The sequence below is a fragment of the Myxocyprinus asiaticus genome, chromosome 11 (genome assembly GCF_019703515.2).
Source record: "Myxocyprinus asiaticus isolate MX2 ecotype Aquarium Trade chromosome 11, UBuf_Myxa_2, whole genome shotgun sequence".
Lineage (NCBI taxonomy): Eukaryota > Metazoa > Chordata > Actinopteri > Cypriniformes > Catostomidae > Myxocyprinus > Myxocyprinus asiaticus.
Window position 1 is genome coordinate 31620577 of NC_059354.1, and position 60948 is coordinate 31681524.

A 60948-nucleotide genomic window follows, 5' to 3' on the forward strand; every position below is an offset into this window, starting at 1 on the left:
GATGTGTCTTTTTAAAGATGCCTTTCCTTTGTGTGCTATTCCTGGTTGCGCTCGTTATCTCTCGCCTTCTGACAGTTACGATCACTGTCTTTCGTGTCTGGGCACTGCTCAAGCGGAGACAGCATTCGTGGATGGATCAGGTACTCATTGCGAGAACATGTCCATGGCAACGATGCTGTCGCGGCTTAACTTCATAAGAAAGCAAGCCACCCCAGAGGCTCCCTGCCTCGGTCCTTCTACCCATGGGTATGAGGCCAGCGCGGCTAGCACTGGGGGCGATTTGGGGACCCCGATGGGACCATCTCCGCCGGGTATCCCCCCACAGACCTCCCATTCCCCAGCACGCTCGTCTGCCCCGATCGGGCTTCCGGATGAGTCCGCCGGCTCATCTCACTGCGAGTTCGACCTCTTATTCGGAGCCCACGAAGGTGATGAGCTCTCGAGCGCAGCATTGGAGAGTGGGCTTGTCCAGTCGGATGCGGAAGCCTCAGCTGGCTCCTCCCTTCGGGTGTGGTTGCCCAGTCACAGGCTGACGCGGAGATGATGACATGCTTTCCCGGATAGCCGCGAGAGTCGGGTTAGAGTCGAACCCTCCGCTCTCTCTTGAACCCTCGTGGCTCGATGATTGGTTCCTGGGCTCGCGGCGCCGCTCAAAGCTACGCCCCGCCCCCGTTCCTTTCTTCCTGGAAGTGCATGAAGAGCTGACAAGGTCATGGGAGGCACTTTTTAATTCCCAGTCCCGATCTTAAGAGGTCGAATCCAGCGAGTCTACCCGTATGTCCGGGGGAGTGGCATGCAAATATCACTCACCAATTTTCATTTCATATCAAAGACCAGAGGTGTCTCGGGCTCCCAAGAGTGAACCCTAGTGTCACTACATCGACACAACATCTCGTTCCCTCCATCAGGGAACAGAGGTTACACAAGTAACCATGACGTTCTTCTGATAATATTATATGTTTATAAATATTATGTGGTCGGTAGCGAATGATCAGACCCCGATCGCTGCTATCTCACTTGATGCCGACAAGGCATTTGATAGGGTGGAATGGGACTATCTTTTTAATATTTTAAACATTTACGGGATGGGGAACACTTTTATTGGGTGGATAAGTTATTTTATAAACAACTGTTAGCAGCAGTGCAAACTAATGGATTCATTTCAGATTTTTTTCTCTTGGTAGGGGAACCTGGCAAGGTTGTCCTCTCTCCCCTTTGCTGTTCTACCTTGCCCTGGAACCATTAGCAGCCTTAATAAGAAAAGAGGATAATTTCCCAGGTATTGTTGCAGGTGGTGTGGTGCATAAACTTCTACTTTACGCAGATTATATATTATTATTTGTCTCTGACCCTAGTAGATCTATGCCTAGCCTTCATAAAATCAAAATTTTCATGATATAGGGTGAATTGGTCTAAATCGGAAGCTCTTGCTCTAACAGCATATTGCCCTGCCAAAGCTTTCCAACCTGGTGCTTTTCAGTGACCCAAGCAAGGCATTAGTTATTTAGGCATTTTATTTCCAGCAAATTTGAGAGATTTAGTTAGAGTTAATTTTGACCCATTAATGAAAGGGTTCTCATGTGATGTGGATAGGTGGGCTTCACTACATTTGTCAGTGGCAGGGAAATTCAATGTTATAAAAATAAATTGTATCCCCAAATTCAATTATCTATTACAGTCTCTCCCTCTAGAGATTCCTCTTTCTTATTTTAAACAATTTGATAGAATATCTAATTATTTTATTTAGATATAAAATATCAAAAACACACACATCATCTATGCGTAATACTTTTGATCCTAGGTACTAAACTGCAGAAATATTCGATAACTGCCTCCTTCAAAACAGAGACTGCTGTGAGAATTAAATTAATGTATATTCACAAATATTCCTGAATATATCAGTAATAGGATTTAACATTTTCAAAACTTCACTTAGGCTACCTAAAGCTACTTAAGGGTGTGTCAGGGTACGGCAGTTGTGAGGAAAGAAATGAGTCAGAAAATGGCCATAGTCCAGCATTTAATTTGCTGCTGCAGTGACAGTTTTACTAATCCACCTATATGAATTGGGAGAAGATGACAGAACAATGAGAGCAACCAATAGCTTTGTTGAAAAGGCTGAGATGTGTACTGCCAGACTTGCCTACATGTGTTTTTTCAAGGATAAACCAAATGTCAACCACAATTTAAAGGGATAGTTCACCCAAAAATGAAAATTCTCTCATTATTTACTCACCCTCATGATATTCCAGGTATGTATGACTTTTTTTTCTTCACCAGAACACATCTGAAGAAAAATAGAAACATTTCTTAGCTCAGTAGGTCCTTAAAATGCAAGTGAATGGTGATTTTTCTTTTTAAGCTCCAAAAATCACAGACAGTCAGCATAAACATCATACATACACCACCAGCTGTTAAATTAATGTCTTCTAAAGTGACACGATCGCTTTTGGTGTGAAAAAGATCAGTATTTATCTACTTTTTTTAAACTTTAAATCATGCTTACGGTCAGGAGCGGTACATGCATGTGACATAATTGCATTGGCATTTGAAACACACAAGATCTGATGCATGTGCATCACAGCCAGAAGAGAAATGCTGTTCACCAGTGAGAAGGAGGAATGCTGTACAGTAGCTTGTTTGGTTTTAGTTTAGATCTGTATTTGTATCTGTTTGTTTACTCACAATGATGCGTTTGTGTGCTTATCCTGGATGTCTTAACCGAATGGAGAATGTGAGTTTACGTCGGTATCATGGCAATGCGAATATGTCACATGAGAGATCACTTAGACTCCACCCTCTCGTGAAGCTTACCCTCACACTGGATTATAGTTAAAAAGTACTTAAATATTGAACTTTTTTGGCACCAAAAGTGATCATATCACTTTAGAAGACATTAGTTTAACAGCTTGTGTCGTATGGATGATGTTTATGCTGACTATCTGTGATTTTTAGAGCTTCAAAAGAGAAATCTCTATTCACTTGCATTTTAAGGACCTACTGAGGTAAGATATTTTTCTTCAAATGTGTTCTGGTGAAGAAAGAAAGTCATACACACCTGGGATATCATGAGGGTGAGTAAACAATGAGAGAATTTTCATTTTTGGGTGAACTATCCCTTTAACATTTTCCACGGATTGCCATAGCCAAGCCATACATGGCTCTCAGCTATTTGTTATCTGAGCTATATACCTCAATGCCAGTTGTGATTCAAGAGAAAATTCCCTCCAATTCTAAAGCTTTGGCAAAACATATATGGTGAAAGTATGGCCGACATGTTAGCCATGCCAGATCTATGCCAGATGTGACAGGTAAATTCCACATTTGGCACAAAGTTCTTGCCATCTTAGATAGCTTTACAAAAAATTACAAGACATGAAAAATAATACATTCACAATCACAAAAGAAAAATACATTTTAAACCTCAAAAACAAAGTGAATATATTTTTATAAGGTTGATATAAGGCATTCCCCCCTGATAACATGTAATATGTCATTATCTGACTTCATGGTATAACTAGCACTTCCACAGGGGTTGGATCCCATTAGATTGTGCCCTAGAGGTGTGTTGATACAGTGGACACCAGCAGGATAAGTCACATAGTGCCGCCGTTGAATAGTGGTAGGATGACACAGAGAGACATGATGTTATTCTACACCACTGACTCTATGAAGCCTGTGAAGTCAGGCGTAAGCTCACATTGTGCCAATGCAGCAGACACTGTAACACAATTATCAAATGCTAATTTAGTCACAATGGATTTCCTGCCAACTTTTAAATTACCAGTTTATGCTTAGATGTGATTTATTGAAATTTGTTTTATTCTAGACATGGGGACAAGAGTTCAAAAATTTTTAATCTAGGAATGCTTACCTTAAGTTTGTGTTATTAAAGTTTTCTAAGCTGAATTTAGGCATCTTAAGCACTTAGCACTTAGAAACTATAAAAGTTACTATATGAACTAGGGCAATCTCACAAAAAAAATTAAGAAATAAACATGTATGTATTTTTATCCATGCACAACCACAAAAAAAAATAAATAAAAAAATAAGCAGTCTCGTGTCATTTTCACCAGTTCAAAGGATTTCATCAAGCCTTGACATGGCTTTGGATATCATCTGATATTATGCTTCAACTGCAATTTTGTGACACATTTTTGAACAAACCCTTTTACAGAATCCTCTGAATGTCGTGTCATGAGTGTCCAGTACAAAAACACCTCATTCTTAATTATTTATTTAGAGCATTATATTAACACAAATCACTTAAAATATGTAAATGTCATTGCATTAGATGTCAAAATATCAATAAGTGACATTTATTTTAAAGAATGTATCACAAAATCAGTTTTGGTTTTAATGGCTTAAATCATAAAATAATCAATGTACTGTTCAAAATGAAGATCAAAAAAGTATTTGAACATGTTCTATGAAAAGGCCTAGCATCATTTGTTAGCAGATGCCACTTGGTTTGAACTTTTAATGCATAAATGACACATGCATTTAGTGTGACTTGAGTGTCCAAATACTTTTTGGGCCACTGTAAAGCTAAGGTATTTCAAAAGCAACGCAGTTTGTGTATTTCAGTAATGCCTACACAATCCAGCCTTGAGAATATGTATACTTGAAATTTAGCAAATGAAGATTTAAATGTTAATTTCCATAATAAGGTCTAATGGCATACACATACTGAAGTACAACCTTATAAACTGAAGTCACAGCAATTCCTCAATCTGTATTACATGATTAATCCCCTATAGTTGAGTGAATGTATATATCTCTGTGAGTCTTCATCACCAAAAAGAGGACGAAGAAGCCGAGAAGGAATGCTTTGAGTCAGTCACTATAGTAATTAAAGAAGACATGGATGCATAAAAGGCAGATGAAACTCTTGAAAGATTAAAAAAGCAGCCACACAAATGTAAAAAGCTATACACAAGGAGTTGTATTTGTCTCTGTACTTACAAAATCAGAGTGCCTGATGTATTTTATAAACTATTAAACATTTAAACTGTTTTTAAACTTGAAGCATTTTATCTTATGAACTCTCAACCCTGTTCACACCTCCAGTGTGTCTCTTCATTTCTCCTCATTATTGCCAAACTAAACCTCACTTTCTGTGGGAACTAAAAATTCAGCCCTTTCCAATGATTGTTGAATTATTTTAAGAGAATATACAAAAGCATTCTCTTCACTTCCCCCCATGCGCACACACACTGTTCTCACCGAACATGCAAACCTGAGATGTTTATACACAGTTTTTTTAATCACCCCAAGCGGACATCAGCCAGAGCCAACTTAAACTCCTGATTAGTGTGTGCATTTGAATGATTATGTTTGGCTTGTTGAGATTAAGAGACTTAGAGACTAAATGTTCATGAGTGTATGGAGCAGGTAACTGTGTCGTGGTCATTGTGCCAGCCGACGGGTTGTGGTCGTAAAGAACACCTCAATGGACCTGAGGGCTGCCGCTGCCCAGCAGCAATTGTGTATATGAGAGGAATAAATGTTGATTTTGGACAGAGGTGAAAGACATGGCCTCTGGAAAGACCTGTCACACCCTCACCTCTACTGACCTGTGTTTACATTTACATTTATGCATTTGGCAGACACTCTTATGCACTTATTACAGGGACAATCCCCCTGGAGCAACCTGGAGTTAAGTGCCTTGCTCAAGGACACAATTGTGGTGGCTGTAGGGATAGAACCAGAAACCTTCTGATTACCAGATATGTGCTTTAGCCCACTATGCCACCACCACTCAGTAATGTTTAATGCCAGACTGTCTGATCAGCGTACTTGATTGACCTTACTGAATATGGAACATGTGCCAGGAATAGCTGTCCATTAGAAAAACAAGTGCAAGAAGTATTTCATTTACACAGTAAAAAATAATAAAAAACAAATGTGGAACAGGGTTCTTTGGGGTGAAAAAAATAGGCTCTTTGTCTTTGATTATTACATTCTACAGACCTGTGATTCTCAATTGGTGGGTTGCTACCCAAATTGGGTTGAAGATCTGTTCTGATGGGGTCATGGACAGCAAGCGGGAAAAAACAAACAAAACAAACAATACTAAATGTCAATAAAATATCAGTTTTACATATCAGTGCGCAGAGTTAAAGGAATAGTTTACCCAAAAATGACAATTCTCTCATCATTTACTCACACTTGTGCCATATCAAACTCATATGACTTTCTTTCTTCTGCGGAGCACAAATTAAGATATTTTGAAAAATAGATGAGGTATTTTTATCCGTACAATTTAAGTCAAAAGGATCCAAAACTTTCAAGCTCCAAAAAGGATAGCATAAAAGTTAACTTGGCTATACAGTATGTCTCAAGTGGTGTAGACAATTAGACATAGTGCAGCTAGGTTTGCAGTTTTCACGTCCAGTTGGGCTATTTTGAAAATGTAGACGAGAGTTAAAATTAATAAATCAGGGGTTGAGTTTTTTTGTGATACTTTAAAATGTACTGTAGTTGCCAAAATTTGATAGTAAACACTTGAAAATTCAAATCCAATGCTGCCGTTGATGTACAATGATACCAGGATACCAGTGCCTGGCAACCTCGTGCAGCATCAGAGCAATTCCCTCTTGAAGCCTGCACTGTTTTTCAACTGGACCAGATGTCAAGATTTATAGTGAATAAGGACTCACATTTTGATCTGTTTTTCACCCAAAGTATCACTTCAGAAGACATGGATTAAACTACTGGAGTCATATGGATTACTTTTATGCTGCCTTATGTCCTTTTTGTGGCTCAAAAGTTTGGACCCCATTGTACGGACAAAATCACATCATATATCTTTATTACATCTTTGTTTGTGTTCTTCAGAAGAAAGAAAGTCATATGAGTTTGGGACAGCATAAGGGTGAGTAAATTAATCTTCGTATTTGGGTGACCTAAGGAACAGTATTAAAATACCAAAATAAATACTTTTCAAAGTAAAGGGAAAAGGCTTGATGTGTTGTTGATGTCAAAAGCATTGCATCCAATCAAATTCTACAGTATTTTGCAGAAAATGTATTTATCACTTGGTAGTGGCCAGCCATAATAGGTAGATGCCAAACTGGACAGGTTACTTGACATCTGCAGATTTTTCATTTTGGGGTGAACTTTCCCTTTAAGCTCATGCAGTTCATTGCAATATCACACCATTTCAATGTTTGATTTCAAGGACAATTTTTGTACAATAAACAGTTTTGGTAATGTGATAAGTGACCACTTGCTGTTCAATGTAATATCTGGGCCCTAAAGCAAAACCAGTTGAGAATCACTGTCCTTGAGACAAATTCCAGACAGTCTCTGGAAGCGAGGTGAGGACCTTTTACTGGGCAAACAGACTCCAAAGAATGTGAGACAAGGAACTCGAGCAGCGGCAGGCATACGTACTGGCAGATACTAGCTTCCGTTTCCTCAAATTGAAAATCGAGACTTCTAATGAATGCTAACTGATTTCCTATGGAAGTTAGTGGTACAAAGGGTTCAAAAGCATACACTGGTGATGGGTGTGGGAGCCAATTTTTCTGTTGTCATAAATGAGTCATTGCCGTTTTATTTCAACTTAATATAAACCAGTGCGAGTCAGGTGAAAAATGATTAAGCGAAGAGAAGTTGATCTCTGAAAGTTCTCTTGTGAAAGTAATGACTCACAATACCAAGTATTTACTTCTCTTGTTATAGCGACTTCGTTTCGGTAAGCCAATCAGTAGACACACAATGGCCTTTCAAAAGCTTACCTTTTAAGCTAGTTGTTGCTTTACACTAGGATTGCAAGCCATGTCCAAGCAATTCAAGTTTTCATAAATACAAATATATATATATATATATATATATATATATATATATATATATATATATATATATATATATATATATATATAATTATGATTAAAATGTTGATGGATATGTATTTGATCACTTCTTTTAAGATTCAAGAAGAAATAAAAAATAACAATATAAAGGAAAAAAAACAATTCAAGCATTTTAATATAATAAAGCTTTATGTAATAAAAATTAATCATTCTAATTACAGAAATTAATTACAATTATAAAATGTTCTGTGACATTTGAAAAGCTCTGAAACTAATGAAAGATTAATGCTTAAATGCTTACCAATGTAGTACTTTTAAATTTCACTTAAATTGTATTATTGTTACCATAGAATCACCCAGTTATCAGTTATAGTTAGCAGAATGACAATGTCTCTAAATCTGTGTTTTGTCTGCTGTTCAACAGAGCTAAGGAAAGGAAAGAGTGGCCAAGACAATACGAGCCAACTGTAAAACAATTCAGTTCTCACGTGTAAATATTCTCTTACCCTCGTATATTATGTACAAACTACTGTAAACATGCAAGGATGTAAACTGGCAAAGCGTATTTGAAAAGGTCAAAGGAGGAAATTATTAATTGTTCTCATCAACCTGACAGGACGTTGATGCTGGACTTCCTCTAAGCGTAGCACTGGTCACACTGGGGAGCAAATGCTGAGATGATGCTAAACAATGGATACAGCGGGAGCTCTCCTAAAAAGGCCACATGTCAAGGTCTGGGTAGATTAGATGGTAAGCAAACAATCAGTTCTCATAGTCAATGTGTTGAATGCAGGAGAAATGGGCTGGAGTAAAGACAAGAGCGACTTTGACAAGGGCCAAATTGTTATGGCCTGATGACTGGGTCAGAGCATCTCTGAAACGGCAAGGCTTGTGGGCTGCTCCCGGTCAGCAGTGGTGAGTGCCTACTGACAATGGTCCGAGGAGGGACAAACCAAAAACCAGCAACAGTGTTTTTGGCGCCCAAGGCTCATCAATGCGCAAGAGCAACGAAGGCTATCCCATCTAGTCCGAACCGACAGAAGGTCTACTGGGGCACAAGTCACAGAAAATTTTAATGATGGTTAGGGGAGGAATGTGTCACAACACACAGTGCATCGCACCCTGCTGCGTATGGGGCTGCATTGCTGCAGACCGGTTAAAGTGCCCATGATGACCCTGTCAACCATCAAAAGTGCCTACAATGGGCACGTGAGCATCGGAAATGGACCCTGGAGCAGTGGAAGAAGGTCAACTGGTCCGATGATTCCCATTTTCTTTTTCATCACGTGGACGGCCGTGTAATTGTGCGCCGTTTACCTGGGGAAGTGATGACACCAGGATGCACTGTTGGAAGATGACAAGCCGGTGGAGGGATTGTGATGCTCTGGGCAATGTTCTGCTGGGAAACTCTGGGTCCGACCATTCATGTGGACGTCAGTTTGATAGGTGCCACTTACCTAAACATTAGTGCAGACCAGGTACACCCCTGAATGGCAATATTATTCCCTGATGGCAGTGGCCTTTTTCAGCAGGATAATGCGCCTTGCCACACTCCAAACATTTTTCGGGAATGGTTTGAGGAACATGATGAAGAGTTCAAGGTGTTGCCATGGCCTCCAAATTCCCCAGATCACAATCCAATTGAGCATCTGTGGGATGTGCTGGACCAACAAGTTCTATCCACAGCGGCACCACATCACAACTTACAGGACTTGAAGGATCTGATGCTAATGTCTTGGTGGCAGATACCCCAGGACACCTTCAGGGGTCTTGTGGAGTCCATGCCTCGGTGGGTCAGCACTGTTTTGGTGGCACGCAGAGGACCAACAGCATATTAGGCAGGTGGTCATAATGTTTTGGCTCATCTGTGTATATATATAATCCAACATGATCACAAGGGAAATCGACATGAAGCTTCCGAAAGTTCATATACCTTTAAATCGACCCCATTCTACCAAATTATTGACAAGCACCATGACCTTTTGCATAAATTCAATTGTGTTTCTTTTTGCTTGGCACTACTTATAGTGTGTAGCCTAAGCAATCTCCAAAGCACAGGTTCTGGTCCCATGGAAACCAGGAAGTAATTGTGTTCACATAAACAATGGTGAGCGCAATTCGGAGGTTGCGTTTTCATTCTAAAATTACATTTTCACTCCAATGGGTTTAGGGTTGGGGTTTGGGTTAGTAGAGTAGGGTAGGGTTAAGAAAATATGCATTTCTGTTGACTGCATTTGATCATTTACAGCTAAAAATGCAACTGGTTTTTGGAGCCACCCTGTGGGTCATTTCACTTAAAAAACACTTCCAGCTTCGGCCACCGGAGGCAGTGGTTGGAATTCACAGTATGATCAGTCTGTTTTACCATATGCCAGGTGAAAGTCAATTTGGTTTGCTGAGAAAAGTAATAGCACTCTCCTCAAAAAGCCACAGGATTTGAGGAAACATACATGTCCCTAGCTAAAGCGTTTTGGGGCAAGTTAAGTGCTGAATTTTAATAGTTACGTTTTGGGGTGTAGAGGGTAACAAAAGAGTAGTAGGTAAAAATTGGATAAAAGGAAAGGAGGCTAATTGTTATATAAGATGCAAAGCTTCAAATCCCACCATTTGAACACTGTGGAAAACAATGTAATTTAAAGATATGAACAACTTATGCCATAAAAAACACTTTCTATCTTTTCCACTCCTGCTTTTTCTTTCAAGGTTTTGCTCTCTCTCTCTCTCTCTCTCTTTCTCTCTCTCTCCACTTCCCTTCTCATACTCTTCTCATGCTGTCTGTCTTTTATCCTGTCTCTTTCTTCATGTCTTCATAGTCTTTTCAACTTCAAATTTTGGCCAAGGCTTTGGCTGTTGTAGTGTACACACAGTGTACCCTGCCACAGTCACACACTTCTGTGCTTCCTCACTCATTCCCAATGGGTCTCTGAGATATACACTACCGGTCAAAAGTTTTGAAACACTTACTCATTCTTTATTATAATTTATTTTTCACATTTTAGAATAATAGTAAAGTCATCAAAACTATGGAATAACATAAATGGAACTATGGAAATTATATTGTGACTAAACAAAATCCAGAATAAATCAAAACTGTGTTATATTTTAGTATCTTCAAAGTAGTCACCCTTTGCCTAGAATTTTCAGACATGTACTCTTGAAATTTTCTCAATCAACTTCTTGAGGTATCACCCTGGGATGCTTTTTGAACTGTATTGAAGGAGATCCCTCTATGTTGGGCACTTATTGGCTGCTTTTCTTTATTATTTGGTCCAAGTTGTCAATTTCAAAAACTTTTGATTTATTTACTACATTTTAGTTTTATAATGAAATAAATTAATATGGTGGCACAATTATATTTTTGTCAACAAAACAAATTTCAAACATTTAAGCATACACCTTCAGATCAAAAGATTTTATACATCATGAGAAACATTTCAGTCAAGTGTTTAAAAACTTTTGACCGGTAGTGTATATTGACATATGATTTAATATTAGAGTAGGTTAGAGTATGATGGATGAAAACAGACTTTGCAAAAATGGGATCATTTTCAGAGTACATGAAAAAATAAACGACAGTACAAAATTAAAAAATTATAAATTGTGAGATGAAATAGTTTACAGGTAGATGTTTTTTATTATATGTAGCCGGTGGTTGTAAAGAAACAACATAGGATGCAAAAATACCTTTTTGGGGTTTTATTCTGAAGGCTGCAGTCGATGGGGCCGTATATATATATATATATATATATATATATATATATATATATATAAATAAATAAAAACGGTCAAATGAAAAATGAAAATGAAATACAAAAATGAAATGTGGTACAACAAGATAGAAGAGGCCAGTTCTCGCATGTGTGCCAAATGTGGTCAAACTCCACACATGCAATCCATATGCATCCCAAATAATTTTCAAACGATGAACGAAACTGGGAGCTCTCTTGCACAATGAATGTTCTCATGTCTCTAACCAGCACACATGTGCAATTTGAGAGAGTGCCAGAAAACGAGTGTCGCAAAACTCCAGTTCTTAAAGGGGCCACGTCCAATTTATGAGAAGAGTTCAATTTAATGAAATTTCTCCACTGGGCTACATTCTCCCCTGTTAAAAGTCATGGTCCTCGATGACTTAATACAGGGGTGTCCAAAGTCTGGCCCACGGGCCATTTGAGGCCCATGAGAGATTTTAGAAATAGAACAGAATTAGGCCCGCTATGGAGAAATTATTTGAAATTCATATTCTGGACACTGGATGTTGATATCACGTACAGCCACTATTCACAGTGCATCGTCTCCACTAGTGCTGTCACCATCAGCTACATACACTGGCAGAGTTCAACAGGAGTTTGGAATACTCCTTATTTCCAATGATGGATTGCCACACAGAAATAATGATGCATTTATTAAAGGATTGGCATCAGGTTAGAGACTTTACTTCTTTACTGAGAATGAACCACATTATAGCAACCATGAGGAGGTTACCCCATGTGACTCTACCCTCCCTAGCAACCAGGCCAATTTGGTTGCTTAGGAGACCTGGCTGGAGTCACTCAGCACGCCCTGGGATTCGAACTAGCAAACTAGGAAACTCCAGGGGTGGTAGCCAGCATCTTTTACCACTGAGCTACCCAGGCCCCCAACCAGCTGTATAGTTTATTGAGCATGCACAGAGATGCGCGAACCGAGGATACTCTTCCAGAACGTCCTCTGTAGCACTGGGAAGTATAATCAATTGGTTTGTTCTGATATTTCATTGAAAAATTATTCACTTGCTTCCCAGCGCCATTTGAGTGAGGACATACTGTAGAAGAGAGTGTTTAAAACACTTGCACATCTGTGCCTGATGCGCATGCTCAGCTTGCACATGAGCGCCTGTAAAATAAATTGAAGTTCCATCATTTTGATCAAATAAATTAAAGTGCAATCATTTTGATCAAATTATAATCGTATTTGTAACACAAGTAACAACAGAACAGAAGCTATAATTGAATAGCTATAATGAGTAATTACTTGAAAAATGAAAGAGTAATTTGTTGCATCACTTCATAAAAGGAAAATGTAATCTGATTCTGATTATTGTGATAGGTCACACCCAACACTTATAGCAGCTCTGTATGTGCTTTGCAGTGCCACTGAATGGACATAAAAAAAATATAAAAATGTGAATAAGTGAGTAGAATATTTTGTATAAGAAGCATCACTGTTCCATTATAAGTGTTCTTTGTGAGTGAAATACTGTATCCTTTATTTAAATGTAGGGCCTACACAAGCATACCATAGAGCTCAAATTATGATTAAATCTTGCATAATATTAAGCATACAACATAAAGATTATGCATATTGGCAGTCTAGTAGCTTCTAGCCCTTTTTAAATTATTACAGGAATGCGGCCCGTGGCACCTTATTTTTTTATGCATTTGGCCCCCGACCGAAAAAGTTTGGACATCCCTCACTTAATACATATTTTTTACTTCTTTAACAGCTTCCCTAAAGAACACACTACCCAGGCTTGTTAACACCTGAGAGAAGACTTCAGGACTGAGTGAAACAGCATGCTGATTTTGGCTCATTAAATGGGTTTGAGTGTATGCAAGCACTGGATCTTTTAGTTCTTCTTGGTGCTGGTACAGGCTTTTTCATCTCTGGTTCAGACACTCTAGGAGCCATACCAGTGTCAGGCTCAGCCCTCTCTGGGCCAGACACTCTAGGAACTGTGTCATTGCAAGTCTCAACTCTCCCTGGTACCAAACCTTGTTGTTCAATGTTCCCTGAAATCAGTACAGGTTCACCTATGAGGGCTTTAGTGGCTGACACAGGGTTTTCAGGGTTCACATTCTCTGTCTCTTGCACACTAGGATATATGACCTCTTCTAGTACAACACAACTCCAACCTGCTCAGAAACAGATTCTCCCCTTGATTGTGGTGTCGTGGGAGAATGGGTCTCAGTAATCTCAGAGTTAACACAAGGGCTCAAGTCAACTCTATGGACTCTCTTTATAGGACCACCCTCAAGGGGCTCAATAGTATATGTGGTACCCTCTATGCCCCGGTATACAGTAGGACCCCATGAATCCTGTATTTTGTTCCTACCCAAAGGTCTCTGATGCAAGTATACCTGCTGACCCACATCAATCACAGTGCAATAGACCCTGTCATTCAAAGGGGCAAGTCTTTCAGCAGTCTTGTGTTCAGCCTATTCCCTGGCTTTCTCATGAGCTTCTTTCAGTCTGTCTTGGTGAATCAATAACCAATCAAGTTTTCTGTCCACAGTTTGCTCTTGACCTAGCAGTGCATCTACTGGAAGATGCGTGTTGACTCCAAACAACAAGTAATGTAGTGAGTATCCAGTGGTTGCATGTGGTGTTACATTATAAGCATAAACCAACTCAGGAAGGTGTTCTGGCCAATGCTTTTTATTTTCAGGGGGAAGTGTACGTAATAGATTGTGGAGCCTTATGTTAAAGCGCTCACACTGAGCATTACCCTGAGGCCGATGGGGTGTGGTGCGGGTTTTCTTTACACCGTACATTTTACATAGCTCAGTAATCACACCGCTTTCAAAATTTCTGCCCTGATCAGAATGCAATTGTTCAGGCACACCTTATATTTTGGGGGTTTTATTCTGATGGCTGTTTGAAAAAATAAGAAAAAACAGCGGTCGATGGGGCCATATATATATATATATATATATATATATATATATATATATAGAGAGAGAGAGAGAGAGAGAGAGAGAGAGAGAGAGAGAGAGAGAGAGAGAGAGAGAGAGAGAGAGAGAGAGAGAGAAACGGTAAAATGAGAAACGGAAAAGAAAAACAATAATGAAATACTAAAATGTAATTTGGTACTATGAAATACGGTAGAGGGCAGTCCTCGCATGTGTAAAAAAACATGGTCAAACTCTACACATGCAATCCATATGCATCCCAAATATTTCTCAAACGATGAACAAAACTGGGAGCTCTCTTGCACAATGTATGTTCTCACGTCTCTAACCAGCACACATGCGCAACACGAGAGAGTGCCAGAAAATAGGTGTCGCTAAACTCCAGTTCTTAAAGGGGCTACGTCCAATTTATGATGAGTTACATTTCATGAAATTTCTCCACTTGGCTACATTAAATAACATCCATAAGTCCAATAATGACATCAGCTGATGATTAATAACATCCATAAATCCAATAATGTCACCAGCTGATGAAATTTCAGAGCGCTGCATTGCTTCTTTTTCATATTCTCATAGAGGTCCTAAAGCTTGGAGTTAATATAAAGGTATAATGGCAAAAATGTGAATAATTTTGCAATGTGTCTTAAGAAATCTTACCAGATGTATTTTGTCTTGTTCTGTTGGCAAATGTTTGTCAACTTTTTTGCATAAACCTTTGCATACTTGGTGGATTGATTTGGTGGGCTGATTACTGAATTAACAACTCATCCACTTACTGAGCTGGACACCACTAATGGCTAAAAACAAAAAAACATATCAATAATTTACCAAATGCCACTGGTTTCTAGCAGGTAAAATCCTATAACATTGGCCTTTAAATGAAGGTCAATTATAATGATACATTAGACTGCTGGACCTCAGTGATCCTTGAACCCATGAGGAAATTGACTGAACCATTATTGAAAGTTAAGCTAAAGTACACACTTACTCTGACACATCAGTCTTCATGTCTGGGGTTGTTGTCTTGGGGTGGCTCATCACAGTCAACACAGGCCTTTTCCTGTGTTTGTCTGTGTGGTTATGTCTGCCTACTGAAATACTGAAATCCATGTTTCAGCTCCAGTGCAGAAAAACAGAACATCTACCCATCCGACTTCCTCCTTTCTCTTAGAACATCTGTCAGTCTCCTTTTTTCCTGGGCTGGTCTTTAAAGCATTGATTGCTATGTTTCTGTAGGGGTGGAGCATGTTTTAAAAGGTCTTTGTACATCTCTGCTTGTTTTGCCTGTGTTATATACATTATGTGTCCAACATATAAAGAATAATAGAGAGTGATAAAAACTGATGCATGAGATTGTTGTGGTTTATGGCTGAAAATAATCAGTGCAGTGGAGATCTGAGATATGGTGTGGAAATTGTTCTGAATTTATAATGGATGACTTGATGTGATTAGGAAATGAATGACATGGTATTATATACCATGTCTAATTCCATTGTAAAAATACATGCATGGGCTTAGTTTTCATCATCATAAAGCCATTATTGAAATATTCACATGTAACTGGTATAGCCCATAAAAGGAATGACTTCTGCACTCCGGGGATCAGATCACATAATATGCTGATAGTGATTAAATGAATTCCACCTTTAAAAGCATGTGCACCTGCCCTTCAAAACCTCATTGCAAAATACTTTAATGAAGTACAGTATGTGATTGTGAAGTTAACACATGATATAGTGAATCAAGATTATCAGTGACACAAAGACATGAAAAATAGTTTTATACAAACTAAAATATCAAAATAACCCAGTCATATAGAAAAATAAATAAATACATATAAAAGTAATAGAAAAATATAAGGTGACTTTAAGAAACAAAGATTACATTTTAGCATTATTATTATTTCATATTAATATAGAAAATAAAAAAAATATATAAACCTGCCTCTTCTACCTGTGGACAACTCCAAAAGGAAAGAGGCCTAGTTAAAACAGGAAATGAATATGAGGGGCACGGAAAAGAGGTCAGTCAATAAAAAGGGAGAAACACATACAACACATCACAAACATTCAAATAGAACATATTTGGTCTAATTCTGCAGAAAAATACTATTAATACACATGTAAATAAAAAAATAAAAAAATCTATATTGTCTTTGGTTAAGTTTCATCTTATAACAAGAGGATGCCATATGTAGTCACCCTGTTTGTAGAAAAATATGATTGGCGGGTGTTGTCAGATGGCAAAGAGTTAGCAAAAGCTACACATGTCATAAACTCACGTGACCTATTTTAATTTAGTCCACAGGAGCTCTCCAGACAACAAAATGACATGTGCAATGGTTACCAATAGCCTGGGGATGACAATGAGGATTTCTTTAATGACATACCATACACAACACAACAAAATCAATGCATAACACAACAGAATTAAGCCACAATACAAACACATCAAAATTATCAGAAAACAATATTTATAAAATTCTGTACTTATTTGTCCTGAAGTCAGTGCTCAATGTGGGATGAAATCCATGCTGGTTCTCCCCCTCACCATCTGAGTGGTACAGTGACTTAATTTTTCCATCATTGCCAGTACAGCATAACAATGCGTTCCAGCCCATGTTGACGTCATAACTTTGAAGACTCTTTGCCTCCTTTTTTGAATGTCCAAACATTCAAGTATGCCAACTGGCTTAATAGGAAATCTTCTCATTTGAGTATATATTTGCCATTCAGTCACATGCATATCTTAAATCTGCCTGTATAGCCTTACAATACAAAACAAATATTTTTAAAAACCAGAGCGAGTTATGTATATCAAACAGTAGCTCTTACTTTAGTGGCGAACAGATCAGCTGAATGTAAACAAGTTCACTGAAACTGAGGTAAGATACAGAACTTTTCAGACATACTGTATTTATTGCAAACATCAATGTGTTTGTTTTGTGTTACTTTTGCATCATTTTTCATCAAAAAGCTCCTTTTCCTCAAGTTGACTTACCTGAGAGAGTGCATTTTCTCACCTTTCTCTCTTATACACACAGCGGGTGCGCTAAGTGAGACAAGCAAAGCAAAGATTGTTAAATGTATAGTTCACCCAAAAATGAAAATTCTCTCATGATTTACTTACCCTCCTGGCATCCCAGATGTGTATGACTTTCTTTCTTCTGCAGAACACAAATTAAGATTTTTAAAAGAATATTTCAGCTCTGTAGGTACTCACAATGCAAGTGAATGGGTGCCACAATTTTGAAGCTCTAAAATCCACATAAAGGGAGCATAAAAGTAATCCATATGTCTCCAGCAGTTAAATCCATGTGTTCAGACACAATTTGATAGGTGTGGGTGAGAAACAGATCAATATTTATGTCATTGTTTTATCATAAATTTTACTCCCTGTCCAGTAGGGGGTGATATGCATGAAGACAGTGAATAACCAAACAGAAGAAGAAGAATGGGAAAGGGAAACTGAAGTGGAGATTGACTGAGCAGGGAGGAGAATTTATAGTTAAAAAAAAAAAAAAAAAAAAGGACTTAAATATTGATCTGTTTCTCAACCACACCTATCATATCACTTCAGAATACATTGATTTAACCACTGGAGTCGTATGGATTACTTTTATGTTGCCCTTATGTGGATTTTGGAGCTTCAAAAGTTTGGCACCCATTCACTTGCATTGTATAGACCTATGTAAAGAGCTGAAATATTCTTCTAAAAATCATAATTTGTGTTCTGCAAATGATAGAAAGTCATACACGTCTGGGATGGCATGAGGGTGAGTAAATGATGAGAGAATTTTCATTTTTGGGTGAACTATCCCTTTAAAATTAAACTACGGTCTAGTTTCAAATGTATGTATGACTCTAGGGAGCATGTCAATATGTAAAAAAGCCAAATCCCAGGCCATTTTGAAATCCTGGACAAACTTTTTTCATTTCTGAAAAAGAGGATATCCATGGAAAAGGATGTGTTGTCACCCTATAATAATCAGAGATTGCAACTTTTCCTAAAACCTGTGGACATTTTTGCAACATCTCTTGGTGAACGTTGTGTTGTATACTGATATGCAGCACAGCGGGGCAGGTGGATGCTCTGACATTGTGATTTGCTTAAGTCTTTTCCCTTGCAACGTATTTTAACGTCCCTAACGTGCAAATTAAAAGTTGTCACTTGGGGGCAAAATTCGGCTGTCGTATCTGGAGGTCAGAGAGGGTGAAGCGGTGACAGTATCGGCTGTCAGTCACTGAGGCTCAAAGGCATTTGGGGCATACCAATATGGCTGTTCAAACACTTCTGGTGGCTTCACCTGCTGGCAGTTTACGGTTGTGTCAGCTGTCCAGTTTTACTTTACAGATCAGTGGTTTCTACCAGAACTCTTTTTGCACATAACATCAACATATTTCCAAAGCTATCAAATCTATTTATATTCAGAAAGAAATTTCTTGCATAAATGGAGTCTCTGCTGTTTAGATTTCCACAATGGAAACCCATTACATGTTGACCAGGTTCCTTTTCTTGTGAGTGGCTTGCAGAGGGACGAGCAGCTCTCTGCTTCTTCCGAGCAGTCTCTTGATCTTGCATGCACTGAGTCAGACTACCACACCACTTAAAATACATTGTTTGACTAAAATAGAAAAATGAATCCCTGTTTTTTGCATGTCAAGAGAGGGGATAACAACTAAGAACTGCATGCAAACAAAACACACATATAAACTACAGAAACACACAAACTACTGAGGGATTTTCCAATGATGTGCAGTGTTAAAAGAGGCCAAATAAAACATTATAGGTATGTAAGATCACAAGATTACTGAAGGGAATTCTTTATAAAGCCACAACCACACACTAACACATTTAAATATCTGTTGGAAAATTTTTTAAACAGGTCTCTATGTCTGAATACAACTCTGCATACATGACCCAACAGCAGTTTCATTGATCACAGATGATGACTTCTACTATTATATGCCAATTATCTTACTAAATTGTAATTAAGCAGATGCATTGGTGACTTACAGTTTACTTATAACGGTTTCAGTCCTTCTAGATTAACCAATGTATAGTGACTTGATTGAGGGCACAGTGAGGGCACCTTTGTGTGCTTCAAACCTACTGCTTTTGGTAATAAGCACAGAGCTTTAACCACTACACCATACCAACCATATTCAAATATCATAGTGTAAAAATCAAACTCTGATTGGTGACAGTTTGATCAACATAATATGATACTTTACATCAGGAATTTTTTTCCATGGTGAATCATTGCATTAATAAAAGAATGGAAGAAGGAAATTGAAGAGGACACCTTTACTATACTTTAACAAAAATTTAACAAAATGACAGAAATATTCTGAAAGTGTCTTTTACTCTCTTAGTAGATTCCAAATTAATTAAATATGAAAATAACTGTAGTAACCATGGTATTTGGTGGAATCGGTGGTTACCATGGTAAATTCAGAGAAAGATGTACAGTACTTATCCTCAAAAGTCGATGTTCAGAGATCCCTTAAGAAAGTTTTCTATTTGCTTGTTTTCAGTGTTGGGTAAAGTTACTTTTAAAAGTAACTCGTTAGAAATATTGTGTTACTCCTTAAAAAAGTAACTTAATTAAAAATATATTTTTATGGAAAGTAAAACGTTACTTTACTTTTGCGTTACTTTTTTCTCACAGCCACTTTCTCTTCTGCTATGCAAAACATTCCATACAAATAAGCCATGCATTGCATACAAGAGACATTACAGGTCATGCTAGCTACTGTACAACACTCATGTCAAAACAACATAGTAAACAAACAGATATTTAGAAAGAAGGTCTTCCCATCATATTTATAATAAAGAATCAATAACACGTATATATGCATGATTTGTTTTTCCATCAACATGGCAGCCAATATGAATAATGAAGAATAACCACTGTCTTACCTAAAGCAGCAAAGTCCAACACTTGAACCTACTTGAATCATGTGCTGTGCCCATTGACAATGCCAGAGTCAACTTGAGATGTTCTTCAGAAGTCAGGATAAAATTCAGTGGGGAATGCCAATATAACATGTTCAAGGAATAAGTCTCATAAATAAATTAATATTTTTCACTTGTCATCTCAGTCCACGCTTGTTGATCCACGGTGCGTACAGATGCCACAACTTCAAAGGCGTATGTTGATACAACTTGAATGGAATCGTTTTTAATGCTACCAAAATGTCATAAAAACGGTTTGTTTCATGAATCAAACTACTTGCTTATTATAAAACAAAAATGTTAATATTTTTAGAAACTAAGACATTTTCTCTGCGTAAACAATCGATGTAGAATGTTGCTCAGAGCCACAAATCCAGAGTCAGCTTTTCTCATCAAATTCTCCCAGTTACGGGGAGCTGTAACACGGAGCAGCTCGGCTGCATAAGTCAGTGAATTAATTAAGTGGTTCTCGCTCTCAATGGGGCACGTGGTAAGTTGTGCGTGGATCACGGAGAATGGCATGAGCCTCCACATGCTGGGAGTCTCCGCGGTGTCATGCACAGCAAGCCACCTGTGACTTGTCCTCCACCACCCAGATTGAGGTGAATAACCGCGCCACCACAAGGTCCTAGTAAGTAGTGGGAATTGGACATGCCTAACTGGGGAGAAAAGGGGATAAAATAAAAATAAATAAATAAATACAGTGTGTATTAAAACATGAATCAATCATGTTTCACTCAACCGAATGTTGACCACTAAACCAATTATATCACGCTAAAAACACGAAATGCGCATGCACGTTAGTGAGTTGATTGACAGGCGATGTCTGTATCTAAAAGGTGATTGGCTCTTTTACCTGTAAGGCGGGACTTCCTTTCTACATCCATTGACTGTTGGGTGCTTGAGCTTCTTGGTTGGGCGTTCCAGTTTCTCCCATTCATTTAAATAGAAGTGACTCATCTCTCTCTGCTAAATGGTCTCTGGCCTCACACTCTATAGAAATACAATACCAATCATGCACTACATCTCCTCCCGAAGTTTCACATTTTTACTCCTGATTTCTTGCAATACAGGGACGGTAGAGGTGTACAAAAGCCACGTGTTACTTTATTTAAAAAGTAACTCCAATATTATGGTCTAAAATAAAAAATACTGTGTTACTTTACTCGTTACTCGAAAAAAGTAATCTGATTACGTAACATGTGTTACTTTTATCGCGTTACCCCCAACACTGCTTGTTTTTCTTTACTTTCTCTTTGCTCTTTTCATTGCAAGAAGACTCTAAAAGAGGGAGTGCACTTTCAAAGACTGTGGACAGGAGTAACACAAAGTCAAACAGTTAGCCAATTTGTAAACTCTGATGTCCCTTGAACCAAATTAAAATTATGTTAATTACTTTCTTTGTGCATACATAAACACCTTTGCAAAAGGGAAACCCATTCTAGACAAGACTTGTTACATATAATATTTTAATATACTGTATACACACACAAACCCTACAGCAAGGAGGACCCAAATCTAAAGGATTCATTGCACACATGCACAAAAATACACACACACCCCTGAGCAAGGATGAATGAAACCTAAAAGATTTCCATTATATAAAGCTGCTATATATCTTCCGGCTCTAAGCCAATGAACAGCATAAACAGCGAACTTGCATACAGAAGAGGAAAGAATACTGAAGAGGAACAGAGAGAGAAGAGTTATCGCCCAGGCTTCTATTCAAATGTGTCTCGGTAAAGTTGGATAAATGTCTTACACTTGCCTCCTTGGTGGGATAGTAATACAAGAACTGTAGAAAAAAGAGAGTGAAGGGTAGCTAAAAGAAGGAGAAAAAAGAATCATGTGATCAGGTACAAAATGTATATACCTTACAAATTCTGATTGCCTATTTCTATTTTTAGTAATTTGCATTATGCAACATCATAAGTAGATGTGAAGTAATATTTGAGGGAATATTAAAAAGAGATATTAATACAAATATCATCATTTATAATTAAATAGTAAAACAGGCTACTAAAATCTGTGAGGGTGGCTTGGATGTTGTGGGTGGTTGCCAGGGCATTGCTATGTGTTTGCTTCTGAGTATTTTAGTGCATGGTCGTGTGGTTTCTAGGGTGTTCTGGGTGGCTGCAAGCGTGTCTTTGGTGGTTGCTGATTGTCCCATGTCAACAGATAACCCCCAAGTCTATATAACATATGGCATGGGTCCATCCTTCAAATACGTTCTATGGGATTTATTCGCCTGTGATATATAGATGCACATATATATATTTTTTTTTAAAGACACTTAAAAAAGTAAGATGACAAGATTTGAGGTATAATCAACATAGTCTCATGAAAACTTCTAATAATTGTATGAGATGGTGAAATCGTAAGATTATTGGATGACTTGACTTGTATGAAAAGGGTAGAAATGTTATTTCTATAAAGACCAACCAATCAACAAAAAAAGTATTTCAAATCGACACAAAGGCATCACATTTTAGCTAGCCTCCTATCTTCAAATTTATTTTAAGAAAGGAAACGTCTGTGAACAAATTTTGTTACTCTTTCTTTCTTTCTTTATGCAATACAAATGACTGATGTACTGTATGTCAATAACTTGTAATTAATTTCCCTTGTCTCATTTCAAACCCCGATGTTTTCTTTCTTCTGTCACAAATGTTATTTCACTATTAAAATCTTGGTTAGGTTTAAGTTTGGGTAGGGGTTCAACTTTGTTCATTGGTTCATTTGTTTTTCTCTATATGCGTAAAAGCCATACGTTTTTGTATGAGCCAACTCACAAAATTTGACCATTTCATACTATTATTAAGATTTGTCATGAGACCGGGTTGGTATCATTCATGTTCATGGCAAAAACAGTGCAGGATGAATTACACAGTAGTGTTTAATACTTTTAGGGGTTTTGAACAAATAGTAAATAGTATAGTATAGCAAAAGTAAAAGTGATGCTTGCTTTAGCAAGCAACAATTTGAATGTCTGGAAAACAAACAAACAAATAATTCACCAATTGCAATTCTCCAGTTCTGTCATGTTCCAATTTGATTCACAAAAATATTAAGCATTATGAATGACCTGTGAAGATGTACTCTGCCCACCATACTTAGTGCAGTTCATGTGTGTATGTGTGAAAGTGCATGTATGGTGGAAATATGTTTGTGTGATGTTTGCATGTTTGTGTATGAAAAGGTTTATTGATTAGTGGTAGGGGGTAAAGAATGTGCATAAAACGTCAAACTAAAGCTTGAACAAACACACACATCACACAGCACCAATGAACAGCCTGAGAAGTACACCCATTGTGTTCTAATACAATCTCACTTCCTCTTTTTACACAGTGGTATTCTTCTTTAGTCACCAAGTGCATGCTGGCAGGGGTGTAGGGTGGGGGGTCTATGGGGTGGGGGGGGGGGGCAACTAGACAGAGAGTGGGAGTGAAAGTGAGAGAAGAAGGAAGAGAAGGGGAGGAGGAAAAGGAAGAGTGGAGGGGGGTTTGAAACACTCCCTGAGATGGCCCACTATTTCTCAGAGTGTCCCATACTATTTCTTTATTTCCACAGTGGGACGGACATGAGGGGGCCTGGTCTGTACATGACTGTGAACTCCAGTTTCGCCGGAGTGCTTTCTATAGAGATACACTGTCATACGTCTCCATTACTCAGTGCATCACCGCTGTCATACAGACACCAGAGCTCGGCTACAACTACAGGACCCCCGGGCCACAGAATAGGAGCCCACTTATTCATCTGAAGAGGACAAAACCACAGAAGGCTCACAGAGACCCAACAAGAGACAGTCAAAAAAGTCAACAGTCAGACAGGTAATTAACCCTCATGCGTTACTCTAATTGTAAGAGATTCTTGAGTCAAACTCTGCTATGTCTCTGTCCATGAGCACAAAAAGTCACATATATTTAATACTGTACAAAATAAGAAGGCAGGGTTTGAGATGAAAAAGTTGATATAATATTAATTATTTTATTTTTAGGCAGGACTATGGTATGTCATAAGTATTATTATATAGTATCTAATGCATTATGTTATCATAATTGTCATTATGTTACCATTTCAAATCAACATTTTCAATTTTGCTAAATAAATCAAAAAAAATAATTGAATATTTCACAAAAACTTTTCTTGTCTGAACAAAGATTAAGCTGTCATATTTATAAAATATTTTAATACTTTGTGCTTTTTTTTGTTTCAAATTTTGAGGTATCAGTTAATGTTGTATTTCAAAGAATTTAAACCTACAGATGATTTGTTCATTTTATTTAATATTAAAGTATTTATAATTAAATAAAGCTTTTAAATATTTATTACATTTTGATTTTATAAAATAACAGTGCTACATGAATTTGCTACATGGTCACAAATTATTGAGTCAAGTCAATGCTCAGCATATTTGCACTTCATGACATCATTTTTTCTCAAGATGTTCAGTACATTTGCACTCATCAGTTTTTCTCGAGAAACTGCAGCCACTTTGCTGGCATGATAATTTCCGACTAACACTTACACAGCGGACACTTTTGTAATCACAACACAAAGAAAGATAACACAGAAAAACAGAAAGAGGTACGTTTGGATGAATTAGATCACCTAAGCTTTACCTTGTGTGTAAACAATACACTTTATATGTGTTATCAGTGGTGTTTTCTCAGAGTAGGCAAGGGAGACAGTGCCTCCTCAAAAAATATTTATTTTTAAATCAATGGTAAAATAATTATAAGAAAACACCTTTGTCTGAGTCTTTGATTTGACTTGATTTAATATAGTCCTTTAAAATTACCATACACAATATTATTGTATGATTATTAACAGTGTAAGATAAAAAATATTCATATGCCTTCCCATGCAGAAAACTATTGTTCATAGGCTGTATTTGGGCATATATGTATAGGCTACATATTCAAATGCCTTAATGATTAGGAAAAATATATGTTACAAATGTGTTTTACATACAGTATATTGTTATATATCACATTTCTCTATTGGTTTAACCTGAAAACTATGTAAACATCAAATGGAACTGAAATATTAATGATGTCAGACCTTTTATCAGAACAAACTTTACTTTTCTAAGCTATTTTTGCAATTACTTTTAACCTGCAAGTGCTCTGAATGTCATTCATTTTATTGAATGTATGAGGTCATTTCCCCTCATGTTCACACAGCTGTTCTAGCAGTGTAACCACCGGTGTAGTAATAAAATGCAAAATCACAATTTGTAGACCTGTCTCTGTTTTAACAATTTTAAGGAAAAAACTTAAATAATTTGGCCTGAATTAATTTGGCCTTAATTATCTAATGATCACTTTAAGGTTTTACATTTCAACTTGAGCATCAATTTAGTTCCTTTCACATGAACTAATTATGCATTTCCAGAATGCCCTGTATGTAATGTAATGTGGTGCCTGTCCTGAGTGAGATGGGTTGTTAAGAACACATTGATCAGTACAGTTGCTTTGACAGCAAAGAGAGAAACAGAACCGACGTGTAAGGAAACACATCATCCTCTAGCTGCCTGAAAAGCAGAGAAGCTTTGTCTTTATGTCCCAGCCCAATGAGGGATCCCACTGGATGGCAGGGGGCAGGGTATTGTCATTTCTCATAGCTAATCTCAGTGTCTCATCCTTGACCCTTGCAATGATTAAAGTGGCCAGGCTTGTCTGTGTCATTACTGGAATGTCTGGCTTAAACAGTTGCTCTGTCCTTTGTTTTTAATGTATGCATATAGCATTGGCATGCAAGTTCAAGTCCAGAAACACATGTACATGGACAGATTTAGGCTTTGACTGGAAGTGATGATAGTTTTCCTTGCCCAGTAATGGGACAGGTTATTTAAGGATGAGACCTATGTTGGTTCCTCTATTTCATAGTTTTCTCCAATCCTTGCAAATCTACTCACATTCTCAGAGAAGAGTTGTCTTGTTCTTTTATAGATGTAGTATAAATGAGTATTTATGGTGTAGGCTAGATCTAGGTTTATGACTACACTGAAAAACGTGGTAACATTCAATTGTTATTACAATTATCTATTTTAACTAAGAACATTTTTGAATTGAATAAAACCAGTTGATTTAGATGTTACCACATTTTTAGATGAAGAACATTTTTAGGTTACCTCACAAAACATTTTTATAATGTACTTACAAGAAAACTGTATTGCTCAATGGTTGCTCTTTCAAAGAGAATTATTGGTGATCTTAGTTATGTTTAATTAAAGGATCAACTTTGCCTCAGATGTTTCATTTTAATTACTTAGGTGAAATAAAAAGAGAAACAGATGAGACAAATGATGATAAACAGTAAGAGTATAGAGCTTTCAAATTAATTTGTATTGCATAGCTCCGGTAATTTAGTCTTGGAAGATTTTGATGAGAAATGTTTGAGTTCAGTTAATACTCAAATTTCTGACTTTTGATTGTAGACTTTGGTATCTAGCAAATCTGAGCACAATTTGAGCATTGTTGAGATCTCTTCTGAAACCCTAGAGGAGACACATTTGATATTAATGGGGTTTGAGGAGAAAAATCTGAGAAACGAGATTTAAACTGAAGTCTCCATTTAATCTTAACCTCATTGCTGTCTAGGAGAAACACCTTTGATAATAATGAGATCTTGTTTGTGATTTTTCTTTCCTATGAGTATATAGTAGCATTGAGTTGTGGTTGTGTGTTGATTGGACAGACCTCTTCATTTGTCTTCACGTATTACCTACTTCCAATTCTGGTTATGTAGGGACAAAGATGGGACAACGCTCTGTGGTGTTATGCTGATTCTGGAAGTCCCTGACATCAGGTTTAGGGGAAAGGGCCTAAGTAAATATTTAGTCAGAGTTAAGGGGTAGGGCCCATGCAGGGGCATTGCAGAGCCTCTTATGGTGTGGGTATCAGGACGCCCTCAGCACCATGATCACTGTGAGAAAAACCAGCATGCCATTGCTTGCCAACTCTGCTTGGCACCTTTGTGAAGTGCTACTCGATTGCTTTAAAGGTGTTGTGGCAATGATCCCAGCTCTTTAAACTGATACTAATGGGAATGTGGGGTTGTATGTTATTCTAAAGTTTATTTTTGTAATTGAAAGTTTGGCAGTGGCTTAGAGTCATAAACAACGCAGTTCGACAGTTAAGAATCTTTGATGTTAAGAAAGCTCTGATAGGGGCCTGGGTAGCTCAGTGAGTAAAGACGCTGACTACCAACCCTGGAGTCACGAGTTCGAATTCAGGGCGTGCTGAGTGACTCCAGCCAGGTCTCCTAAGCAACCAAATTGGCCCGGTTGCTAGGAAGGGTATAGTCACATGAGGTAACCTCCTCATGGTCGCTATAATGTGGTTCTCGCTCTCGGTGGGGCACGTGGTGAGTTGTGTGTGGATGCTGCGGAGAATAGCGTGAAGCCTCCACATGCGCTCGGTCTCTGCGGTAACATGCTCAACAAGCCACGTGATAAGATGCACGGACTGACTGTCTCAGACACGGAGGCAACTGAGATTTATCCTCCGCCACCCGGATTGAGGCGAATCACTACGCCACCACGAGGACTTAGAGCGCATTGGGAATTGGACAATATTCACTGTGTGGTGCAAAAAAGTGAGTTTAATGTTCTCCTAAATAGATGAGGTTTTTAGGGTCAATGCTGTAACGAGCCAAAAAAACTGACCTCCCTAACATAAACGTACACCTAAACCTTACTGATAGTGTCATAAAAAACAAATGTGAGATGAAAAACAGATGAGGTTTTGATTACTGCTGAATAAGCTTGTAAATGAAGTTGGTTATGCAATGCAAACGTTAAAATGTCTCACTTTACAAGTCATGTGCTTAAGAAAATGTATTTATATGTCAAAATATGAATAAGAAAAATAAGCCAAAAATTATGTTCATATTAAGAGGAGTTAATAATGAAATCTCTGACTTTTGTGATAGATTACACAGCAGAAATCCATAGATGCAATGCCAGGTAAGATTAGTTGTAGAATATAATAGATTTATTTTGTGTGTTAAGGACAGGAAATGAGCCTGAATTTAACCATTTCTAGTGAATGATCATTCACATTAAAAGCCCTTTGTGGTCAGCATCCAATGTCAGATCTTTCCTATTACAAACAGAAAATTATATGAGAGCAGGGAAAAGTTCTTCCTGACCGTCATTCATCTCACTAACCTGTGTGTGTGTGCACTGCAGTTCCATTGTTTGTTATCTGCAGTAAATACTGTAGTCTGTACTTAGACTTCGACCTTTCATTTTACTTCATGTTACGGGCTTTAAGGGTTTTGTGCATAAAATTATCAGCACGAGTGAACTCTTATGTCCCGTCGTTCCCTTTCTCTATATGGGAAAGAAAACATCCTTGCACTTTAGACCCTAAGCGACTTGTTTCCATTATAGTACCAAGTATGGAGGAAATCATATTGTTTAAAATTGCTTCCTAAGAGAACAAGAAATGGAAGAAGGAAAAAAGAAAACTGGAGAGACAGAAGGAGAGCACACTGGCAGCAGAGGTCACTCAATCAGTGAATCAGATGGATATTTCCATCCTCCTTCTGTTTTTTTGAATGTCTAAGATTCCGTTCCCACCAATGCCATTCCAAACAGCTTTTGCCAACACACACATACTCACATTACTGGGTTCACATCATTAAATGACTGTCATTTCCAAAGCATCTGATGTGAGATTGTGCCACATGTGAAATTTTGAAATACTTTTGAGATAGTAAGATACTGCAAGGCCTCAGCACACTCGTAGAAAAGTTCTTCATTCTTCATTCAGAGCCAAAAAGAAGTTGGAAACAGCTGAGCAATGACATACTGTTTGCGAACATTCAGACACACTGCTGTGGTAGCTGTTTAGAGGAACTTTTGAATATGAGGACTCTCAAGACGACATGTAAAACATCAACTAATGTGACATTCAAATGTGTTATCAATGACTTCATGTCTCATTCTATGAAAATAATTCAAATGGGATCAGTAAAAGATACTTTTTTTTAACCAATCGATGAAGATTTAAAGTAATACATACAGTATATGCAGTAGAAAATGCATAATTTGTCTTTTTTTACTTGTAAATGCTTAAATGAAAAAAGAAAAATCATGCAATGGATCAACATCCAGGACACTGAACTTTAAAACTGGACAAAAAAGGCAGACATTTTGTTACAACAAGACTGAGCATTTGTCAAATGTGCTGGTTTTGTTAGTAAGTACATTCTGTGATCCTATACCTTGGTAGCAGCAAATAAAATCTTGTGATAGTTTTGCAAAACAGCATATTCAGTGAGTACACAAAAAGTACATTGTATCAAATGGTTAATTCTTTTAATGTACATTGTAGTAAAAAAGCACCTAATATAAAGCAGAAGTTTGCTGTCACTGTTATGTCATTAGTCTGAATTTTAACCACTTTAAAACTCTCGCTAAATAACTTTCACCAATGATGGATGATGATTTTACGTCTGTTCAAAAAATGTAGGGCCTCCATTTAAACTGTCTGAGGTTAGATTCCATATTTGGCCATTCAACAGGAGATCAGCAAGACCCTGTCCTAACAAAACAGGGTTTAGTACAGGATGGGTGTGAGCGGGCAAATACACTGACACACAAATACACTTTAAAGATAGCTATCAAGTGTGGCCTCAGTTAGGGCGTAATAAAACATTGGAGGTTTAATGGGCATTACAGTGACAACGTCTTGTAAATAGCAATAAATCTACTGTCATTTCCTTGGTACCCTTGACTGTTGCTTACTAAAACAATTAAAACAGTTCGAAACCCTGAGAAAAGATGTTTGTGTGGGTCAGGTTTTGCCTACATAGTAGGGACCAGTTGTCGAAAATGATTGTAAAACCTGAAATCACCTACATTCTGGGGACCACCTAATGGTCTCCACCATGAAAACTTGGAATAAAAACAATAGAAGTCAATGGAAATAGGGCTGTGTCGATACAATCAAATATTTATATATCGTAATAATTTTTCTCACAATATTGTATCGATACTTAGATCCATGTATCGTGATATATCATTATATTTTCAGTGCAGTCAGAGATGCTTCTATGAGACACGAAAGAGACTGAAACTGATCCTGCACTATTCACGGTTTCTCTCACAGACATGCTGGACGTCTCTCACGCGTTCTTCATTTGTACAATCCCATTGTCAATTCTTAAAATGACAAGATCGCTCTTTATTTCTATCTGCAATCCCCTACAATCATATGTGCATAAATACTTCCCATATGCTATAAAAAATGTCTGTGATTAGCCACTGGCTTGTAATTTTTTAGATTTCACTCACCAGAGTTTGAGTGGTGTAGTGGCGAAGAAGTTCAGCACCGAGATCTTCTCACTGCGTGCTGAGAGTAAAAGCTTTGACACTTTCTGTGTGATTTGAGTCCAAAGACTAGATCCAAACAAACCATTTGTTGTTTAATAATGTCTCTTTTAATATCCTTTCTGTTCTCTATAGTCAGTTATTTATCAAAAACAACAAAATAAACTTTTAATTCTAATCACACATAGCATGAATGCTGTAAAGAAGGCTTTCGACCAAACAGTCACTACTGTCAAAGTCCCTGCCACAGGTCTTAAAGAGACAGTACCATTTTAGCACTTGTTCAACATATCTAAGTAAATACTTGTAAATAGTACAAATTAGGCATGTAAACAACAAGTGTGTAACAATATACTGTATGTATGCAACATAATACATGCAATTTCAATACATCATATTTATTGATGTAATACATGGACTATATTTTATTTAAAAGCTAAAATGTCACAAAAATAATGAAAAACTAATGATAAAATAACATTTGTAAAATGTATATGTCCATAATTTAACAAGTTAGAAGGTCCCCTATATAATGAATAACATCATTAGCTGAAAGATAATTTCTTTCATACTGTATGTAAGCAAAATGGACATTATAAATGAAATATACAGTACCCAAATTAATTGAAATTAAAAGCAAAATTGAAATCAAAGTCTTTCTAGCAAGTCAGTCCACTGGTGGCCATCTTTGGAATGCTCCCGGAAGACTTGAATGGGGGAACACCGAAATCTCAAAAACAGTTGGTTAAGATTACGATCAAAGAACGTATTTCAAATCAGTAGTAAAATCGGACAACATTTATATCATAAATTGTGCTTCTTTATCACAGATTTCACTAAAAAACAAAATTTTCCTGGCTTGTTTAGCTAATGTGCATGCGCGTTCTCGAGATGATTGACATGTGATTTCTGTATTTAAAAGGCTCTTTTATCTGTAAGACTTCTTTTCTACATCCGTTGACCATTGGGTGCTAGAGCCTCTTGGTTGGGCGTTCCAATTTCTTCCATTCATTTTAACAGAAGTGGCCCATCTCTCCTGAATAAATAGTCTCTGATTGAACTCTAATCATGATATTGTGATGTATCGCAATATATATCGAATCGTAACGTGTCGCAATACGTATCATATTGTGAGGTGGCTGGCGAAACCCAGCCCTAAATGGAAAGTCCCCATCATGATAGAAAAAAACGTGTGTGTGTCAGACAGAGCAAGACACACAATAAACACCTACTGCATTGTTTTTACAACCATTTTGCTGTTATGAATTACAATTAGGACATAACCTAGACACATTGTGGAATGATTGGAATCTAGAGTGACTTATTTAAGGGCAGCTCTTTCATGCCAGATTGATGTGACTGGTAGCGTTCACAGAAATGAAACAGTGCTCACTGATGTTATTTTTGGGAATCAGAGCAACGCTGGACAGTGTTAATGGTAATATCTAAGAATAATACACCTGAACTCAGGTTTGACACCTTTGAGAGGAACAGATATGAGGAACCCTTTGGAAGGAGCTCAGGTTTTACTATTTACTTTGTTTAGTAAATAATATAGAAGATAATAATTTAGAAAATAAAAGAACAAACAGATGCAAGACAAGCAATAGATCAGGAGGCTTATTGTTTGGCGAAAATATCCCATAGAATTGCACTGAAGGAGGGACCAATATTTAGGGACCAGAATATCATCTGAACTTCAAGGTGGGCACTTTTGACTTGGGTAAGTAAGCAACCACTATAGCAATCACCAAGAAAACCCTAGCAACCATCCAGGACACCCTAGAAACTGCATAGCAGTGCACTAAAACACCTTCAGAAGACCTTAGCAACCACAAAGTAACTCCCGGGCAAACAAACACACTGGGCAAACACCATTAACATTTTCTTCAGAAAATTAAAAAATATAGTTCCAGCTATCTAGTTTCTCAACCTGTAATATTTATCTTGATTTGTTGTTGCTGTTGAAGTGACATAAGTATTGTCTTACACAGAGGAACTCTCTTAACAATGTAATTTATTTATCTCAGTTTCTGTGTTGAGAAGTTTCGTTAGTCAATACAGCATCCTACAAGCTGCACCACAAACACAGGACAAAAACAGAACTACAGAGGGTGGCACATGTGATCTTGTAGAGAGGTCTACAATCATCACCCCATTTGGGTCTGTACAGATCAAACAGAGCGGTAGTTCTCAGGGTCCCTGGCATCACCTGGCTCTGCTTTGCTCTGCCCTGCCCTGCCAAGGCCACTGTTCCCAACCTACCCTGAAAACTGGGACAGGTCACACCAAAATTAGAACAGTCACCCCATGTTTATTTTAGTTCCTGCAGTGCTCCCCTCTTGGGGCCCTAATGTAAATATACTATATAGCATGACACTGCATGTAAAATCTCTGAAACAAATTGAGGAAGTTGGTTAGGTTTTAAATACTAGATATAATGTTTAAAATTAAGACAGTATGTATTTTGATACCTTTTGGTTGTCAAACATGGATATAGTTAATGTGATGAACTACACCTGTGGTTACGCTGTTAGGGCACCTGTGTGAACTTCAGGGGAACTGACTTACATCCATTAAAAATTATCTTGGGACCAGTTTGAAAAATGAAAATGAAAAAAAGGGTCTGATTTAATATTTTGTTACTAATGTGTTGACATTCAATATTTGGTTACACTTTATTTTAAAGTGTCCTTGTTACAGTGTAATTACACAAGTAATTACTGATTATTACTCATTAACAACATGTACTTACTATATGTTTAGGGTTAGATTAAGGGTTTGGGGTTACACTTTATTTTACAGTGTCCTTGTTACAGTGTAATTACACAAGTAAGTACTGAGTAATATTAATTAACAACATGTACTTACTATAGGTTTAGGTTAAGGGTTAGTGTTTGGTTTATGGTTAGTTGCTCATAATTATACATAATTTACTGTTATTACTATAGTCATTACATGTAATATGTGTAACAAGGACACTGTAAAATCAAGTGTTACTGGGTTTGATTTAGGGTTAGTTGCTTGTAATTATGCATAATTGACTGTTATTACTATAGTAAATACATGTAATATGTGTAACAAGGACACATTAAAATAAAATGTTACCAATTATTTTAAAATGTGGCTTAAGTGTCTGAATATTTTTGGGGCCACTGTATTACACTGTAGGAATTTTAGGTTCAGATAAACTAGGAATGATATTTTATTTCTGCAAACATTTTGTGCATGTGGCAGAGTAGATACAGAGACACATGGGTGATGAATGAGTGTCACCATACAGAAAAAATTAGACCTTTAATTAAAACAGAATTAATGTGGTCAGTGGTACACAATAATACTTGTTCACAGTTTTACTTCTTCACATTCTTCAACAACACAGCCTTCATGTCATTCTCTTCACCTTCTTTGTTCTTAATTAGCAGGAATACTTGCAACTTATTTAATACATTTAATTTCAAAACAGCTGAAAATGTTGAATTTTTGACAACATCCATTAGATGGTTATAATTCAGGAGGATCAAACTGAAATTACTTGAGCCACTAGCCAGGTGTTCTCCACGGGGGCCAGCTGACAATTTAAAATTAATACTAGTGTTTTTAAAACCATGAATTGTGACTATATGTAGTTATCTGTTATGCAGTTATTGATGTGTAAACAGACCTATTCAGAGTTGACTAATTTCCCTCATACCTAGCATGCTGATATGCATGTATTGTGGAGTAATGACACCTGTGATTATTTTCCATGACAATGGCTGTCCCATTGGAGGTAGCAGTCCCACATCCAGAACATAAACATCATGAGCTGTCTTTTGATGTAAATGTAAGAACCTATTTCAATATATAAATACTACAATCATAGCAGTCAATTCATACATATTATATTTGTAAATAAAAAATAATTTTATTTCTGTCAGGCAGGCAAAATAAAGTGGCTAGAGTAGCTGTGCAGCGAGTCACGGCATTTCCGTCAACTGAAAGCACGTCACCACAATTGATTACAATGCATATATATATATATATATATATACACACACACACACATACAGTATATATATATATATATATATATATATATATATATATATATATATATATATATATATATATATATATATGTATATATATTAACACAATCCTTTTAAGATCCTTTTAAGATATAACATTTAAGGCCAAACCAAAATGCATTAAGTGAAAATTAATTTGCGAGCCGGTAGTTCACACAAAAATGAAAATTCCTTATTCACTCACCCTCATGTTATTTCCTCTGTGGAAAAAAAGAGGAGATGTTAGTCTCAGTCTCCATTAATATTCACTGGGGTTTTTTCCATACAATGAAAGTGAAAAGTGACTGAGGCTTTCAGTGACAGAATTTTCATTTTGGGGTGAACTATCCCTTTACTATTAACACTTGAGGGGTTGTATGAAACCAGGCCAGGAATTTTGTGACCTCTGGTCTTATTGAAAGTGATCTTAATGTCAATCTCTCTCTTTCTTTCTATCTCAATCTCTTTGTCTCAGATAAAGAAGAAGTGTTGGTGTGGAGCAATGGGGGACTGGAGTCTCCTGGGTAACCTTCTGGAAGAGTTGCAGGAGCACTCTACATCAGTAGGGAAGGTGTGGTTGACTGTGCTGTTCATTTTTCGCATTCTGGTCTTGGGCACGGCCGCGGAGTCATCATGGGGTGACGAGCAGTCTGACTTCATGTGTGACACGAAACAACCTGGTTGCACAAATGTCTGTTATGACCGAGCTTTCCCCATTGCTCATATCCGCTACTGGGTGCTGCAGATCGTCTTTGTATCAACACCATCTCTCATCTACATGGGCCATGCCATGCACACAGTTCACATGGAAGAGAAACGAAGGCAGAAGGAGCAGGAGGAGAAAGCTATAGGAGGGAATGAGGGAGGAAGAGGAGAGAAAGAGTATTTGGAACAGAAAGCCACAGAGGTACCGACAAAGATCCACCTAAGAGGGGCGCTGCTGCAGACGTACGTCCTAAGCATTTTGATGCGCTCGGTCATGGAAGTGACCTTCACTGTCATCCAGTACATGATGTATGGAATCTTTCTGAAAGCTCTGTACCATTGCAACACTTGGCCATGTCCCAACCCAGTGAACTGTTACATGTCACGGCCAACGGAGAAAAATGTCTTTATTGTGTTCATGCTAGTGGTGGCAGCTGTGTCACTGTTCCTCAGTGTGGTGGAGCTGTACCACCTCGGTTGGAAACAGTGTAGGCAGTGCCTTAGAAAGTACACCGAAAACCATGCCACTGATGGTAAAAGCAAAAACGGCAAAGTTGTTTCCACTGTCAAACCTGGCATGGCAACTATACCAATGGAACGGCCTGACTCCACTCAACCACACCCTTCCCAAACCTGTACCCCACCCCCAGATTTCAACCAGTGTTTAGTGTCCAGTCAAGGACCCACATCACCTCCACATCTTCATCACCACCATCTTCATAACATACACCAAACCTTTCAGCCCTTCACCAACCATCTGGCTCACCAGCAGAACTCTGTCAATATGGCCACCGAGCGGCATCATCATAGTCATGATGACCTGGAGCCTGACGAGGACTTCTTGCGAATGAGCTTTGGAACCCCAGCAGCTCAGGTGCCTTGCGGGCATGTCCCGAGTGATGTGACACCAAGTGCCCCCTCCACACCATCCTCCCATCCAGGCTTCTTTGGAGACAAGCGGCGACTTAGCAAGACCAGTGGTGCTAGCAGTAACCGGGTCAGACCGGGTGATCTGGCTGTGTAGGGTGCATTAAAAACCCCATGAGCGCAGTTTTGTTTCCTGTGATGATGGATTTCCTATTGTAACAGGAAGTTTGGGCGCCACATCGAAGAGCTTGTCCCTTTCTTTTTACTGTAAATAGCCAATAGGCTTTAGTTTATATCACAGCAATGAACCTTGATTTTCTACTAACTAGTCTGTTGTAGGTAAAATTCTCATTCTAGAGAACATATGATTGGACATAAACCAGTGTAGTGCAAGATGAGACATCAATATTTTGGTCCATTTTCCCAGATGAGAAAGACTAGATTTTAGATGTGTACATACCTGCTAAAAATTAATTTGGTCAACAATCATTGACAAAATCCAAAAAATATTTTTTAAGGGTCTTTAAAAGTCTTTCCCAGAGGAAGAGAAGCAGTGAGATGTTAAGTTTGGACTCATATAATGTACCAATACTAAGAGGAGAGATATGCAGCTGAAAGGCGTGCATGTTTATATATATTTAATTGGCCAGCCTTTTCTGGAGTGCAAGGGGTAAGAAGGTATTAAATAACACCATCAAACAGAGTATAATGAGATAAAGAGAGTGAGCAAGGCAGAGGATCTGTATCAGAGCATTTTATCTGGTTTCACTGAAACTGTAGTTGTCGATGTGTATGTGGATTTTTACTGGTGGGATCTATTGATCTTGAATAAAAGGCTTTCGATGTAACAGGTTGGATGGAAGGATGGAAGATGACAAGTCTACTGATATAACCTTGGTAACATTCATAAGTGATTTTGCAAACTTATAATGTTTGCATCATGATCCAGTAGATTCTGATATGCTATTTTAAAAACACACCATATTGTTGTTAAAATCTTGATTTCAGCTTTTGTAGTCTGGGCTCAGTCCTAATGCCATGCCTTGTGCGTGGGATGCTTCAATTAAGGTTCATAAACTGTAGTGTGATTGGGAATAAAATGACCACAGAAGAGAGACACTGACCTAATGCAAGTATGCTATTTATTAACTGAAACTCACAAGTTAATTTGTGCAGTTTATTGTGAAAGACAAATGCCACTGAATTCTGTGTGGTTGATTAGTCCTATTATATGTATTTCTGTGTGATCTGGTAAGCAGGAAAGCACCACTAAACATGTTAATTATTGAGCTACATGAGAGCTGTTGGTTACAAACGTAGATGGGATATGACACCAGAGGCACCAAATTATATATTTTTTTATATATAGACATCGATAAAGTGCCTTTAGAAACTCTTGTGCTACAACACATTGTTCTTTCTAGATGTGAAAAATAAAATATTTGACCCTATCTGAATTACCTTGTTAACAGAAGAGGGCTAGAACAAACATGATTAACTTAAAATAAAAGCTTAATATTTTGAATATAGCACAAATGCATTACTATCCACAAGACAATCATAACTTCATTCTTCCTATTAATGGAAAGCGGGGTTTGTTTTCATCTAAGCACTTTCATGGATATGCCTGCTAAAAAATAAGTGTGAGTGTGTTAATATGGAGTTTTTCGATAATGACATGAGGTCTCAGAAATGTCAATCTAAATATCTGTTAAGAGTGTTCATCAGCACTGTTTGATGATTCAGGTAAATGACTGGCCTTGCGGAACATTCCTTATAATGTTTGGCTGTATTTCAATCTGCTGATTGCTACTGGGGAGTTTTACAGTATTAGAAACTATTAACAGATATGACTGAAGAGTTGATCTGAACTTTCTCTGATTTTTTATCCAAGCAACACATGACATCTGAGCATTATTTCACTTCATTTCTCACATACGATTGCAGTCACAGTGTCTCATTTCCTTTGATCTGTTGGCAGTATGAAATAAAAATTCCCCCACCAATAAGAAAATACATGCGTGATGTTTTTTTTTTTTTTATTATTATTATTATTATTTTTGCTCTAGTCTGTGCAAATCAATATTATTGTAGCCTAAATGTAATTTACAAAACTTGAGAAATGCTGCCCCATAGTGATCAGAAACTAAATGTATAAAATAACTTCAAACATATATTTAGAGTTCCTGTTTGTTTTTACTGATATAGCCTAGAGTATATACAAAAATATAGTTTAGATATAATTATTTGACATGATAGATAGATAGACAGACAGACAGACAGACAGAAAGACAGACAGACAGATGGATCGATAGACAAACAGACAGATAGACACAGTAGACAGACAGACAGACAGACAGAGTTTATTCTATGCAATGTCACTACAATATCCTTCAATCTTGCACAGCTTAACTAGACAGGGGTAATACTGTATATATTTACCGTAATATTTTGAATTCGTCCTGCATAGGAACATTACGGTGTCAACGAACGCAATAAGAAGTTTTCCGGGATGTACTCGGGAAATGTAGTTTCACAGCTCTGAATTTACCCAAGGCTCAGTTAGTCTATGCAACTACACATCCCAGAATGAATCATTGTCTGACTGTCAACCGGTGGAATTGTCAGTCTGTCTGAAAGGAATGGTGCAATCTAAAAAGTGGAATTAAGTTGACGGATCTAAACCAGCAGGTTGGTGACATTTAACGGGACGTTTGTTTAGAGCACATTTATTTTTTACTTTCCATTGTTGATTCATACTACTGCAGGGTGTGTGGCGTTTACAAGAGTGTGTGCATGAAACTTGCTGATATGACAGACAAGCATAACTGAACGAGACATAAATTGCTGTGTTTTGAGTCATGGACTTGAGCTTGATTCACGGTATAGTGAATATATATATATATATATATATATATATATATATATATATATATATATATATATATACTGACAGGTTATGATGTAAAATTAAATAAAGAACCGACATGTTACCTTTTGTAAATTGAAGAGATTAAAAAAAGTAGCATATACACCGATCAGCCACAACATTTAAACCACCTGCCTAATATTGTGTAGGTCACACTCGTGCCTACAAAACAGCACCAACCCGCATCTCAGAATAGCATTCTGAGATGATATTCTTCTCACCACAATTGCACAGAGCAGTTATCTGAGTTACCGTAGACTTTGTCAGTTCGAACCAGTCTGGCCATTCTCTGTTGACCTCTCTCATCAACAAGGCATTTCCGTCCACAGAACTGCCGCTCACTGGATGTTTTTTGTTTTTGGCACCATTCAGAGTACATTTTAGAGACTGTTGTGTGTGAAAACCCAAGGAGATCAACAGTTACAGAAATACTCAAACCAGCCCATCTGGCACCAACAATCATCCATGCGATTATCTAATCAGTCAATCGTGTGGCAGCAGTGCAGTGCGTAAAATCATGCAGATACGGGTCAGGAGCTTCAGTTAATGTTCACATCAACCATCAGAATGGTTTTCCTGAGGCCAGCGTATTTTTTCAATTGTTTGCAATGGGAGCGACCCATATTTTAAAAAGCCAGCAGTGTGACGAGGCGGTGAGCATTTCACACTGAGCGCTGTGCGCTTGGCATTTTTTTTCTGGTCGCCAAGAGTTGAAAAATTTTCAGCTTTGGGTAAAACGCAGCGCTCATCACTGTCACTTTTTACCCAGCCATCCAATCACGGTGGAGGAGGGGCGGGACAAATACCACACCGACCAACTGTCACGTCCGACTTATACAACGACTGAACAACAATGGAGAAGTTTGCTGGTCTCTGAGTATTCATGTCTGTACCAGATAACATTCCCGGACTACCACAATATTAATATGAAAATAATGCTTCAGCTTTCCCTTCATCCAGAGCAAGGGCCAGAGCAAGTACTCTACCTTGTTCTGAAATTTTTACATTCAGTACTTGTTGATAACACAAACTATATGCAAAATTAGGTACTTGCAACACATTACTTATGTAGATATTCCGTATCATAGCAACCAAAGCGTCTCCGCTGAAAAAACGCTGCACCTCCAAAGCGCTCTCAAGCGCTCCCAGCTGGGCGTTTTCAGAAGAGCGCCTAGCATTTTCAGCTGGCAAAAAATGCTTTGGTGGACACACAGCCTAACTGCTGATCTCCTGGGATTTTCACGCACAACAGTCTCTAAAATGTACTCTGAATGGTGCCAAAAACAAAAAACATCCAGTGAGCGGCAGTTCTGTGGACAGAAATGCCTTGTTGATGAGAAAGATCAACAAAGAATGGCCAGACTGGTTCGAACTGACAAAGTCTACGGTAACTCAGATAACTGCTCTGTACAATTGTGGTGAGAAGAATGGCATCTCAGAATGCTGTTTTGGTGGCACGAGGGGACCTACTCAATATTAGGCAGGTGCTTTTTATGTTGTGGCTGATCGGTGTATATCACACACAAAACAAGTATCAAAGCAGTACCACCGTGGCATTTTGAACACGTACTACATCACAGCATTTTCTGGTAGTGATGGCTTTAAAATATCCTATTAGCCTATTTAAACTAGTGTGTATATATATATATATATATATATATATATATATACACACACACACACACACACACACACACACATACTGTATAGACATTATTATTGCATCAAAATTTCATACTGTTAAGAAGTGCTTCCATTAGGTGTAACTACATGTAAATCAGAAAATAATTACTTATGGGCTGTTCTTTATGGCATATAAGTGATAACACTGTTTATGTCTGCACAGGTGCATCATGTGGGCTCGCGTGGGTCTGTTGGGTTCAGTGGCCCTCGGGTCGATGTTCTGGTCTCAGAAGAATAAAACAGAACCATCTCCATATGAGCTTAAATTAATTCAAGTTTTGTTCAGACATGGGGCGAGAACACCACTGAAATCTATACCGGACGTGTTGGAGGTATAATGGCTGATTAGTCATTCTTCAGTTTCCAAAATTTCAGTGTTGTGTGGTCAATTCTTTTTGGGTTTTTTAGTGTTAGACAAACCTTTTAAATAATGTAGTAGTAGGAGGGAGGAAGGAAGGAACAAAATAAAAGTGAAAATGTAGAGAACTCACAAATCAGTCATTGATTCTTAAATGTTTAAACATATTAGAATCATTTGTCAGCATGAAGTCCTCTTCATTGTGCTTTTTTATTCATAGACTGAGGCACTGTCATATGTCTATAATAGTCTGCATGTTGATGCCAATTATATGCATGGTCTCTGCATCCCTAGGCACAATGGGTCCCTGAGCTGCTTGAAGCTCCCGCTCACACTGAAATAGACTATATTGTTACAGACCTGAAGGGAGGGCCCAGACCCCCTGCTCCTGTGGAGGACAGCTATAGGGCCAAAGTATTGACGGTGAGTTGTGTCTGTGTTTGTGCATTTGTGCCACATTCCTAGGCTAAGGAAAATGTGTTTTTCATACTCAAGTCCACCGCTGTGACTTCTAGGGGAACTGGCTTAGAAATATAGCTGCAAGCAGCAATGATCCGGGTCAAGCCCCACTGGCATTCACTAAGCACAATGCAAAGAGCTCTAGTACAACAGAGGCACAACAGTAAGACTAGTTAAGGTGGGGTTTGAACACCTAATCTTTTGAACTGTAGTTCAGAGCTCTTACCACTCTGCTACATAATTGACAAGTCTAAATCACACGAATCACAAGGTGAGAGTACAAAACGAATGCTGAAAAAAATTTTGTTCAGCTAAGTAGTTTTGAACTATTATGTCGTGATGTATGGCCTACAATGTAGTAAGCACAACATGAAGACTCAGAGGTCAACAGAAGAACAATTTTAAAACTATACTTTATGGGACTTAAACACCCAATCTTTTGAACAATAGTCCAGCTAAGTGGTTTTGAATTGAGGCAGGATTTTTGGAGTGAAGTATGACCTATATTCTGGTAAGCACAACATTAAGACTCAAAGGTCAACGGAAGTAACATTTTTAAAAACATTACTGATTATTTTAAAAGTGTCTGATTAGGATGCCAAGCTTTCATAGCATGTAGCATGCTAACCATGCTAACTGACAATTTTCTTTTGAATTATAGGTGGCACTGTTTTCAAACTGCTCAGGTTCCCTCAGGGAAATTTGTTCCCTCAAATTTGGTATTGTCAAAAAATCTTCATGAACCAAGGAATCCATAAACATCAACCTCATTCGGTCCCTATTAAGTTTAGCCTTTGGTTTTGCAACTTATAGGTAACTGTTTTTGCACCGTTTTAATGGCAAAATACACTATATTGCCAAAAGTATTCGCTCACCCATCCAAATAATTGAATTCAGGTGTTCCAATCACTTCCATGGCCACAGGTGTATTAAATGAAGCACCTAGGCATGCAGACTGCTTCTACAAACATTTGTGAAAGAATGGGCCGCTCTCAGGAGCTCAGTGAATTCCAGCGTGGTACTGTGATCGGATGCCACCTGTGCAACAAGTCCAGTCGTGAAATTTCCTCGCTACTAAATATTCCACAGTCAACTGTCAGTGGTATTATAACAAAGTGGAAGCGATTGGGAATGACAGCAACTCAGCCACGAAGTGGTAGGCCACGTAAAATGACAGAGCAGGGTCAGCGGATGCTGAGGCACATAGTGCGCAGATGTCGCCAACTTTCTGCAGAGTCAATCGCTACAGACCTCCAAAGTTCATGTGGCCTTCAGATTAGCTCAAGAACAATGCGTAGAGAGCTTCATGGAGTGGGTTTCCATGGCCGAACAGCTGCATCCAACCCATACATCACCAAGTGCAATGCAAAGCGTCGGATGCAGTGGTGTAAAGCACGCCGCCACTGGACTCTAGAGCAGTGGAGACGCGTTCTCTGGAGTGATGAATCACGCTTCTCCATCTGGCAATCTGATGGACGAGTCTGGGTTTGGCAGTTGCCAGGAGAACGGTACTTGTCTGACTGCATTGTGCCAACTGTGAAGTTTGGTGGAGGGGGGATTATGGTGTGGGGTTGTTTTTCAGGAGCTGGGCTTGGCCCCTTAGTTCCAGTGAAAGGAACTCTGAATGCTTCAGCATACCAAGAGATTTTGGACAATTCCATGCTCCCAACTTTGTGGGAACAGTTTGGGGATGGCCCCTTCCTGTTCCAACATGACTGCGTACCAGTGCACAAAGCAAGGTCCATAAAGACATGGATGAGCGAGTTTGGTGTGGAAGAACTTGACTGGCCTGCACAGAGTCCTGACCTCAACCCGATAGAGCACCTTTGGGATGAATTAGAGCGAAGACTGTGAGCCAGGCCTTCTCGTCCAACATCAGTGTCTGACCTCACAAATGCGCTTCTGGAAGAATGGTCAAAAATTCCCATAAACACACTCCTAAACCTTGTGGAAAGCCTTCCCAGAAGAGTTGAAGCTGTTATAGCTGCAAAGGGTGGGCCGACGTCATATTAAACCCTATGGATTAAGAATGGGATGTCACTTAAGTTCATATGCGTCTAAAGGCAGATGAGCGAATACTTTTGGCAATATAGTGTAGTTTTTAGCCAAATGTGATTTAAAAAAACAAACAATTAATTTACATATTTTCACTTTTCCCATTAAGTGCAGATTTAGAATGAAGTGGATTGATGGTACAATGCAGAATCATACCAGACATCATCTATACTTTAGCATACTTAAATGTGTTTATCTGAAAATCAAGCCAGGCAGTCACATTGAGAAACAGAATGGCACCGACTTTTAACTTCTCCTTGCTCAGGGTGGAACTTATCCTGGGCAGCTGACCACAGTGGGCATGCAACAGCTGTACGATCTTGGAGTGAGGCTACGAAAGAGATACATACAGGAAGTGCCCTTCCTCACACCTTCTTTCAACCCTAAAGAAGTTTAGTGAGTTCACAACAAGAATACTTTCAGTCCAGCTTCTCATTCCTGAATTCACCCACATGTTGACTGCTGACCTGGACACATAAGCCACACTTAATGAATTGAATCATTAATCTGAATCAGATGGAATTTCTGCTGTTCTTTTATAGCATTCGCTCAACTAACATTGTACGCACCATTGAGTCAGCCAAGTGTCTGGTGGCAGGACTGTTCCAACAGGAGCAAGCAGGTAATGTGGCAACACAGTTATGCTCTTTGTGTGGTTTGGTAGCATAATGGATGAGATAAGCATAAAATACACACTGCTCTATCTGCCTTTCAATGTTTGATTTTCTCCCACTTTTAGGTGTTGTGTCCATCCTCACTGAAATGGCAGAGAAGGAAGTTCTATACCCCAACTATCATGGATGCAAGCTGCTCAGGCTGCTCGCTGGGTATGGCTCTGTTTTGATGATATGAATATAACAAATGTAATTTTCATTTTTTATTTAACGATTTGTTGTTTATAATTGATTAAAAACAGAAATTCCAGAGCATAACATCATATCATGTTGCCCATTTGAATTGTAATTTTGCATGTTCATAGCACCTTTAGACCTTTGGTATAGTGAAATAAATGATCAATAAAGGCTTATAATTGGTTTGAAGTCTCTATGTCTGTGTTTGGCTGGTGGTGCATGAATTGTAGTCCCCGCTGGGCAGAGTCATCCACACTTCCAGACATTGCAGCAGACTTGCAAAGCATCCAGTGTGCATTAGGGGTCGACCCTCATCAACGCCTTGACTTCATCCTTATTAGAGACGACATGGTGGCCAGAGAGGTAATACATCAAGTGATGCATAAAGATACATTTGTGTTGGCTTTGTTTCTCAAATACATAACTGTTATGTGTTTTTACAGTACTGTTATGTTTATTGTAGACCCATGGCCTACCGATTCCTACAGCTCTTGAGCACTGGAGGAATATTGTAGAGCAGAGAGCTGTAGATATGATCAATCACATCTATGAGCCCAGTAAGAGGTGAGGGCCTGAGGAATCCTGTTATAGGATAAAGGTGGCAGCCTCTAGGAGTTTAAAAAAAGAGGTTTATTGTTTAATGCATTTGTTAAGGTGTTTATATGCTTGTGTTTGTCCTCAGGCAGAATTTACAGATGTGTGTGGGTCCTCTTTTCCAATTACTCATAACTAATATAGAGGACAAAGTTCAGGGCATAACCTCGTATCCAGACAGGTGGGTTAAATAGTCTCATCAACACTAAAACAGACAAGCTGATCTCACATTTTGCAATTACTTTTGGTTTGATATTTTGTTATCTAATGCAATGACATTCATAGATCTTGTCCAGTTACTGTGTTCTGGGGCCACTCTCCCAACTACTTCCAGAAGACAGTGACTGTCATTTACAAAACATGAGAGCTGATGCCCCCTTGTGGGAAAAAAAGTCTTAACTTGGGAAAAAAAAAAAAACAATTCTTTAGAATTGCTGTTGGTGTTATTCTTTTTTTTATGGATATAGAAAGTTGTTCCTGTACTCTGTGCATGACACTACACTGATGCCATGTCTCATGGCCTTGGGGGTTTTTGACATGAAATGGCCACCATATGCTGCTGACATCACGCTGGAGCTGTACCAGCACCGTCAAACTAACCAGCACTTCGTTAAAGTCTCCTACATTGGCCAGGTAAGATGGTTCACACAGGATCAAGGCAAGGAAAAGGCAGTGATGTAAAAATAAATGGAAAAATGCCTCTAAAAGCTTTTATGTAGTAGTAACATAAGAAGTGGCGATCTAAGAGGGAAAGACTGTTGTTTCATATGGCTGTTTAATTCATATTGATCAAACCTGCCCTCTTGTCCTAACTTTATTACAATAAAAGATTGTAGGTTCATCATCATAATGTTTTTATTAATTATATTCCTGAACACAGATCTCTTTCTGATAGCTTAAAATATCCTTGATTAACAGTGCATAATATTTTAAATCACAAATGGAACAAATCAGAGACTATCAGAGATCCCTACAGATACTTTTATTGCTCTGGTTGTTACACTCATTTAGAGTACTTTTTTATTCAAACATCCCTTGCTTCTTCTGATGGACCTCTATTGAACACAAGGACTTCCTGCATTTCCTGAGTGTCATTGATTTATTTTATCCACTGTTGATTTTATTCCTGAATAATTGTCTTTTTATGATGGATGTTCCCATTTGAAGCTGTTCTTGTATATACCTGCAGGACCAAAAAATCCCAGGCTGTAGTGATGTCTACTGCCCACTTAATGAGTTTAAGGAAGCAATGTCTGTTTACTCTCTACCTGATGAGCGTTACCAGGCCCTCTGCAACAGTACAGAGGACCATCCCAAACATTTCACTGGCTCTCAAGTTTGACTTTTCATACAGGAAACGCACAAATTTTGCACCTGTCTAAGCTTAAATAACACCTGGAGCTGTGCTCTCTTGTACATTCACATGTTCATATTCTCAAATGAGCAGTATCAAAAGTCTTGTTTAAATTTTGCTATTTCGTTTCCTGTTTTAAAAGGAGATTGTATCATGACTGAATGTATACAGCAAATTATGCATTTTACCATTTGTTTCAAAGTCAGTTAGCAAATTCTTGCTTTAGGCATCACAAAGTGTATTTTCAAGCTAGAATGTTGACAATGTCTGTGTGTGAATTTGAACAACTGTTCAAGGGAAATGTTTGTAATAGCTTAAGTGCCTTTGTTTCAGTGTCAGTCCATCGGAATTTGGTACCAATCTTGCAGCAAACTCACATTGTTTTATCAGTGATATCTGAGATACTCTTAACATCACATTTAAGTGCTGTTAAGTGGTATGCAAGTCAAAAAGAATAATTGCTGCCTTTTATCTTTCAAATCCACTGCTAGTATGCATATTCATGATAAAATAAAAAAAACTTCTGAATTTTCAGAATTCAATTCCAAGACTTAAATTTTTTTTCTTGATATAACAATCAAAATACACCAAAGTACACAACTACAAATGATGCAAACTTTTAAAATGCAAAATTTATTTATATGGCTATTTGGTCATTCTACATTTTAAACTTTGTGTTTTCAGACAAAACACACCTTAACATTTAAAACTTCTTCATATAAGTTCATTGCATTGTATGTCAAAGAAAGATATGCATAAAAAGTTTTACAAGGATTTATCCAAAGGAGGAAAAAAAAGTCACATTAGACATGTTGGGATTCCCTTATCTAAAAGACAGCCACTGTTTCATACTGAAAAGCTGTAGTCAAACAAATATAATCACAAAATGGTATTTATCCAAATAATGGCATTTCACCAATGCAGGTCAATCATTTCATGACCTCTAGTCATATATAACTAACCCCATTTACCCAACCTTCATTTAAAAACTGTAATCGGTTTTCTAAAACATTGCCAGACACCCACAAATTAAGGGCAGTCCATCAGCTCCACTCCAACAATCGTTCAAGTACATCCCAGTCCACCGCATCTTTCTTAGGTTTTAAAACAAAGCTAACATTAAGTGCACTCAAGATTATGCCATTTATAAAAAATAACAATCATAATAACAATAGTAATAACAATTGTTGTAATTACATTAGTAGTAACAAATTTAAAGCATTCTACACAATTCTCATTATACATATATCACCTTGACCATCAGGCTCCACCCCCTGAGAAAAAACACCATTGGTTCAAGTTCTGGTTCAACACATCTGTATCAATTGCAAAGCAACTTAAGCTTAGTTACTTAAATAACAACAATTATTGTAATGGAAAAAACACAATTTAAACCATTAGAATATTATTTACATTAATTAATTGAACCTCATTGTCATACATCACAGAATCTTGGTATTTACAGCATTAATATTTCAAGAAACAAAGCGTTGCTCCTCTTCATTCATCCTGTGCCTTTTTACCTTAAATTCAAAAAAGCATCAGTTAAGGCAATGTTGAGATGTGTAGCAACTCATAACGTAACAAAACAATATAACTGCACATAAAAAATGTTGATGTAATTATTTTCTCAAAAAGTAATAATGAGCGCATAATGAAATAACGTTCTTCGCATAATGTAATTTACATTGAGAAATGCTTATATTGTGAACCTACATGTGCAGTTATTACATTTTTCTTTGTTATAAGTTGCAACAAGATGTCCGTTTATAACAGACTATGTTAATGTGCCTATGTGTTACCTCAGTGAGCAGCAATGCACTGGCGGCATTTGTACAGTTTGGGATTGTGTGTCCTTATGTGTTTCCTTACATTTCTCTGCCTGAAGAAAGCCTTGCTGCACAACTATGAGAGGGAGAGGAGAGAAATTTAAGAAATAATAAATATATATTGTGCATTAGTTTACTTTATTTTTGGCACTTTAATAGAAAGTAGATATAAAGAAAGGAAATGATGGGGAGAGAGCAAGCTGGATTCAAAATTGCGACAATCGCATGAGCATCATAGCTCGATGTGTCAGACCCAACTGCTAACTGCTGGGCCACAGCTCAGATGACTCATTTCTAATAAGAAAAATCACGTCTGTCCCACCATCAAACCAAAATCTATATACTGACTTTAAAGCTTATTACAGTGTTAGGATAGGAGTGAGAGAGCATAATTTTTTTGAGAGAATGTTGTACAGTGATCAGGCATACTGTTAGGAAGGGGGAATACAGCAGAATAAGAGGACCTCAAGGAACATGATACATACCGGGCAGGGCCAGTGTTTGCCTTCAATGTGCCTGATACGGTGCATGATGAGGGCATCGCAGTCCCTGTAGGAGGCCCTGCACTGCAGGCAAGCATGTGCTCCACTGGAGGCCTGGCCTTGAGGACCCTTCATCTGTTTGAGACGTGCCTGTCGGATAGATTCCAATAGGAAGGAACGGTGACTGCTCAGAGGAAGCAGCTGATTTACATTCTACCAAGAAAAAAAAAAGATTTTATTTTTAATTTCATCAAATGCAATTCCCATTTAGCATTACTCGTTTTAAGTTTAGTCTCATTCACATGCACATACTGCTCCTTTAAACAAGTTTTATAAAGGTTTACAAAACACAACAATTTGTCCTGAGGATAAACACCAACAAATGCTAGCATAAGACAAAAACTTTAACTACCTTTGTCTTTGTTGGTTCTTTCTTCACTTTACAGCTCCTCTTGCTGGCCTGGGGGTGTTGAGGGACTCTGCTAACCTTCAACCTTTGGGACCCACTTGTTTCATCCCTCTCTGTCTTCACTCGAACAGCAATCCTTTGAGAAAAGGGTGTCTGTCTTTTCCCCAGTCCAGCCCAATGAGGCCCATTTAGACCCGTTCGATCTGGCATAATCCTGGCCCTCACCCGATCTCTTTTCACCATGTCGGGTGATGAATCCCCATGGGAACTACTTCCATGGGAGACAGACCGAGTAAGGCAGATGTCCACACTCTCCTCCTCTCGTTTGATGCCACTTGGTGACCGACAGAAGCCAAAGAGGAAGCCTTGATCCAGCAGTTTAATGGGTGGTTTGCTCTGACGCTTACCCAGGTCTGAGAGATCGCTGGCTGGGAATGGCTGGGTTAGGGGTAGGGGGTCAGCTGGCTCTTCCTTTATGGTTTTATAAAGAGGACGACTGTGAAGATGCTGATGGTTGGTCTCCCAGTTTATGGCACTGTATTGAACTTTAGAGCTCCCTTTTCTGTTTGCATGTTCTTTAATCTTTCTGTTCTCCTTCACCTGTGTTCCTCTTTCAGTTCTGCTGTGCTTTGCTTGTGCCATTCCTGTGGTGTAGATGCATTTTGTTTTGCTTTTAATTTGTTTTGAAGTTTTAGGTTTGTCGGTTGTGGGACAGCCAGGTTTGTACCGCTTTGTGTGCTGCGACTTTGTTGTGGCTACCCTTACTGTGCGATCTGCAGGTGGGCGACCCCTGCGTGCTGATCCTGTTGCTTTAGTAGTTTGCATTCCTTGGTGGTGGAAGGCAGTATTGCAATGGTGAATAGGTGGTAGGATGGCATTGTCAGAAGATTCACGTTTTATCTTGAGGATAGTCCTTTTATGAGCATCACAGGCATTGTGTGCTGGTAACCTACCTCTTCTTGCAGGCAGGAGTTGTGTTTTGTCTTGATTTCTATGGTGACGTCTGAGTGGTCTCTCACTGTTAGTTATACTGGAGTCTGTCTGCAGCAAAGCCCTGCTACGTGTAGTCCTTGCACTTGATTGCACAGTTTGCCCTGCAGAACCCTGTCTTTTCTTTTTGGACCTTTCTTGTTTCCAGAGTTCTTGGGACTCTACTTTCACTGGTCTCTTCAGTAAGTCCATTCTACTCATGTCACAGAGGGACAGAGAAGGACTAACTACTGCAAGTTCCCCTAAACTGGCTCCAAAACCCAATGTGACTCCTTGTGCACGGGGTTTACGTCGGGCTGTGAGTGAATAATCACTGACTTTTGACTTCCTAAGTCGTTTTTTCTGACCCCAACCAGACAGTTCCTCTGGACCAGGAACCAGAGACTTTCTCTGCAAGCCAAGGAAACTCAGAAGACGGTATTTCTCCTGAGCACAAGGGCTGTGCACCTCATCCTGATGGACTACATTACATAGCTCTTCCTCCAAATTCTCCTCCTTTACCCTTGCTGAGGTTACATGGGTCAAAGAGGTTGCCTGAGATTGGGACGAAGTCGCTGAGAATTCAGAACGGGGCTTGCATGCCCGGTAGGCAGAAGACTTCCTCTTTCTCTTGGTGGAGAGGTCAATTTTGGGCAAGAGTCTGCGCAAAGCAAGGGCAGCGCCAGGTGAGGAACGAAGCAAACGACGTGATGGAGAGGAAGAACGAGTAGAGGTGCAAGGAGATGATGAGATGACTGAAGATGTGGGGCGAGAGGAAGGCTTTCTCTTACCAGATGGAGATTTGAAGTCCATAAGCTTCATTCTGCGATTTGGGCTGCATGGAGAGCAATTTTTCTCAACCTGAAAAGTGGATGGGGCTTGGCATTGGAGCTGAGGGTTTGAGGTTTCTGATTCAGATTCATCTGACACTTTATCAACAATGTGCTCACTGTAATGTGCTTGGGTGTTCCAGGAAGACCCAGAGCCTTCTCCTTCCTCATCCTTTCTCCTCCTCTTGAGTTCCACCTTTCCTCCTGTAGTTGAAGAGTGGTCTCTCCTGAAAGGCCCAGACATTGAATTATTTGGTTCACCAGCAGTACTGTGCATTTTGGAACATGGCTGACAAGTCTCTCGCTCTCTTTTGATAGCTGAGCAGGCCTCAAGGGCAGGCCACATGCGTAGATGACGAGCCATTGCAGAAACCTCTGTCAAGCTGTCCAGATTCAGATTTAGGGTCGAAGTGTAAGAGAACTCAAGTAAAGCAAGCAAGCTCTGCTCACTGAAACCTATAAGATCAAAAATGATAGTTGATTAATGCTCTGAAGGACAAAAAATAAGGGTGTTGTCATAGGGCTATGTCTGTCTGCAAGTTAAAGATCTAGACCGTGGCAGGTCTAGATCTTTAACTTGCAGACAGACATAGTCCTATGACAATTTGTGTTCACACTGTGCCTTTGAGTTTTGGGGCTAAGACACTTAATTCCAGATGAGTTCTCTTGTTTCTGGTCTTGCATATAGGGTTCTGCAAGTTGCTTTGGTTAAAACAATGGTCTGCTTAATGGCAGTCAACTAATCTACACATTTGGGTCAATGCATTTCCATGACTTTTTCAAATATCGTTATCCAGTTATGACTGTATCACTTCACAGAGTTTGCAGAGGCAGATTTCCATTTTGTGTCAGATACCGATTCGTAGAATTAATTCATTTGAATATTTGTCATATGTTTTGTGTGCAGACATCTCCAACAAGGAAAACTAGATTTGAATTTCCTGAACAAAATACCAGTGATTAGTTTTAAAGGGTTAGTTCACCCAAAAATGGAAATTCTCTCATAATTTACTTACCTTTAAGCCATCCCAGATGTGCATGACTTTCCTTCTTCAGCAGAACTGATATTAAGTATTTTATAAGCCCATTTCAGCTCTGTTTTTCCATACAATTCAAGTAAACGGGTACCATCAGGCTGCTGGCTGTTTGACGGTCCAAAAAGGCATATTTAGGCAGCATACAAGTAATTCACACGACACCAGTCGATCAATACAAATGTCTGATTTGTAAGAAACAAATTGATAATTAAAATGCTTTTCGTCGTTGCTTATGGCCAGCGCTGGATTGCTGTCTGAAATGATCCAACTCTTGCATGATGTTCGTTCCTATGTCGTAAACAAAGCGTGCGCTTCCGACTTCTTGCGTGAACTCGCCATTGCTCTTACATCACACCACGGTAATGTGATGCGTCGACTGCTGGCCAGAAGCGATACAGTTTTAATTATCGATTTATTTTTTACACAAACATATCATTTCTGTTCAAAAGACATTAATTGATCGACTGGAGTAGTGTGGATTAATTTTATGCTGCCTAAATATGCCTTTTGGACTGTCAAACAGCCAGCGGCCTGATGGCACACCATTGTATGGACAAACAACTGAAATTGGCTTATAGAAATCTTTATTTCGGTTCTGCTGAAGAAGGAAAATCATACACATCTGGGCTGGCTTTAACGTAAGTAAATCATGAGAGAATTTTGATATTTGGGTGAAATAACCCTTTAAAGTTTTAGCTGAACGTAGGTTTTAGGCTTTGGCTCTGTGTAAATGAAATGTGCACTACAATCAACACATTTCGGTTAAATAGAAAAAAAAAAGAAAAAAGACTGATCACAATTTAGTATGCAAATAAATGCAAGAAAGACCACTTGCAATTCATGATGCAAATATTACAGTGATGTCATCTCTGTCAGTTACATTCTATTAATGCAACTCGAGGAAGATTTTTTTAACTTTTAATCTTAAATTGCTTTAAAGCAACACTATGCAAGATATTTTTGTTAGAAACAAACAAAATGTACTTGAGCAATTACACCAACAATCCATCTTCTAAACTATGTTTTTGCCTTACCCTAATTCACTATGGTAAGCCTATAATAATTATTTATATTTTAGAGCTGTCGAGATGGATTTGTTGGGAAAATCCATACTTCCGTCGTCATCCGTGCATGTTTATGTCATGTCTGTAAATTAAGAAAAAAGGTCCAGCTATCCAGCGCGTGTACATGCGCCTTGTTGTACCAACACAAAGAGGCACCAAAACACTTTCCCGGACTTTCGTTTCACTGTACCACATTAGTGGAATGACCTTCCCAACTCTATCCATGAAGCAGACTCACTCTCGGTCTTCAAAAAACAGCTAAAAACACATCTTTTCCATGAGCACTTAACATTCACTAAAAAATAGATTAAAACAATTACATTTTCTTGTTGCAATCTATCTTGGATACTCCTATTCTGATGCTAGTGAAACTTTAATGCAGCACTTTTCGTACCACTGTCTCCTTAAGATGAATCGCTTATGATGTATTATTCCTCTTTTGTAAGTCGCTTTGGATAAAAGCGTCTACCAAATGAATACATTTAAATGTAAATGAATAAATGTAAGATATTTTATTGGACCGACAGTTAGCCAGGTAGCTCTCTTAGTGCGGTAGTTCGTTAGATATCGTTAGCCACTCTAACGGGGCATTTTATTATGGATTGTGGTATTGCAATGCTTGATTTCATTTTTGTGGAAGGACAATGAAAAAAACGTATATTTGCCTGCTAGCTAAGTTATAATAGTTTCCACCGTTTGACTATCTGAAATGACTAACAATCGTTGTCTAATGTCAGCGTTGCCTAACTTTTGTAATGTTATTATTTTGAAACAATTGTTTTCAATAAGTCAAACCAACAGCGGAAGATATGGTACTTACCTTCTAATAAGACATATTTTTCAGGTATTCGTCTTTTTCTTCCTTTCATTATTTATTAAAAAAAAAAATGTATTTGAGGGGAGGGGATAAGTTTTGTTATCGTTTGTGGCATTCACTCTGAGAAGTTGGATCACCTGTAACCATGGTTACAACGGTACTCCTCAAACCATCAGATTCATCTGCGCAGAAGATCCAAGCCAAAGCCCAGCTCACGTAATTACCAAAATAGTGTTCCTCCGCAAGTAACTTGCAGTTCTATGCTTCAACCGCAAGAGGGCCAAAAGTTACAGAGTGTAGCTTTAAAAGTATTAAGTTTAAGACAGCACAAAGGTGGAAATTACCTTCAAAACAAAGTTTGAATGGAGTCTGTACATTAAGTGATTCGGGTTGAATTAATGTCAGAATTTTAATACTTAAGATTAAGGGTTTTGCTATTTGCTATATACACAATTCTTTTACTATTTTATATTATATTCCTTGACTTTTCCAGGCCTGTAAACCACAAGTTTAAAATTCCCTGATACTTTCAGGTTTTTCATGACTGTGAACAAGTAAACCTTGTAACAAGTAAAACTTGACAAAGTACACAACATACATCAATTAGAAGAATAATGGCATTCCTAAATGAAAATGATACTCAAAACCTTCAATAAAAAAGCTTTTTAAATAAAAAAAACTCTAAAAGGAACACTTATTTTGAAGCTAGTTTCTCTTTTATATGTACTGCACCCATACCTGTGAGGTCAACATGCGACTGAGGGTTAGTGGCTGAGTCCATTTCAGTAAATAACTCCTGGAAATACTCGCTCACCGCCGCAAGGACCGCCTTGTGGGCAACGAAAGACTGGCCACCTCTAGTTTTCAGTGTGATGTCACAGAAGAGCCCTGCCTCCCGTTGTCCATTCAGCTTCCTTAAGACTTCATGACTATGTGATTCCACCATCCTGGAGATAATTTCCACATCTGAACACTGGAGACAGAGATGAAGTAAGAGTGAGATTAAAAAAACAAACAAACAAACACTGTCATAATCGTGACTGAAATTCATAACAATGTTCTACAAGCCAGTCTTACCTCTGATCTTTCAGACTGACTACGTTGGCATTCCTCACAACAGAGTACAAAGTCTCTGACCTGAAAGTACATTCCTGAAAGGCAATACAACAAGAATTATTCATGATAAATGTTTTGTCTACATGACATTGCAAAAAAAAAAGAAAGTGCTTTTCACCACTCATTTACTCTACATGTAGCTCAGTTGTGTGTAACTTCTCTGTGCATCACCCATTCTCTTTCACATTCTTTAGACTAAATCAATTAAGAGTGCAAACTATGCTTCTTCCAGATAGGGTACTAGTTTTGTCAAATTTAGCAGAAGTTGTGAATACTTCAACAGCATAACGTAGACAGAACAAGCAGCCCATTAATCATCATCTCTTATAAGGATGGCTTTGCTGCCAAGATTCCAGCTAAATGAGACACTTGCAATGGAAAAAGAGGTTAAGTAATAAATAAATAAATAAATTATATATATATATATATATATATATATATATATATATATATATATTACACACACACACACTAAACTTGAGCTTACTTAAATTATGAATGCAGGTTAGTGTAAATAAGCTAAAGTGACTGCAACATGACTCATGCAGCAAACAACAATTCATAACAAGCATCTGTCTTTAAATAAACAACAATGAAAGGATTGGAAATTTGTGTTACGTCTTTCCACATATTTGCCAAACAAAGTCATCCACACAGGCCTATACATTACACTATGTAACAAAATTTTTGTTCTTGGGTAGTAAGTGTTATTTCCTAATTGCTTATGCCTCAAAAGTATAGAAAATGGCTATTAATCCCCAAAAACTTTGCTTTTGTGACCAGGACAGTGATATTTTGAAATGTACCTATTTCCAATGAGAAAACGGGCAAATGTGTGTCTTTTCATTCACATAAAGTCAGAAAAAAACAACATATGAATCCAAATTAACATGTATTTATACTAAAGTAATACAAAAATGACTACAAAAGATTTAGAACGGAGTCGTTTTTCGAGATTTATGATTATACTGTAAATCACTTTCACGAATCAGCCCCCAAATGTACTCATCATACTTCAAGGCATCCAGCAAGGTCTTGATGCTGTTGTAATCCTCTTTGAGGTGCAACAAGTAAGCCAGGGGATGACACGGGTACTTGTTACCATTATGGAGCAGCACGGCTTTGAGGCTCCTGGATGAGCTGTCAGTGAAGAGGAGCCACTCATTCTGGTTACAGGCGATTCCGATTGCCTCGAACAGACTGGTCACATTGTGGCAGAAGCACAGCCCATCTTGACGGGTGAAGAAGCTGGAAAAAGGTTGGTGACGCTTCCTCTGATCTGCGACTTGCACACTTTCATCCAACAAGTTCCACTACTTGAGCCTAGACGTCAAAAGCTCGGCATTGGACTTGGTGAGATCAAGATCTCTAATCAAGTCATTGAGGTCTTTTTGGTTGGGGTAATATGGGTTTCTTTCCTCAGCTCCACATCTGAAATTGTCATCTGGATCTATAACGTCTTCCTCACTCTCTGAATTGCTGCTCTCTTCTAAAGACGGCTGCTCTCCCTCCGGAGTAGTGGGTACGGGGAGCTCATGGCAGTGTGGCACCGGGGCGATGGATGAAGGAAGGTCCGGATACGTGATAGCAGGTGCATTCTTGCCAGTCCGACGTTTGGAAGGGTCCACCATGCAGAAGTAGCAGTTGCTTGAGTGGTCAGTGGGTTCCCGCAAAATTCTTGGGATAGCGAACTTCATGGCTTTCTTTTCCCCTCTGTACCATCCTACAAAAATACATTTATTTCACCCATGACTAATGTGTAAGAGATTCTCGCAACATTTTTCATATATTTCTTTTTTTTTTCAATAACATTGAAAAGTGTAAAACATTTTTAAAAAATTTACAAATTTTATAACATAAAATTCCGAGCAACAATTGTTCATCTTACCTTCCAGAGTGCTCACAACTGAAATAATGTGCCCAGGGTTTGTCTTGCCGAATATGCCTTGTAGGCCTCACACATCTTAGCAGATGCTTCCATGGACTACTTTTTCACTCGTCTTGATAAATTGGCCGCAGACATAGCAAAATGCGTCTGCCGGATGCTTGCAACCTATGTATCCACTTAGGCAGCTGGAACTAAACTGAACTGGTGGGCTTAAGCCCTTGTATTTATACTACTATTTATATTACTGGAAAGTTCTAGAAGTTACTCCAACTTTACTCAGCACTGAATCTACACTGAATCTGGAATGTTCTGGAAAATATGTAAATTTCAAAATATCACTGTCCTGGTCACAAAATTTGTGGGGAATAATAGCCATTTTCTATACTTTTGAGGCATAAGCAATTAGGAAATAATACTTACTACCCAGGAACCAAAAAAATAAAAATAAAAATTGTTCAGGATCAGATTAATTTGACAAACAAGGAATTTTTATAGCATGGGGGAAAACACCCAGTAATTTTTGAGAAATTACTCATGGCACAACTACATTAAAACATCAAGCAGCCCAAACACAGCTCAGTTTATTTCTCTTAACTCAACTCCTTCCTTATCAATGAAAGGGTAAAGCTTGACATTGTTTAATCAGTTCTGAGGACTGTGGAGTGGTGAAGCTTATGTTAAAGATATAAGCTGGAAACTGAAATGTTGTAAGTTAAAACCCCAGAAAAGGTGATCCAAAAACTTCAGATGATTGGTTCAGGTGACTTCAGTAATTAATTTGTGCCCTAAATAAAGGCACTTAAAGGTGCACTCTAAGTTTTCAGCTGGTTCTTATTCGTCCCAATTGTACCAGTGTTTTTGGACTCTATACTGACTCATGACTCCAGCAGGGACCTCTTGTTTAGACAATTTATCTTTCCACTTGCACTCATTCTGTTTGGACTGTCTGGTGGATCACACTCTTGCTGATCAATAACATCAAACTGGACAATACTGTTTACTTGGGCTCCGTTGTTGGCTGTACCAAATATATTGTGTTTGTTGTTATAATGTTTTTTACATGTACTTTTATGTTTGAGCACTGGCTGAAAGTGCTATATAAACTAAACATATTATTATTGCCATTATTAGTGGTAGTAACTTGGTCAATTGCATGACAAGTGTTGTCAGCATGGTAGCACCCATGAGGGGGCTACCCGCTCCATATAAAATTTAACAGCTTTTATTGAGCTACTTGTATGGCACTCAATGGTCAGGAATCATTACTGCCACTGATCTAATGGGTTTCTTGACTTGGGGCTCGAAATGTGGAACTCTATCCATGGTTTGTGTGGTCAGGTAGTTCTAGCGATGATTTCAGTCAGTGTTTCACTTCATTAAAAAATTATAATAATAATGATTGTATTAATTTGAGATTTTTATTGATTTGAGGCAAAGTGTCTTGATCAGATGCAGAATGGAAATACTTGGTAGCTTAGTGATTAAAGAGCTGGGATGATCTATCATCTAATAACGAACACTCACCAGCTATTTAAATGTAGCCTTGACTTCCCAAAAGACAGATCAGAGGCAGCTCTGATGCGGCGTTGGTTCTGTGTAAATGCTGCATCAGAGCCAGCTTAAACTGTGCCCTTGTCATGACAATCAGCATTCCTTAATCACTGATTCCTGCATCCATACATTCGCTTTTGAAGTGTAAATACGGCTATACATTTGGACAACAATTACAAACTCTGGGCTTGATGAACTACTAGCACCCAGCAGAACAAAAGTTTTAACGAGAACACCATCAAGTTGCATGTTTACTACAATTCTAATAAACAAGCCATTTATGTCAAGGGTCCCCTACCTGTTTTACGGCGCGACTTTTTCCAAGGCTGTGTAATAAAATAGATATACAGAAAATGACAAACCTTCCCACCAATAGTGCTCGGCCACCAGTCTGTACGTGTCATCCAGGGTGTGGTGCGACTTGCCCGGTCTCTTCTCATGGAAGGCGGCTATGGACTGGAGCCGCTTGTGTTCAGCCAGCACCTCCCGGTACTGGACGAAACCCTTCTCCAACTTCTTGCGGTAAAGAGAGTCGCCGATGACCTCGAAGAAGGCAGAAGACGTGACGGACGCGAATCCGCCATTCACATGCATCTCCGCGCGTTCCCGTTGCTCGCGCCCTGGGAGTTTAGTAGTGCATACGGTGTCATCAGTACCATACTGAGCGTTATAGGTGCATTCACTGGCCATTTTCACCAGATTTCTTTCTCAAGACACTTTTACCTACAGTGCAGGTTTGTTTATGATTGCTTCCCCTATGTGTAAAAAGCAGACCGTATCAGCTTGGGTTCATCCATCGACATTGAAACGCTTCTGAAATTAGGGATGCTGTCCCTTCAAGTGTGTCAATTAAGTTGTTATGATCTACTAAAGTCAAGAAGATTCAGATGACATGCAGTGCACACAGCAAATCCTCAATCTGTATATTTAAGTACCAAGCCTAATCAACAATGTTATGATGATGGTGATAAACAACAATAAATAAGACGAACGGTCTTAAGTTGTATCAGAACGCCAGGATGCAAGTATTTTACAATAAAGTCCATCATCTTTGGTGTTTACGATGCGTCAGACAGTTTCATCACATCCTATCAAACATGAAAAATTGCATATAATCCATGTGAAACTGAATTCAAGACAGAAGTGCAACCTCCACAATCAAACGCTATAAGTCTATCCCGACAATTGAGAATAATTTAAATAAATAATGAGATAAAAATGTGGGACATGGATGGCATTTTAAAGTTGTCCAATAGAACTGCCTGGTTGTACTGTGAAACTGAACCATGCACAATTACACAAACAATCGTGGTCTGACAAATGGCTTGAATCTTCTCACTCTGTCAAAAATGCAGTGGCTGCCAAACATTCATATTAAATTATTATTTAGCCAGGTACTTCAGGGGCCTCTTTCTTCCGATGTAACTACACTTGAGGCAACAATGTGTCAATAAACACCGAAACGCCAATTACGTCATAACAGGAGATCCATTGAAAGTATGCAATTATCTACGCAGGCAACAGTAACAATCGCGCGTACGGCTCTTCCTTTCTCGCGTGCAACTTGTGATTTCTTGAACTAGATCTCAAAACGCACGCCGCAGCTAATCTGTCGCGCGACCTATGCACGAGACGCGGGGGTCTTCTCTAAACACATCTAAACGCGGAAAGGCGGTCTCCAAAATCAACAATATCATCCGCGGTATCACATTAAAGTGCTCCGTGTCCGTTCACGTAACGTTAAAGCCAGTCAGATGATCAAATAATCAATTTTTTTAACTCGTAGTCCTCTGTTGGTTGCCATTTGTCAACCTAACTTCGCCTCGACGCCCAAATGCCTCACCCCCTCCCTTCCTCAGCTCCTATTGGTGGACCCTTCGAAGAACAGCGACTGTGGATGACGCCATTGGTCCTTGAGGCTGTCACTCAATTAGCTGTTTTCCATACTTTTTTCCTTAAATGAAGATAGGTTGTTGACGTCAGCGTTACCTTACTTAGTGTCAAGTTTGTCAATATGAAAAAGGACAATAACTACTATTGTTGACGTTCGGCTGATTTTCATTTTTGGCCTTCTCATAAAAATACGCATTCTCGTATTTGTATGCATGATTTGTGTTTCGACAGATTATGTCATAGTACTGTACGTTTGATACGTTTATTATTTATTAATGAATGTGCAATGTAGCCTATAGGCGTGATTGTTCAAATCTATTGCCATTCTCTATTGCCATTCCATATATTTGGCCAAATGAATTAAG

The 60948-nt window shown here is 38.4% G+C and overlaps 3 protein-coding genes across 5 annotated transcripts; 2 read left to right on the forward strand and 1 right to left on the reverse strand.

Moving 5' to 3' along the window:
* Positions 1-24015: 24015 nt before the first annotated feature.
* LOC127447707 (gap junction alpha-5 protein-like) lies at positions 24016-38429 on the forward strand. Its single transcript, XM_051709739.1, has 2 exons — positions 24016-24279; positions 35319-38429. The coding sequence occupies exon 2, from the start codon at positions 35346-35348 to the stop codon at positions 36570-36572; it is 1227 nt and encodes a 408-aa protein (XP_051565699.1). The 5' UTR covers positions 24016-24279; positions 35319-35345; the 3' UTR covers positions 36573-38429.
* A 571-nt stretch (positions 38430-39000) lies between these two features.
* On the forward strand, positions 39001-47240 carry LOC127447706 (lysophosphatidic acid phosphatase type 6-like). The gene is made up of 11 exons (XM_051709738.1): positions 39001-39106; positions 41191-41359; positions 41680-41808; positions 44165-44295; positions 44442-44521; positions 44639-44726; positions 44981-45113; positions 45214-45314; positions 45433-45525; positions 45812-45977; positions 46534-47240. The coding sequence occupies exons 2-11, from the start codon at positions 41198-41200 to the stop codon at positions 46684-46686; spliced, it is 1236 nt and encodes a 411-aa protein (XP_051565698.1). The 5' UTR covers positions 39001-39106; positions 41191-41197; the 3' UTR covers positions 46687-47240.
* A 65-nt stretch (positions 47241-47305) lies between these two features.
* LOC127447703 (uncharacterized) lies at positions 47306-60516 on the reverse strand. 3 transcript variants are annotated; one of them, XM_051709729.1, is made up of 7 exons: positions 59053-60516; positions 55213-55286; positions 54874-55108; positions 49422-51673; positions 49013-49159; positions 48501-48603; positions 47306-48221 (listed from the first exon to the last, which is right to left on the reverse strand). In XM_051709729.1, exons 1-6 carry the CDS (start codon positions 59378-59380, stop codon positions 48502-48504), a joined length of 3138 nt encoding a protein of 1045 aa, XP_051565689.1. In that variant the 5' UTR covers positions 59381-60516; the 3' UTR covers positions 47306-48221; position 48501. The 3 variants fall into 3 exon arrangements, with proteins under 3 accessions (XP_051565689.1, XP_051565688.1, XP_051565690.1); XM_051709728.1 differs by having other exon boundaries at positions 49013-49222; XM_051709730.1 differs by lacking the exon at positions 59053-60516 and adding an exon at positions 56266-56349 and having other exon boundaries at positions 49013-49222.
* Positions 60517-60948: the final 432 nt, after the last annotated feature.

Excerpts from the sequence above, each read along its gene's own strand:
- LOC127447703 (XM_051709728.1), bottom strand. The coding sequence starts at position 59,380 with ATGGCCAGTGAATGCACCTATAACGCTCAGTATGGTACTGATGACACC. Across the intron at positions 49,223-49,421 it reads AAGAACCAACAAAGACAAAG|AATGTAAATCAGCTGCTTCC; the intron begins GTAGTTAAAGTT and ends TTTTCTTGGTAG. Across the intron at positions 48,604-49,012 it reads GCAAACACTGGCCCTGCCCG|TTGTGCAGCAAGGCTTTCTT; the intron begins GTATGTATCATG and ends TCCCTCTCATAG.
- LOC127447706 (XM_051709738.1), top strand. The coding sequence starts at position 41,198 with ATGTGGGCTCGCGTGGGTCTGTTGGGTTCAGTGGCCCTCGGGTCGATG. Across the intron at positions 41,360-41,679 it reads CTATACCGGACGTGTTGGAG|GCACAATGGGTCCCTGAGCT; the intron begins GTATAATGGCTG and ends CTGCATCCCTAG. Across the intron at positions 45,114-45,213 it reads ACGACATGGTGGCCAGAGAG|ACCCATGGCCTACCGATTCC; the intron begins GTAATACATCAA and ends TGTTTATTGTAG.
- LOC127447707 (XM_051709739.1), top strand. The coding sequence starts at position 35,346 with ATGGGGGACTGGAGTCTCCTGGGTAACCTTCTGGAAGAGTTGCAGGAG.